The sequence below is a fragment of the Mus caroli genome, unplaced genomic scaffold (genome assembly GCF_978045245.1).
Source record: "Mus caroli unplaced genomic scaffold, Mus_caroli_1 scaffold_4, whole genome shotgun sequence".
Lineage (NCBI taxonomy): Eukaryota > Metazoa > Chordata > Mammalia > Rodentia > Muridae > Mus > Mus caroli.
The window spans coordinates 76709447-76780759 of NW_028227259.1; the positions used below are offsets into that span (position 1 = coordinate 76709447).

At 47.6% G+C, this 71313-nt stretch overlaps 2 protein-coding genes across 2 annotated transcripts in view; one reads left to right on the forward strand and one right to left on the reverse strand.

Moving 5' to 3' along the window:
• The first annotated feature begins 34608 nt into the window (after positions 1-34608).
• Positions 34609-38252, forward strand: Rasl11b (RAS like family 11 member B). Its single transcript, XM_021163655.2, has 4 exons — positions 34609-34897; positions 35436-35492; positions 36578-36654; positions 37414-38252. The coding sequence occupies exons 1-4, from the start codon at positions 34759-34761 to the stop codon at positions 37882-37884; spliced, it is 744 nt and encodes a 247-aa protein (XP_021019314.1). The 5' UTR covers positions 34609-34758; the 3' UTR covers positions 37885-38252.
• Positions 38253-45440: 7188 nt separating this feature from the next.
• Positions 45441-71313, reverse strand: part of Scfd2 (sec1 family domain containing 2) — a 323120-nt gene continuing 297247 nt past the window's right edge. The window contains exons 7-9 of the mRNA XM_021162778.2: positions 64709-64843; positions 51570-51689; positions 45441-45747 (exon numbers count right to left, since the gene is read on the reverse strand). Of these exons, the coding sequence (XP_021018437.1) occupies positions 45655-45747; positions 51570-51689; positions 64709-64843 (348 nt within the window). The 3' untranslated portion in view covers positions 45441-45654. The remainder of the gene's footprint in view (positions 45748-51569; positions 51690-64708; positions 64844-71313) is intronic.

Genomic DNA, 71313 nt, shown 5'->3' on the forward strand with positions numbered 1-71313 from the left:
TCCCCATCTGGGAACAATAACCCAAGCTGCACGCCCGGCCCGGGCAGGGGCTGCTCCCTGCCCCTCCCCCTTCCACCTCCCCAGCCTTGACTATAACGTGGTGAGCACAAGAAGGGAGCTTCGTCTCTCTTGCAGTCTCCTGAGTCCTGGGGACCACTGAGCAGGGCAGCTCGTCGGATGCTTGCCATTCCAGGAGCAGCGGGCTGCGACATGGTCCATTTCTCCTCTGGGAGACCTGAGTGGAACTCTGCGGGGAGGCATTTGGGATGCCAACTGATCACCCAGCCGGCTGCGGGTCTCCTCGCTTCAGGGAAGCCAGGGTAGCAACGTGTTTGTGTCACGGTGAATACCTCGGGCATTCTTGGTTCTCTTGGGGGGAGGCGCTTCCATAGTGAAGTTCAAAGCTTCCCCTCGCCAGCCGCCACATATCCTAATCCTCTCTCTGATCTGGATTTTGTCCTGTAACTAAACTGATTACAAGGCTTTGGCTGGCACTTGGGCAAGGCTATGTCCTTGGGATAGCCTCCCATAGGCTTCGCTGTCCTGTGGCTGTGCACCAGCTGAGAGACCTGTGATGATGATGATAATGGGGGGCGGGGTTCACGAAGGAGCAAGAAATCTGGGGCTGTGATCTCACAGTAGCATCAGCCTACCTCACCCTTGCTATGCACTGTGGCATCCCTCATCTTCTCTAGTACTTGAATAGCATCTCAGACCATACACTATGCCTTTCCTGAGTTGGCCTTATCCAACAGCACTGCTCTTAGATCTGGGGTCCCATCCTGGTTGGGGCACCTGGAGATACCCACTCCTATATCTTTCATTTCTGGTCCAATCCAGAGTGGCAGCTCCTTCTAATGCCCATATTGTTCCAGCAATCAGTCTTCTATCCCAGGACCCAGAATTCCATGCCTCTACTGAGCATCTGTCCATAAGGTTCAGGCAGAGGGCTTGGCTTTGAAATAACTGGTCACTCTCAGGGTCAAAGTCTTGGGTTTTGGTCTATTTTCCTGCCTGGTGTTTTTCCATGATACCTCATCGCATAGTTAGCAATCCAGAAACTAGTCTCCATCTTGGCTACTTAGGACCAAGTTCCCTTGCCATCTTTATGCTAACCCTGCGTGTATTTCCTTCTCCCCACACAAAATGCCTTCTGCTTTCCTGGGGGAAAGCAACCATTTCCTTGGGGCCTGCCTGCACCCTGCTCCCCACCCCCCATCTATAGTGTATGCTCTGTACTGGAGCCAGAATTATCTTAGATGTCTTCACATCTGAGTAAGTTCCACTTGACTTTCAGCTCTCATCTTGTAGGTCAAGGAGCTGCTAACAAACAGCTGAGGAGCCATGCTTGGACCACTCTCACCCTTCCACTGTGAACATGCAATTCCTATGATCTCTACCAGACATCGATGGGGTCTGTCCTAGGGATGACGAGTGAGCAGCAGATTGGATGGGCCAGATGCAGGACTAGTTCTTGCTGAATGAATAAAGGATCTGACAGACAGTGTCCCTCTGAGAATAGAAGCTACATCTTAAAATCGGAGACCAATGTAAGTGATTCAGACAGGAACTGCTCAGACCACCAGCCTTTTGGAGACTTTGGACTCCACGGTGAAAGTAAAGTGCCTTTGGAAATGTGCCAGCATGACACTCTGACAGACTGTCCCCTAAGGGGACTATGGTACACCACTGTGGGAGATGTAGTTGATCATATTCATACCCTGTTAGCCCTCTTGCTTCTTTCCAACGAGGCTGCTCCTACTCTCTAGTCTTTTTCTTTTCTTTTTTGTTGCATGTTGAGTTTAATTAGGATTGTTTGTGTGAACATGGGTAAAGGTTGTACCATCAGTGACATGGGCAACCTCCAGTTGAAGAAAACATGGGTGGATCTTTTGGCATTCTGCTGGAGCATTCCAGTAACAAGCTAATAAACACGTGGCTATACAAGGTATTTCTTCCTCCTCCTCCTCCTCCTCCTCCTCCTCCTCCTCCTCCTCCTCCTCCTCTTCCTCTTCTTCTTCTTCTTCTTCTTCTTCTTCTTCTTCTTCTTCTTCTTCTTCTTCTTCTTCTTCTTCTTCTTCTCCTCCTTCTCCTCCTCCTCCTCCTCCTCCTCCTCCTCCTCCTCCTCCTTCTCCTTCTCCTTCTTCTTCTCCTTCTTCTTCTTCTTCTTCAGAGGACACAAGAAGGCTTAGGACCAGAGCAGATTTGTCCAGGACAGCAACATGGAGCCCATACTGCTCCTGATATGCCAAGAGTCCCTTCCCCTTTCTCAGATTCCTCTTGGCAGCCCCACACTTGGCAGCCACACACTCAAGGGCCAAGTGAGTAGTTTGCCTGGAGTCTTACATGCCTCGGGGTGGGGGTGGGAGGGGGTCTATTTTTGGCCCTTAACCCAGGTCTTCTCTGCAAATAGATGCGGCTACACACGAGAACTTTTGCCATAGAACTACAGGACTCTACAGAAGATAAAAGGCATGAACTGCTTCTGCATTTTCTCTGCACCACTTTCTTGTTTCCCGGAATGTCAAAGCAGTGAGTAGAGTTCCTGACCACCATGTTGGTTCAGGAGGCAACTTTGGGAGCTAAAAGAAATAAAAAGATTGCAGATCAGAAGAGTAAAAGGAGCTTGGTTCCCTGATGAATTTATAGAGATACTCTAGATTGTTTTGGGAGGATTGAGAGAATAAATTTCCCATTGAAGATACCATAGGTTTAATTCTTATACTAGCAACTAAATATAACACCCTAGCTCAAGGGCAAAGTGAGTAGTTTGCCTGGAGTCTTACATGCCTCGGGGTGGGGGTGGGGGGGTCTGTTTTTGGCCCTTAACCCAGGTCTCTTATTTTCCTTCCTTTTTCTCAGCTTCTCTCTTCCTGTGTTGGCACAGCCAGGGCACCCAATGTCCCCTGCAAGCTGCTCATGAGTACCTGCCTCCCATGTTGACAAGATGTACCCAGTCCTGCACAGTAACTGGTACAGGGAATTCAAAGCTAAGCAAGCCCCTGCTGGTGCCACATGCTCAGACGTTCCTTCTCAGAACCGTGGACATTTGTGCTTGCTCTGGAGCTTGTTCCCAGGAAAAGTTAATGAAACATGATGGGTTTCTTGAAATTCTACCCGCAGATGTCAGCAGCGTAGGGTGTTCAGAGCACTCTGGACAGTCCTCCTGGGATCTAGGGTGGTGTAGCTCTTCCTTGGAGAAAAGAACACACGGGGCAGAGGAAGCAAATGCAGCTTCCTCTACTGTAGTCTTCGTCTGACTGTGCCATCCTGCCTCTCATTGCCTGACCTTGTCTGTTGTCAGTGGCTGTGGCCTCCTGAATGGGCTCCTGTAGATTTGTGCCACATCTTCAAGTCAGAGAGTCAGAAAAGGCATTGTTCTCACCCATCATGAATTCACCCAAGCACCTCAGAGGACAGGTGAACAGCCTTTGAGGTCCAGAGAACATTCTGTAACAATTTGCAGCAATAACAGTAACCACCGTATCCTTTCTGCAAAAGAACCTTACTTTGTGGCAGACACTCTCTGTAGCTTACACACTCCAGCTCTTCTACCCCCAGGACAACCTGGCCCACCATTCCAACCTCTATGTTTTAAGTGAAGAGACCAAAGCACACGTGGGTTAAACATACGCCCAGAGTCACTGCAGGAGAGAATCTTTTTTGAAAGGACATGCCTTATCTTTCATGTCTTTCTGGGAGGGTCTCCTCCTTTCTGCATGTCATCAGAGGGGAAAAGTGTCAATGTCTGGCTGAAGTCACATGCACTGTTGGAGCATGTGGCTCTGGGAGCCGAGGATGCTTCTCTCTCCCTCTCCCCCTCTCCCCCTCTCCCCCTTTCCCCCTCTCTCCCTCTCTCCCTCTCTCCCTCTCCCCTTTCTCTCCCTCCCCCCTTCCCCCTCTCCCCCTCTCTCCCCCCTCTCCCCCTCTCTCCCTCCTTCCCTCCTTCCCTCCTTCCCTCCTTCCCTCCTTCCCTCCTTCCCTCCTTCCCTCCTTTCCCCTTTCCCCTCCCTCCCTCCCTCCCTCCCTCCCTCCCTCCCTCCCTCCCTCCCTCCCTCCAACCATCTCCACCTATTTCCAGGGCAGGGAGACATCTCTGGGGTTGAAGGAGGTGGGGGTGTGAATAGATGACTCTGGGTGTTGAAATCTGGAGACAGGTGAAACTGTAAGCAGCAGGTACATTGATAGAAAGCTGGGCCTGAGTTCTGCAAGCTGGATCCTGATGAAAGGAACAAATGGTCACATGTGAAGCCCAGCTCATGACAGGTCCATGGAGACTCATTTCCAAAGCTCACTGTGACCTTTCAGTCCTCCATCATTCATGCAAATGTTCTCATCCAACTCTGTTTAAATGTGAACATATCTGTGTTTATGACCCAATGTTCCAAAGCTAGGAACATAACATACCTACCAACCATAACACCATTGGTTCTCGAGGGCTCTGGGGACACAGAGGAGGATCTAGAAAGGCCAACAGGAAGATGTCCTCATGGCTGGTGGGTTGGTCCACCCCAGCTTTGCACTACGGGATCTACCATTTCCCTGTCTTTATAATGCCTACCCATTTGTTGTGTGTGTTTGCAGATTCTCAACTGGAGCCTGTTTACTAATCTCCCATTTTCACTTGGATGCTCAGTGAGTGTGCTGAGTTTACCAGATCCAAATGGAACTTCTAAGTACCTGCTAAGGACCCCCAAGCCTCAAGCCTTCTTGTTAGCATCCTTCTCAGCCTCATGGCCCTGTCCTCAGAGCCATCCATCATTTCTTGTCCTAATACTCAGGATTAAACACTCAGGAGATCCTGTGGGCTTAACTTTCACCACATATCCAGCACAGGACCATTCCTTGATCTGGGTCACTCCATGTCACGGTGCTGATCTCGCACATCCACTCTTGGACTACAAGGCCATGTTGGTGTACAATGACATGGCAGCCAGAACAAACACATAAAATCAAAGGTTATGTCAGCTACCTGCCCAGACCTCCAGTGAATTCTTCACAGCCCTGGTTACAAGAGCCTGTGTGAGTGACACCATTCCATCCCACTACTTTGCCCACCTCATCTTCTGTCTCTTACAGAGCTCCTCGACCTGCTAACACCAGTCTCCCTCTCTCTTAAAAAATGTTTATTTTATGTGCATGTATGTTTTGCTTGCATGTATATGCATATGCATTGTGTGTGTACTTCATGTCCACAGAGGTCAGAAGAGCTCTGGACACCCGAGGGCAGGAGTTACCGATAGTTGGGTGCTGGCATGCAGATACGGAGAGCTGAACCTGGTCTTGTGAAATAGCCACCAGGCTCTTAACCACTGAGCCATCCCCCAGCCCTCCTCCTTGCATTTCCTATACATATGAAACCTGCACCATGGCTGAGATGCCACACCTGCCATTCCCACTTCCTGACTTTGTCCCCACATCCTCTCCATCCCTTGGTCACCCAAGCAGCCCCTCACTTCCTCTATGTGATTTCTGAAGAGCCACAGTCTCAGTTAGGCTTCCCTGGGCTCTCTAAGCAAAGCATCACTTCCTACCAGCTCTCTATACCCCTTCCTCCAGCCATCACATGGCTGGTGATGTTTCTAGACTGTTTTCCAGTCAATTCACCTACTCCGATTTCTGTCTGTCTGCTATCCATACCCCCAACACTCCACTGCCCTGGAGAACTGACCTTGACTCAGAAACAATGATTGGTTGGGAAAAGAGTCTGAGAGATATGGGGATGCAAAAGATTGGCTTCTTTGCTTCAAAGTGGGGTAAATTTAGCAAATCTACAGAACATTCCAGAGTTTCCTGCAGCGCAAGACCTAAGTCTACTTTTTGCTCAGCTTTTTTTTTTTCATTAAAGTTTTTCTTTATTCCATTTCATTTGAGAACTCTTGAATGCAGACAAAATGAAACAAAAAAATCAAATAAAAACCCACTGATATGGAATCCTCCCCTGAAGCTCTGCTTCTACAGCCCATAACTGAAAACTCCTTGGTTGTTATTTTCTTCTTTATTTTAGTGTCTTGCTAAATATAATACATGGTATTAAGCTTTGTCCATCTCTCCCTCTAAAATCCCAGCCACTGCTCTGTTTATTGTAGCATTCTCGATATTTGATTTTATAGTAGGTGCTGAGTAAATCTGTGTTTCAAATTTATATGTAGGAGTGTGTGTGTGTGTGTGTGTGTGTGTGTGTGTGTGTGTGAATGACTGAAGAAAAGGAGGGCATGAATTTAAGACCAAGATCTGTGAGATAGGTTGGAGGAAGGAAAGCGAAAGAGACAGTGATATAATTTCAAAAAAAATTAATATAGTGAGAGTTTATCCCTTGGAGTTCTATAGTCTCCAATTTTATTGGTGGGTCTGGGGTCCTGGATCCCCAGCCCTGTTGCTCACAAACACATTACTTCCTCTTCCATTTCCTCCAGTCCATTGAGTTTGCCTCTGCTCCCTGTTCTCTGCTCTTCTGAGTCCTGGGTCATTTCCCAGGAACACGCAGTACCTACTTGTTTGTCCAAAAGCACCTACCAGCTTCCTTTTGGATACTTGTCCTGCCCACCCCAGGCTCAGTGAACTGGTAGTGAGCAGTGGGCTCAGTCCTTATTCAGGTATGACATGAAAATGAGGGAGGGTGAGGGATGGAAGGTACAAGGGAGGCTGCTCTTCCCAGCAGGTGCTGAGATCAGTATATATGCTAAAGACAGGGACGGCCATAGACAAGGAAAATCCGTCTTTTTTCAGTTGTAGCCTAACAAAAATACTGATATTATATATATATATATATATATATATATAAAATGACTCATACTCAAGTCTGGTTTTGCTCCACAAGGTTCATCATGTGTCTTAGGACTGCCTCCAGGAGGGCTGGACCAAATCACTTAGGGCTAGAGATGTGGGGTTAGACCACACACAGTCAGAGCCAAAACCTTGTAGACGATTGAGAGCTGGCTAGTTGGCTGAGCATGCAGACATACTTGTTACACAAGCCTGACCACTTAGTTCCACCACTGGAACCCACAGTGGAGAGAGAAAACAGATGCCCAGAGTTCTCTGACCTCTGCACACAGGATGGCTGTCAGTAACAGTCAACTCATTTAATATTGCACTTTAAACACCAAAACCTCAGCTTCTCCGTGAAGATTTGATGACGTGACTTTATGTAACCTGCTAGGTTATACTCACTTCCACAGAGGAGGAAAGACGGGGATGGGGGCCTTCAGAAACTTGTCCAGCACCCAAAACTATTTAGGGGTGGAACTAGGCTTGGGATTCCGTCTTTTCACCCCAGTATGTGCTTCATAGAAGCAAAGGGAGTCTTGCTGAAGGATGTTTGTTGGCACTTTCCCACTTTTTTGAGACAGGGTTTCTCTGAATAGCCCTGGCTGTCCTGGAACTCCCAGGACCACAAGACTCCAAAACAGACAGGCTGGGAACGGAGCAGCCCAAGCCTTCAGCAGACCATGGAGCCACATCTGCGACAGGTGAGCTTGTGCCTTCTCACTTTGATGGCTCAGCTCTGGTCACATGTCTCTGAGCAACCCAAGAGAAGAAAAGTAACTCCTTGTATTTCTCAATTTGCGTTTAACAAAATATCCCAAAATGTAGCTTCTTAAGAAGAAAGCAAATCCTTCTGCCATGGCTTCCACAGCTCAGGGACCCAGAGCAGCTCGGCTGAAGGATGCTGGGCTTGAGCCTCCTGTGAGGTCACAGGCTGCTCACTGTAGCCACAGTTACCTGGAGGCCTGACTGGGCTTCTTGCTGCTGCTTCCTTCATCCTTTGCTTCCAGTGGGGTCTGCTTTAAAGCATCTCCCATATGCTGTTGGCTGTCAGCCAGAGGCCTCAGCTCCACTTCTGCATAGGTTTTTTTGAGATCCTTCTGACAAGACAGCCTCCTCAGGATGAGCAGTCCAAAGGAGGGCAAGTGGACACTGCCTTAGCTCTTATGATATATGCCTTTAATTCCTCAATTTCTTTTTGTCATCTGGGTCATCCCTATTTTATGTGGATGGGGCTATAAAATAGATGTTCACTCGGGTCTGTCTTAGAACCCCAGTACCACATTCCCCTAAAGGAACCTAGAAAGTAGCTGGATAGGTAAAAAGCACACACACATGTACACAATGCACATACATGTACACACATGCACACACATGTACCCACATGTACACACATGCATATACATGTACCCACATGTATATGCATACACATGTACATAAATGTACACACATGTGCACACATGTACACACATACACACACATGCACACACACAGGGGATGGGCTTCTACTAGTTTTCTGCAACTAAAATAGAAAACAATACTGTCTATTTCACAGGGTTGTCTTGACTGGACACTTTTCCTATCATAAGCAACAAACTGCTGAGGTGGTCTACTATAGTTAAATTGCTGGTCGCCTTCTGGGCTCATAAAATACACCTAGGCAAGTGCTAATGGCCATTTGCTGGCTCCTGATCAGCACTCTCCGGTTCTTCCCTGGCCTCCCTCTGGCCTGTCCTCTTCTGCTTCCTCTTCTCTGAGGACTCAACAGCTGCCTCATGATGTCTTTCATCCTTCTTGTGTGACTCTTTGTCATCTTCAGTTTTTCTTCCCAGATTCGACAGCTTACACTGTCACCTGGAAATTTTACCTGTGCCCATATGTAAACAGGTCACGCAAAGGACGGACCCCAAGATCCTCTCCTGCCATTGTAAGTGAATGCAGATGAGCTCATCTGAGCAGGGTATAATAAGCGCTACCGTAATCTCTAACGTGAATGTATCATTTTGTAGTTGACAAAATACTTTCATATACTATCAAGTGACAGAATCCTGCCCTGGTCATCAGACAAAATTTGTTTAAGTTCTAAGGTGCTCTTGCAGCTGCATGAAGCATCGCTTGTAGACGATCCTGGCTTAACTCCTGTTCTCCTTACATTCAACATGTCCTACTCTGCGAATCAGTTGGTTACCAGAAGGACAGTGCACAGTTATTCACTTTTTCCCTCTTTGTGTGGTGTACATGCAAGCACGTGTGTGAGCGTAAGAACTCCTGCATGTGCACATGGAGTGACGAGGAGCAGGCCGGGGTCCTACTCTATCACTCTCTGCCTTCTTCTAAGACAGGGTAACTCGTGAATTGTGAGCTTGATTAGCGATCAACAGACCCCAGCAATCCCTCTGCTTCTGGCCCTACAGACTGGATGAGGCAGGAAAGCATAGAGAATAGTTTAGCAACTTCGGACTCCACTTGGCTTGAGCTGTGTACACACTTCTTTTAGAACAGAATAGAATGCTCCTAGCAACCTATTTGCTGCCCTAGAACTTCCACTGCATCAGGCTGCACCCATACTCTCCCCTGAACCATGGCACAAACTTCTCTTCCCCTTAAGGACAATCAAACTTGGATGATTTTTCTTCAAACAAGTTCTCAATATATCCTAGTCAGAGGGTAAGAGGGCTGATCTTATCTGAACTGGTTTGGGGTGCATGGACAGTAAGGGAAGATCATGTTCTCGACTGCACTTTTAGGAGGACTCCCCTATTTACTATCTTATTTGGATGCAGCATTAGGTATGGGTATGGTTAAAATTGAATGCTTTATGGGGAAGAATGGATATATCAGAAAAAGAGTCACATGATCTAACCTATTCATCAAAACAACCATTCTTATTATACCCTTTAGAAACCAAACTTCTTCTGTTGAACCCCCAAAATGATAGGGGTGCTTGGGTATCTTCAACCATGTGATCCACTGCTCTCTTGCAGTGTTTTGTTCTATAGCTTTGCTTTGAATACCCCTTCACTATGTTTGCAAATCTGTGTGAGCCTTTGTTTCAATTCCTTGAAGAAAGGCTGAGAATCTGGAAACACCTGGTCCAGGCTCCAAATTAGAATTACAGATTGTGTGTGTGTATCTCTCTCTCTCTCTCTCTCTCTCTCTCTCTCTCTCTCTCTCTCTCTCTCTCTCTCTCTCTCTGTGTGTGTGTGTGTGTGTATCTCTCTCTCTCTCTGTGTGTGTGTGTGTGTCTCTCTCTCTCTCTCTCTGTGTATGTATGTATGTATGTATGTATGTATGTATGTATGTATGTATGGTGTGGCCACTCTTGGCTTTTTATTTAGGTACTGGGAATTCAAACTTAGGCCTTCATGTTTGCACAGCACGGGCATTGCCTAACAAGCCATTCTTGCCCGCCGCCCCCCCCCCACCGGCCCCATTCAATTATTTTCAACGAATATTTCTATCTATGTACACACTCTTTACTTCATTTTGCATCGTGCCGGGGATGGAACCCAGAACTCTGCACATGCTAGGCAGGCCCCTTACCACTGAGTTTCATCCCCAGCCCTTTAAACAAATATTTCTAAAGAATCGTCAATAAGCAGACGCCATCCCTGCCCTAGTGGAACCTAGAGTTTTCAGGGCTGTGGGGATAGTTGGGACCGTAAAAGAAATGACGTTAAACCAATAGTCACTCTAAGAACATTTCATCCTGCGCTGTGACTCCTGTTGCTGTTGAAGAGTGTCAGAAGAGTGTTTTATAGAATAAGCGGACCAATCTCTCTGAATCGCTTGCCCCAGCTTGTCCAGACAGGTGGACAGACCAGCCAGTTTCCCAGGTTCTTGCAGCAGCCACGTGATTCAGCCTATGGGGCTCAGCCAATGGGAGTCACTGACTGGCCAGTGGGGGTGGGGGGAAGAGAGAAAAGCAAAGGTCGATTGATTCTGTTTCCTGCCCTCCCAGTGCTGGATGGCCTGAGGCCTGCTTGGACCAGATCCGTCTTTTTTTTTTTTTTTTTCTATCTGTCCAGTCTTGTTCGGGTTGTCCCACCATCTTGTTCTCGTCCCAGCTCTTCTATCACCTGGTCACAGTGCCCGGATCAGAGTCCCTGTTTTAAATTCAGCTGACTCAGTTTCCCTAGTTGGTCTGGGATGGCTCTAATCACCCTTTGCATTTTCAAGTCCAGACCACTGCCTTTGCCAGTGGCTTGTTCTTGTGACTGAGCTGGGCTGTGACTTCCTAACAGACAGGGTCTAACTGTTCCCTGTCTTAGGTCATGGCAAAAATATGCAGCCCTAGGCTGCAGGCAGCGGTGACTGACAGCATGAAACGCCGGGGACTCGGGAAGGATGACGAAACGGAGAGCTTTAGAAAGTCGACTTTCTCTAAGAATCTCATGTTTCTGAGCTCATTTCCTTTCAGTGCTGGCCTGTCATCTCTGGAGTCCCACCTATTACCGGAGCCCTTGGAATCCCCTACTCCGTGGTCACCTCGATTCAGGGCCACCCTAGGAAGAAGGTCTACTCTTGCTCCGACCCCTGCCATAGTTTCCATCCCTGAAGTGCTGTGGTTTCCAGAGAGCCCTACGTGGTCTGAGGAGACACAGATGAACTGTTCTAACACTAAAACAGATTTTACCAACCTGGGGAATGGGCATCAGAGTGCTCACGTGGCAATCCGAGGCTGAAATGGGAGGACCAGAGGAAGAGAAAATGGTCCCAAAGCTACCCTATCCCCAGAGACTCTTCCATCTCTGAGGCTAAGACCCTGATGGTTCACCTCTAGTTAAACAGTGAACACCTTTAATTCTAGCATTTGGGAGGCTGAGGAAGGTGGATCTCTAGGAGTTCAAGGCCAGCCTGGTCTATAGAGTGAGTTTCAAGACAGGCTGGGCTATCTACACACAGAGAAACCCTATCTGGAAAAACAAAAAGCAAACAAAAATTCTAATTTTTTTTTTTTTATGGAGGAAAGGGTTTATTTGAACTTCTTGTATACAGTCCATTATACAAGAGAGTCAGGGCAGGAAATCAGGCCAGGAACCTGGAAGTAGGAATTGATCCAGAGACCATGAAGGAATGTTGCTTAAAAATTCTAATTTTTTAAAACAAACTTTATTATTAAAAATCTTGCAAATGAGTAAAAACATCACACTCAAAATGAGCCTGAGTCAAAGTTTACCCATCATTCATTATCCAAAGAAACGGCAGCTCAGTGGGTTTTAGTCCCTTGGTCTGGCGTGGTGTGTGCGGTCCCATCAGGATTAGGACCAGTCTGCATTTTCAATGGAAACAAATGTTACTCTCATCTAGCCCTCTTCACAGAAAGCCCAGCCTTCTTAGAATGGCAGCCAGAAAACTCCACACTCTCCTAATCCTACAGTTCCCCGCTAATCAGACGTCTAGACAAGAACGGTCTCTGTTCCCTTTCCTGTTAGCAAATCTGCCCTGACAAGTCACATCCTCCACCGATGCCATTGAAATGCTCTCCATTTGTTCTGCGGGCCTTCTGAGACTTGGCTCTGGAAATGCTATCAGTTCCTGGATCAGCTCCATTCTCTAAAAAATCACGTTTGGATATTCCTCCTCTTAAACTGCATTCTCTGGAGAGGAGCTCTCTGTTCACAGGGCCGCTAGCACTGCGTTGAACGAAGGAGAGTGCTCTGGGGTTTGTGGGTGCTTGGTCAGAGACATCCTTCATGCACGGGTCTGCTGACTTTGGAGAGAACACTATTTAGCATGGGCCTATTCAGACAACACAATGCGCCGCCTTAGTCTGGCGTGGAAAGCTGGGTGGAGATGTTTCTGTTTCACCCGTCTCTTGGAGATGGGACTGGTTACTACTTGGTTTCTCCCTGTGCCTGGCTATATCTAGCAAGGGTGGCAAAACCATACCAAAGAGGCTTAAAGTAAAGGTTAATTTGCATATTTTAAAATGAGCACCAAAATCATGGGAATCAAAGGCTGTGGGAGGAGCTAGGGAGCGCGGACACTGGTTACAGAGATCTTTCTGTTCCCACCTCTCTTCCCCGAAGTGCTCTGCAGCCCACCCCTTCGGCTCATCGTTCGGAATCTGGCCAGCTTATTTGAAAGACAACCTATTCTGAAAAAGTAGAGCATGTGTGAGATACCGTTGCTTCCCCCCAGCTGGGGTTTTCATTTCCACGGTTTCCGTTTCAACTTTTGTCTGGAAATGTTAAATGGAAAAATAGACTCCCCAAATAAATAATTCATACATTTTACCACACTTATCATAACATGTTATAACAGTTTCTATTTTATTGTTAGCTGTTTTCATTAATCTCTTACTGTACATAATTTATAAACTAGACTTTATCTGGACACAAATGTAGATAGGAAAACATAGTAAATATAGGATCTATATTACTATATCATTATAGTATATATATTCTATACTATATATTATAGTACTACCCCATAGTGCAGCACTGAGGGTCTGGAAATGTATTTCCCACACGGGGAAGGGGCTGTCACACCCTACTCCACACTGACAAGATATATTATAAATCAAAACATAATAAAAATGTCATGCTTCACCAATGCCTGGGGACACAGCTTTTTCCTAGTGCCATTAGGTGTGGGTACCAAGTGACTCATTGACTATTGCCACCGTCTATGGGGGAACTTTGCTCCCTGCCCCTGGGTTGCCCTCCTACCATTTGCTGCTGCTTTTCTCTCATCTAAGGGATGCTAAGGTTTCATCTAGCCCCCTGCAAGTGAGAGCGCACACCCTCTCCACATCATCACCAGACAGCGCCTTTAGAGCTCTGGCGCAGCTCAGGAAGCGTCTCATAGCAGACTGAGCCCAGATGGGAGCCCTGTAGTCCATAGAAGAGCTCATGTCAGCACACTTGAGCCCATGGGGGCTGACCGCACCAACGGTTATTGAGTTTGCATATGCCGTTCAAGTATCCTTGGGGCTTTTTAGAAGCCATTCCAAGATGAGTCGTGATTCATGGGTTACAGACACAGGCCAGCTTGCAGGAGCATTTGCCTATCGAACATGCTTATTCCAGTCTTTGGAAACACAGGATAAGCCGCCATAACTACAAAGCCCTGTCTACCATTTATCTGGTTTCTCTTTCTCTTTTAAGCTATTCTAAAAAATGTTAACTTTTAGCACCCCTAGTGATGACCATTCTGGAACACAGTCATCCTCCACACCCAGCGGGCCTTGAGCTATCTAGTAATTTCAGGTAGGAACAACAATGGCACCCTAGAATATTATCCATCATTGCAGCAACGTCACAAAGGGAGAGAGTTATATCTCAGTTTCTCTCTACATAATGGGAAGAAGCAAGCTGCAGGCAAAGTTTTGAATGTTACTAAATTTGTTTGAAATGATCCAAAGGTTACCTGGGAGGCAGCTTTGCAATGACAAAGATCAAATGGCTCATTTATATTCTCTTGTATTTGTATCATCACTGGTGGAGAAACCAGTTATCAGTAGCATCTCGAGACCTCCATCAGCCTCAGTGACCTTGTCTCTGAAATGGGCATGCCATGAGGACCAAGCGACAGAAATGAAAGTCCTGGGAACAAGGCTGTCCACAGACACCCAATGCCCGATGCATGCTTATTCCTCACTGAGCCCAGTGCCACTCAGCCCCGAACTGTGGAAACACATGGCTGTTGGGAAAAGAGCTGGCTGCCTTCCTTGTCTCTCTTTCCTTTTTCATTTTGTCTCCACAGAATGGGAGCGAGGGAGGGGGAGGCAGGTCTCCTGCCTCACAAAAGGCCAGTGTCTGTGGGCCTGCGATGTCTGGGAGGCCCATTAGGCTACAAGGCAGCTCTGCCAAGTTTACATATGGTTTTCATATCACCGGGCTTGTTGTTTTGACTCCTGTGAGCTCTCTGCAACAACTTCTCTGGTGGAAAGGAAGTGCAGGCAGTCTGAAGGCCAGGGCTGCAATCGCAGAGGCAACTGAGGTACAAAGCAAATAAAATACCTCTGGGGCTATGAACGATCCCCGAGATCTGTCCCCTTGGGTTGCTACCTCCTTGCTTGCCTTCCAAGGCGTCCAGCATCTGGTACCGTCTGGCTTCCTGAAGACTCAGTCATGTCTGAGCTTTCTTCCCAGAGGAGGTCAGGGAGGCAGAAGAATTTGGCAGATGAACAAAAGCCATTAGCAGCGTCTGGTCTGATGTAGGTGGCAGCACTTGGAGTCCACAGGCTCTGAGGAGCCAGTGTGGACTGGTCCTTCTGTTAGCTGCCCTTCAGTAGATACACTCTAGCTTAGCTGGTGGGAAACGAAGGTGAGTTGAACAAACCGGTTCTTTCCAGGTGTTGCACAGAGTGGACTTCCAATGGAGTGTGGGTGCACAAGGTAGCTAGAACAGTAATGATAATGTATGGAATTGTACTCATCTGTGTGCATGTGCATGTGTGTGTGTGTGTGGGGGGGTACATATATGCACAGCATACATGTCAGAAAACAACCTCAGGATGCTATTTACTTTGCCACCTTTAAAGGTATTTTAAAAATATCTATACATGGATAACATATTCAGATCCAATTCACTGTCCTCCGATTCCTCACCTCTCTCCCATACTTTTCCCTTTCAACTCCATGGTCTCTCTCTCTCTCTCTCTCTCTCTCTCTCTCTCTCTCTCTCTCTCTCTCTGTGTGTGTGTGTGTGTGTGTGTGTGTGTAATACCTACCTGCCTGATGATAATCTCATTTGACAACTATTCTTGGGAGCCAACCATATACCTAGCACTGTACTATTCCTGAGCAAAACCAACAGGAGCAGCTGCCGATGATCACATCAGTATAGTATACACGGTGTTTATCTTCATCCGTTTGCTCGTTTGCCCCATGAAGGAAATGTTGTAATCACCCCACCCCCACCCCTATTCTTCAAACCAAGAAGCTGAACCCCAGAGAGGTTAAGCACACTTTTAATTGCATTTTGTTTTGAGATAGGATCTTGCTATTCAGCTTAGTCTGATCTAGACCCGCCATCCTCCTGCCGTAGCTCTCTGAGCACTGTGATTACAGGTGTGAGCCAATCCAGCTAGCGTTCCACTTGCTCTAGATAACATTACCAGACGAGGAGCCACACTTGGAGCTGCTGTATGTAAATGGAGCCAGAGTCGGGACAACATTGTGTACACCCTAACCGCAGCCTGAGTCTTCCACCGCAAGACTTTTGTTGTGCAAAGCTGTGTCTAACATTAATGAATGGTTTGTCCAACTCTGGCTGGCTGGGCAATCCTGGCTATGAACGGAGCACCTTGCCAGACTCTCAAACTGTGGTCTTTTGTGTTCACAGTTTTCCCTCCACTGATGCTTCCCCCAGGCCAAGCAAAGGGAAGGGATCTTCAGGTCTCCGGATCTTGATCTCAGATCTCAGTCCCCCAGAGCCAGAGAGCCACTGGTCTCATAATCAAGGCCCTATCTCTTCTGTGACTTTAAGTCACCACTTCACAGTGACTCTTCTACCTTGCTTCGCCTTACCACGTCTGTTCTGGATGTGGAAATCAAATGATTTTTGCTCACTGGGAAGGTTGCTCACTGGATGGATCCTTGAGCTTGAAAGTGACCAGCTGTAGGCTGTGGCGCCATTGTGAACAACTAGGAATGCATAGCAGCATCAAGCATGGGAAGTGACCAATGCCAAGCGCTCCAGAGACGCTGCACTTATCACTGATGCACGCCATGGTGGCTGAGAAAGTCAGTGGAGATTGTAATGATGGAAGTGGTTGCTCTGTGTCACTGAGGACAAAACAGAAGTCGTCACAGATGCCAAGCCACACAAGGTAGATGAACAGAAAACCATAGTGGTGCTCAACTTTCCTAATGCCATGATCCTTTAATACACAGTTCCTCATGCTGTTGTGAAGCCCAACTGTAAAATTATTTCATTGCCTCTTCATAACTGTAATTTTGGTACTGGGATGAATTGTAATATAAATATATGATATGCAGGATATCTGATATGCAACCCCCAAAAGGGTCATGACCTAGTATGGGTTGAGAACCACTGCCTTAGAGTGGAATAATGAAGGCCGTCTCAAGACAGCAGTATCAAAGGCACACACCTGGGTAAAGGGCTTGGCTAAGAAGCACATCAAAGAATATCTTTCAAGAGGTTATGTTGAGCATCAGGAAAGGCTCAAAGAGATGAAGGTCCTGAGAGTGACATAGTTTGGTAACCTTCAGTGATAAAGCCTCCGTGGATATAACTGCTACTCATGAAGGTGACCACAGCCTCTGAGTGACAGAAGCATTGTGTAACTTCTCAGGCAGCCCAAGGTGGGCTCTTTGGTGGTGGATATTTGGTCAATGGTATTCACCTTGCTGGTTGGCAAATGTTTTAGCTGTTATGGTGGTCTTGGTGGCACCAATGACAAAGATAAGACAGGGTGGTAGAGGGGGTGACTGGACATGAGAATAATGGAGGTAACAATTAGAAAAAATTGATCTTAAAGTTTGTTTGATGAGGGGCTGGAAAGATGAATCAGAGGTTAAAAGTACTTGATGTTCTTGCATAGAACCCAAGGTTCAGTTCCCAGCACACAGGACCCACAACAGTCTTTAACTCCAGTTCCAGGGGATCTGATTCTCTCTCTCTCTGTCTTTTTTTGGGCACCAGCCATACATGTAGTGCATATATATTCATGTAGACAAACATGTAAATAAAAATAAATAATTTTTTTTATAGAAAAAAAAGGACCAAAGTGTCAGAATCAGGAGATTTGGATTTTGTGGAGGCAGAGGCCACTCTTTGGGCAAAGCACAACCCAACGTGGTGCTGGTGGCTCTAGGAAGCAGTGGCAGCTGCGACAGCTTTAACCAACATTGGACAAGATGAGTAGAGTTGTGACAGGGCGACTGCAGCCACTCCCGAAAAGATCTGAGTTCAAATCCTAGCTCTGTTTCTTGCGAGCAAGATGACTGAAGCTGGTTTCCTTGGCTTCTCCTGGACTTGCTTTCCTCAAATAGGAATTCTATGAACCGTGTTTGCGTTACCCAACCCACAGGAGGGGCCTAGTAAATTATAGTTATAATTATTCCCACATACGAACCATCAAGCCCTTCCATTCCAAGTAGTCAGAGTTAGAGTTAGGAGTCTTAGAGTTGGGAGGGGCACTGCATTTCAGGAAAACCAGCTGATGCAAAGATCATAGGAGAAGCAAGTGGTAGAGGGTGGAACTCAGAGCTAAAGGCACAATCATCTCCGCTCCCCTCCACCTCTCCAGAAAGTGTGGTGTGCAGCCATTGCAAATGCAAATGCTATTTTTCCTCTGTCTTCCAGCAAAACACAAGAAATGCAACGAGAATCAAGGAGCTCTCCTAAATCCCCCCGACTAGGTACCCCGCTGCATTTCAGCAGCCTGGGCCCAGCCCCTCAAGGAGACTGTTTATTGTTTTGATTTCTTTTCTAGTTTCTGAGACAAAAGTAAATTGAGAAGGGATTGATCTGTGCTCACATTTTGAGGGGACAGGGTCTATCATGGTGGAGAAAGCACGTTGAACTTTGCATTTAACGTCTTCTCACATCTCTGGGAACAAGAAACAAAGACCAGAAGGATATCGGTCTGGGCTATAAAGCTCAAGTCCATCCCCCAATGGCCTACTACTTCTAGCAACGCTCCACCCTTTGGGAACCACGTGTTAAAATACAGGAGCCTACAGAGGACATTTCATTTTGAACCATAGCATTCATTTACATGTGGAGGGGATTTAGGTTGGAGATCTCTTCTTCTTCCAGCCTGCCTTCCATTTCTTATTTATAAGTACCTTGTTCTCATTCATGGTTGAAGTGTGTCAGTAAGGGATCCCTCACCTGCTCTGCTCCAAGACTGGACATGTGATGTAGGCCTAGCCAACTGACTTTTTCTATCCTTTTGGCCAAAACAGTTGTCTTTACTTGGGAATGTACGTACCACCCAAGCAGGGCTAACCAGATTGATTCTGAAACTTTTGGTGGAGCGATGGGGAAAGGGGATTGTTGCCTCTGAGGCTGATACAATCCTGAAGCTTCTGGAGAAATAACTTGACTAGAGGAGAAGACAGATAAAAAGTGACCAGGCTGAAGGTCTGTAGACCTGCAGATGTCACTGTGGTTTGTAGACCCAGCCATGTCTGAAGCCAACAACCCTGCTTTTCCCATTAAAGAATTCATCCTCTTGATCCTCAAGAGATCATCCTCTTGATCCTCAAGTCACGTCTAGTTAGGAGGCTGTCACTCCCCCGCCCCGCCCCCAGAAGTATCTTGTTTCATTTGAAAAGAGACTCTGTTCCGATCTTGCCCAGGAAACCATTTGCCTACTTGGTAAAATGGAAATTGCTCCAGTCGTCCTTCTCTCCTAGCTAATGGAACTGTGCATTAGTGTTGAGCATCAAAGGCTGACACTGTGACGAATCTGCTCTGTTTCCAATAATGACCTAGGATTTAGGGATTTAAGTTTGAGTGAGAGACGGCGGTGAGCAGAGCTGCTGTCTGATTCAGCCTTTCCGTGGAAACGGCTATTCATCTTCTTAAGCAACTAGATATTTGCTGTGACATCATGGACAGCTTAACGCCCATAAAACCACTGTCGTAACATCAATATTGACTTCCCCAAAGCACCCTGTGCTCACTGGGCTTCATGGTTGCAAACTGTTCGATCATGTGCCATATGTCATGCACACAAGAAAGACAAACTAGTGCAGAATTTGGGGCAAGGCAGTCTAAAAATTCTTCCTGATTTCACCTTTCTCACCCAGGTAAGTGTTGAGTGTGGTCCCGCGGAAGGTGTTGGCACAGTTTTGAAATTATCCTCCGCTGCCAACTTCCAGCGAGAATATAGCAATGTATTTACATATTCCCTCACACGAGGTTCTGAATCTTAGCCACTTCAGATGTCCAGCTTGTCTTCAAATGAGATAATCTTTTCTCGTGGATGGCATATCACCCACCCAGGAGTGTACAGAGGATCCTCTGCAAACTCCCAGCCCCCACCTGCACTTCGGTTTCTAGCTCCCTGCCAATATAAAAGCCCTCACACGAGTACCAGCCAGGTCCCCGATGTCTGCCAACTTTGAGAACCTTGTACATGCACATCTCATTCTTTGGTTTTTCTACACTCTTCTACCTCCCAGCCTTGCCCATTAGCTGTCCTTAGCCCTAAACTCAGCTGATCCTATACTCACTGTATCATACCAGTACCTGCTTTATATAGTGACTACTCTGGGCCATTTTGAAATACAGCTGCCCAAGCTCTGCTCATGTCTATTCTACATGATTCCAGAATGATTCTTTATTGAGAAAACAGTGTAACTGAGGGTACCTGGGATTGGACACTTTGGTGATTTTGTAAATAAGTGAGCACATAAAAGAATGAATGAATGAATGAATGAATGAATGAGTCAATCTAAGCAATCCTGCATGAATGTGCTTTCTCTCCATGTAATTCAGATTTCTTGCTTTCTGTGACCTATCTTTTTGTAACATAGATGTAGCACATGGCTGGCAGTTCTCAGATATTGCCTGGACTTGTACTGGCCTCTGAGTCTATTCCCATGACTATCTACTTCCTATCTGGGCAAGTTTTACACTTCCTTTGGCTTGTAGATACAATATGTTCAAGGAGACAATTCTTTAGCGTTCCTTCCCTTCCTTCTTTCTTCAGATCTGTGGTCACCTACATTTGGTCCTTCACCTTCTCATCCTGTCTCTCTCCTTGCTCCTGCTGGACCCCACATGGGACTTCTGTTTCTGGAATAATCTGGTGCCTTATGCCTTTTGAAGTTCCTGCTGATTGTGTTCCAAGTGGATTGAGAGCTTGGTAGAGGTGGCTGATTGAAGGAAGACTTGGGTGGTCATGAAGGATGGGTATCTGTCTCACTGGACTTCGAATTCTCTGGATCCATTAACATCAGCGACAGCAGGGTGCCCCACAGTGAGCCTGCGTTCTTCTTCAGGCTCCCTGGCACACATCAGCCTGACTGTCTGTTTCTCCATCATGTTATAACGCATCCTGAGGCCCTTGAGAACTGCTACACCACACCCTTCAACATCTCAGTAGACTTGGGTGGCATCGTTTCTTTGGCCTCTCGTTGATGCCCTATTTGTGATGAATGAACGTTATTTTATGTCTCTCCAGGGTCATGCTGCTAGTCGAGACCACAGTGTTTCTTTCTTTCTTTCTTTCTTTCTTTCTTTCTTTCTTTCTTTCTTTCTTTCTTTCTTTCTTTCTTTCTTTTTTTTTTTCCTGGAGAAGCAATCTAATATTTATTTATTTATTTTAAATATTTTTTATTACGTATTTTCCTCAATTACATTTCCAATGCTATCCCCAAAGTCCCCCATACCCTCCCCCCCACTCCCCTACCCACCCATTCCCACTTTTTGGCCCTGGTGTTCCCCTGTACTGGGGCATATAAAGTTTGCATGACCAATGGGCCTCTCTTTCCAGTGATGGCCGACTAGGCCATCTTTTGATACATATGCAGCTAGAGTGAAGAGCTCCAGGGTACTGGTTAGTTCATAATGTTGTTGCACCTACAGGGTTGCAGGTCTCTTTAGCTCCTTGGATACTTTCTCTAGCTCCTCCATTGGGGGCCCTGTGATCCATGGATGGACCACAGTGTTTCTTTTCTGACTCTGTTTGGCCCCTCTCACTTTCTACTTCAAGCAGACTTTGTTTTTGGTTTTAAGACAGGCGCTGACTACATAGACCAGGCTGGCTTTGAACCCATAGAGATGAGCCTACCTCTGTCTCCTGAGCGATGGGCTTAAAGGTGTGCTTTGTAATACTCGACCCTTCTAGTACATTCTGAAGTGGATCTGTCTTGCCAACTGACTCCAAAAGAGTGAGGGCTTTCCCATGGGTTGGAATCTTGGGTTTTCCAACTGTGTTTTAGTAACAGGAAGCACCAAGGCTCAAGTGTGACCAATTTCCTCCAGGCCCTTCCATAACATAGTAATATTATAGGTATTGGGTCCAAAGGTCCCACTGCCACCCATTTCCAAAATGCCTCACCTACCCATACATCCCTCAAATACTTCCTTCTACCCAAGCCTTAGCAAGCCTTCAGGGGCCAGTTTGATTTATTTTTCTGTATGCCTATGCTTATGTGGTCTGTATGAATGTTTGCCACCCATGCTCAGGTGCCTGTGGAGAGCGCCAGGCTCCTGGAGCTGGAGTCACAGGTGGCTGTGAGCTGTCTAGCATGGACACTGGGAACCCAACTCAGATCCCTGAGAAAGTAGCACATGCTCTTGGCAACTGAGCCGTCTGTCTTTCCAGCCTCCATTCACTTTCCGGATCCTCGAAGAAGCATCCCGTGGCCACCGCAGCACTCCTGACCTTCAGCTCTCCTGAAGTCTGTCGTTTTATGAATCATAGGGTGTATCACTGATTCTTCCTTCTGTAATTCCTGCCTGCCTCCAACTGTAAATCCCCTAGGGACAGGCGGCCTGTCAAGTTTCTGTTTGTTTGTTTTTCAGTGACCTGCATATTTGGCATGCCGGGTACAGGACAATTTAAACACTTTTGTGTGTTTTGCTCAACATCATAGTTAAATACATAGTATTTTGGGGGGAATTAATTTTTTTTTTTTAGTAGTTGAAAAGAGTCAGCCACCTTTCAGCTCTGGAGGGTCATACTGACAAGTACACTTGCAGAAAAACATGTTTGCCAGGAGATGAACGTTCTGCCCCAAGCAGTGGAATAACGCGCTTCCCAAGAGGTAGGAATAGGAACAGAGACAGGTTTCTGTCCTCTCTGTTGCTGATGCAGCCTGCTGTCTGCACATACTTATCACATGGGCAGGACATATGAAGCAATCAAAGGTTCTGTTGATGATTAAAAACTCAAGCGCAGCTGTGGCGTTTGTCAGTAGCCGCCGGTGTTCAGCAACTGTGCGTCACGTCACTGGGCGCCGGCCCCATTGTGGAGCATTATTGCCGTTCTGAATGGGGCTGGCATTATGTAACAGGAGGACAGAAGGCACAAAAAAGCAAAACAAGAAATAGATTAATGCCACCTTTCCCTTTTTAAGGACCTTGTTGAGAGCCTTGCTGGGAGTTGGATTAAATTGAATTCCACTCCTCAGACTCAGCCCTGACTGGATGCCTTCAAAGACCTTGGGATTTTAGTGCAAAAGGAGGAACCAAATGAATGTTTAAGTTACATACAAGAGCTTATATTCATTCTGAAGCCTGTCTTAAATGACGTATGTGTGTGGCTGGATGTATGTTTACATATGTGTGTGGAGGTGAAAGGGCAACGTTGATGCTGGTTCTCAGGCCCACTGTCCTTCTTGTTTGAGGCAGGGTCCTCCACTGGCTTGGAGCTTGCACGTTTCCTAGATAGACCTTCCTGTTTGCAGGCAAATTCTCTATTGATGGCTCCATCTCCCCAGCCCTAGCCTGTGCTAAAGTGTGTACACCCTGAACCTTGACAAGCAGAAATAACAAGATGGCTCAACACACTTGTTTTGGGTCCACATGGCTCAAGGAGGAAATATATGAGAAGCCTTTTCTTAAAAATTAGCTGCAGCCTGTGCTACACACACACACATACACACACACAGATACACATAGACACACACACAGACACATACACAGACATAGACACATAGACAAACTTAGACACACAGAAGCAGACACACACAGACATACTCAGACACACACACTGACATCCACACACATAGACACTCACAGACACACACACATAGACACACACAGACATAGACACACACAGACATTCTCAGACACACAAACATACTCAAACACAGACACACAGAGACACACTCAGATGCACATAGGCACACACAGAAACACATAGATACACACAGACTTATAGACACATACACAGACACATAGACTCAGATACACACACACACACACACACACACACACACACATCCCCTGCCCTTTCCCCAGCCTATCTTTCATTCTTGCATCTCACACATTCCAGCCTCATGCCTCCTCTAACCCCTGAGCTGAAGCAGAGATAAAGAGGGAAGATAACGGCTGAGCACACAGGGCACTTTTCCCTGAGAGGCTAGACAGTGGAGTCTATTGAGAGGTGGGCCACAAGGTTTGAGTTGTGAGTCTCTGGAGCCAAACTGTCTGCATTCAGAAGCTGCTGCCTTGCCTGTGTTGCAGCTGTGTCACTTTGGGTAGACTGCCTCACTCTTGTGGCCTAGATCTGCTAACAGGAGGAGCATCTCATCAACATTGACCACGTCCTGTGGGTTTTGTGACAGTGTCATGAGTCAATACGCCTGGAGTCCATGGAGCAGCACTGGCACATGGCCCACGGTCAGCCAGTGAGTTACTCCTGCAGATAGAGGCAGGCACACCCTGTAAGGGCTCAGGACAAGAAACCCAGGAGAGGTCTGGAGAGACGGCTCAGAAATTAAGAGCATTGGCTGCTCTTCTAGGGGTCCTGAGTTCAATTCCCAGCAATGACATGGTGGCTCACAACCATGTGTAATGGGACCCTATGCCCTAGAGTACTCATATACATAAAATAAATCAATAAATCTTTAAAAGAAACCCAGGAGAAAGGACAGAAGAGCAGCACTTTTCTTTTGCCACTGTTTAGTGAGGGTCTCTTGTATGTCCGGCAACTACCGAGAGTGGAGAATACAGATGTGAAAAGCTTCCCAGCCTCCTTTTGCATGGGATGTTCTTCTGCAGGTCTGCAGTGCCTGGTCTGCAGAAGAGCGCTAGTTACTGCTGTGAATCGTTGGGTATGGGCCACATGGGCATTCTTGATTCACTATCTATTTTAATCCTGTATCAGCTACTTGCTTACATCCTAGGCCAACTTACCCCTTGGCTGTCTGGAATGCCCTTGTTCTGAGCTTCCTTTTTCTCCTGTGAAAAACCACACACTGTGCTCTCATTGTCTGCTTTCCACCACCTTGGTTTTTTTGCTGTAGCTTTTTTTTTTTTCTTTTTTAGCAGGTGCTGCCCACCTGCCTGTTTCTCCAATTGCTCAGCCAATCACTTCTTTTGTCTCCCATTCTGCACCAATAACCTTGATCCCCTCCTTGAGACCCAAGCTGGCTACCATCAATCAGGATTCTCCCAATCTTCCCGAAATCTCTACAAACTTCAAACCACCCTCTTCCTCCTTGTGGAAGGAGGGCAGAGTGAGCCAAGGCTGAGCAGGTGACTGGAGCGGATGGGGGCCCGACTCACCTCAGAGCAGGTCTCTACAGGTCTCTCATCTGCCACCCCCTTGTCTGTCACTCATTCCTATGAGTCTAACTTCCTCAGACTATCTGATGTCTCTTTTCCTCTGTATTTCAAAATGTACAGATCCATCTGCCCACCCACGCATGAACATAGCCATTACCGGGTAGCATGGTCTCTGTGGCCAGCATGTCCCTGGGTTTTGGGGATAGACCAGTGAGTTCACGGAACTTATATTCTAGAGCAGAGAGCCTACGATAAGCAACCAAATAGAATGCGTGTACACGGTGAACAGCTGAGTGAAGTCCTCTGCAGTGGAGGGTTCAAGTAACCAAGAATTGAAAGTACTCACGGGAAAAAAAAAAAAAACCCTGCCTCAATCGAAAGATATTCAGACCTTTTTGGGTCACTATTGCCTAAATAATAATATAGTTAAGCAACTGCTTACACTGTATTAATATTTTAGGGATTGTAAGTAATCTAGAGATGACTGAAAGTCTATGAGAAGGTACATGTAGGTTATATGCAAATGACAGGCCATATAAAGAGACTTCAGTGTCAAAGAGATTGGAGAATGTATGAGGTGCCCTGGACCTGCAGATGCTGAAGGCCAAAGGGACAACAGGCTTGGACCATGAATCTAAGTGGCTCCAGGCATGGAACTGAACTGCGGACAAAGGATGGAGAAAGGTAAGTCGAGCCACGCAAAGCGGCTTCTTGTGGTTCAAGCTATTTCATTATGTTAGAGAGAAGCTGCTGAGGGTCCCCGTGCTGGAATAAGCTGTTGAGAACCTTCTAGGGCCCCTGCCGAACCGCAGAACAATCTGGATATTGTTCTCCCTAGCGTTCCCTGGCTGGCATGTGCTGTATCTGCAAGAAGCCAGCCTTAAACCCACAAAAGGTCTGTTTGACAGTCCAGTGCTATAGCTATCCAAAAGCAATCTTCCCATCTTTTGCTTGGGGGCAGAGAACAGAGGAATGCCTTGACTCTTGGCTGCACTGCCTCTTTGGCCAATGAATACAAGAAAGGCTTCAGCACGAGCTTTCCCCCTATCTCCTTATCAGAGCCCAGGTAATGAGGAATCTGGGAGATAATTTGACAAGTTATAAATAATTCCTTCTCAACCACCGATAAAAGGACAATGGAGGCTTGAGGAATTGCTGTCTGTTTGGTCCTCATCATGAGAATGCAAGAATATTAAACACACATCTTGTCAGTCTCTTTTATACAATGGTCTCACTAGATATTAGACATATTGCTCTGATGCCCAAATCAACCATAACTTATTTACCATCAAGCTACAAATACACCCTCCAGTTAGCGTGTGGGCTTACACCTTCATTAAAAATAAAAGTTTGCTTGCTTTGGGGGTCAGTTAAGAATCAGCTTGATCAACAGAGGAATGGATCCAGGAAATGTGGTTCATTTATACAATGGAGTACTAGTCAGCTATTAAAAACAATGATTTCATGAAATTCGCAGGCAAATGAATGGAACTCAAGAATATCATCATCCTGAGTAAGGTGACACAGTCACAAAGGAACACACATGGTATGTCCTCACTTTTAAGTGGATATTAGCCCAAAAGTTTGGAATACCCAAGATTCAACTCACAGACCATATGAAGCCTAAGAAGAAGGAAGACCAAAATGTGGGTGCTTAAGTGCTTTTTAAAAGGGTGAACAAAATACTCACAGGAGGAAAGATGGAGACCAAGTGTGGAGCAGAGACTGAAGGAAAAGCCATCCAGTGACTGCCCCACCTGGGTAATCCATCCCATATACATAAAGCCACCAAGCCTAGACATTACCGTGGATCCCAGGAAATGCTTGCTGACAGGAGCCTATATGGCTGTCTCCTGAGAGGCTCTGCCAGAACTTGACAAATACAGAGGCAGAGGCCCACAGTCAATCATTGGACTGAGCGGGGGTGGGAGTGGGGTGTCCCAATGGAGGAGTTGGAGAAGGGACTGAAGGAGCTGAAGGGGTTTGCAGCCCCATGGAGGGAGCAATAGTGTAAACAGGCCAGACCACCCCCGCCCCAGAGCTCCTGGGTGGGAATGGACCACCAACCAGGGATACACATGGAGTACCCATGGCGCTGGCCACATATGTGCCTTGTTGGACATCAGTGGGAGGAGAGGCCCTTGGGCCTGGGAATGTTCAATGCCCCAGTGTAGGGGAATGGCAGGGCAGGAAGATGGGAGTAGGTGGGTGGGAGAGCACCCTCATAGAGGCAGGGGAAGGGGGAATGTCATAGTGTGTTTCAGAAAGCGAGACCTGGAAGGGGGAGAACATTTGAAATGTAAACATCCAATCAAAAAAAAAAAAAAAAAAGAATCAGCTGGAACAATCCTGGAGTTTTCCTACTGTGTAACACTTAAAAGTCTAGGGTAGATAGGGTTACATTCCCGGTGAGTTAATGAAGCTGCGCAGAAAGTTCCGGGCAGATAGGCCAGCATACCAACCTTCATACTCCATGGAATGGACAGTTCTTCTCCCGGCTCCGTTCTGCTGCACACAGCTTCTACCGTGGAGCTAAGTTGTTTCTTTATATAGAAGCTGGCGCCCTTGTTAAATCGAGTACATGAGTCATTCGTACATTTCCTAAAATCCCACCCCTTCACACTCCTCTGGTCTGCTAGCCATTTTCTTTTGTAATCAGGAGGGGGGGAAAAGTGCATCGGTAATGAGGACGTCTTGGTGAAAAGCTGAAATGCTCTTGGACTAGGTAGAGGATCATGTTTCCTGGCAGTGACTGAATCTTAAGCTTGTCACGTCTCCATTTGCATCTTCACCAGCTAGGTAACTCCTGTGTTCCTGTTAATTTGGTTATCAGCTGGTATTATGACTTTATACTGTGACCGACTTTATACTGTGACCCGGGAGAGTTCAGGTGCAGTGGGGCAGGCTGAGGTAGCTGTATGAGTGAGGAATTAGATAGTGCTTGATGGAGCAGTTAGAGTCAGGATCAAATACAGCTTACCAGTTCATTCTCCAGCGGACACAAGAAATGGGTGCAGGATGCTTGCTGTTCCCCTGGTCCACAGGCAGAGACAAAAGGCTTCCACGCCCTTTCAGTTTGTTACCCTCTTGCTTAGGAGCTGAGGGCCTGATGAAAGGTCACTGGTTTCTATGCACAGACAACAAGGATGCCTAACATGTCCTTAGGTGGTTCATACTCCCAGGAGCCGGAGCAGGGCGAATAGTAGGAATGTCCAATCTACTTTGGAATTTGAAGCCAACAGAGTATGTTAAACAATCACTTTAATTGTCTGAAGCTTTCTGCCCGGGTGAGTGTGTTCTGATCATAAAATCCTGTCAAGAGTCCCGAAGCTCTTGTTCCCAAGAACCCAAAGCTGACACTCATTTCTTTTTGTTTTGTAATCTTCTAAATAAATGAAGTGTTAGCGAGACAAGGGTGGATCAACGCGCTCAGAGGATCCTTCCTGCCAGAGAAGAGACGGAAAGGGTCTAAAACACATTGTCACTTTCTGTGTGCCCTGTTACGGGCCTTTTCAATTCACTGGAGGAACTCCCAAAAATGGCCCTTTTAATGTTAATAGGGTAGCCTGTCAGTTCCCAGTACTGAGTACTCCCACAGTCTTGGAACTTCTCCTACACCCTCTGCCACCACCCCGCACCCCCAAGCACAGTGGGAACTCACTGTCCCAAGTAACCTTTAAAACTTGAATTTCTTCTCAACTGTTATCATCAGACCGCTTGTCAAATGGATATTCTCTGTTCCTGGGGCTTGGGGGGTGGGGCAAAGGGCTTGGGCTATGGTGGCAGAAGCGACCGTAGAGTAGAAGACAAAGTTCGGATGCCTAAATGAAAAGAACTACTTCTACCTTCCATCTGAGCATCATATTGAAGAAGAAGAGGAAATCTCCCAGAAGAGAGACCAAATCTGCCAGTACATCCAGAGACTGGAGTCATAGAATACTATTTAAAGAGATAAGGCAGCTCATTCTGCTGCCATAGAAACCAGCTTAGGTATGAGAGGAGGGAAGAGCCTCTTTAAGGCCAGTCCTTCTGCTTAGAATTTAAGACATTAGTGGGTTGGTTTTTCAGAAAGTTACAGTTTTCTGGGACGAGATGCACATGTGTGTGCGTGTGCATACATGTAGGGCAAGTCCCATTGCCTTTAATTGAGATCCCCTTTGCCTTTGTCCCTACTGTTTCTCTTCCACTCTGGGGAATCTGGCTGTCTTGCAGTTGTAATTAAATCAAAAGGAAGTCCAGGGTCTTAAAGGGGGACGTCCCCATTGATACCTTCCCCCACGTGTCAGCATAGCTCTCCAGTGTGGTGCGCAGGCCTGTATGCACCTGCACAAACCTGGTGGACTCTCTGGGTAAAGTCCCGTGTGCTGCTTCATTGTGTCTGTCCCGTCCCTATTTGTTAACTCAGACATCTCTCAGAAGCTCCAAAGAGGCAGGATAAACTCTCTGACCTCCTTAATTCCGAGACCGAGACTGTGTCTGAGCCATGGCTCACTTTCTTTAGAGCATTTGGCTATATAAACTCCGATTGCGAATCATGCTGCCGCAGTGCTGGTGCTGGAGGCATGCCCAGCCACATTTGCTGTTCCTTCAGGATTCCATGTCCCAGGGAGCCACCACTGCTGGGTCGCAGGACTTCGCCCACAACGTGGAAGTGAAAGGCAAGACTGGCCAGACATTTGGAAAGCCGGTGAGTGCTCGCCAAAGTCTGTCTTTCTAGGAGGAGGCTACAGGCAGGAAGGCACCAAGTCTGTGGATTCGGGGAGGAGTTAGAACTTAAGATTCAGTTGGAATCTCTTAGAGGAGGCATTTCACAACGGATTAGGGATTCCAAGGCACAGCCAGGAGTGGGACTTACACCCTATAATATCCTTTTATTCTCTAATAAGAATGGACTATCTGGGGTCCTCTCTGATAGCTTTACTTTTAATTTTATTTATGTACTTCATTGGCTATTCTCCATGGTACACAGTGATGGGGCTCATAAAAGCATCTTCATTCACATATAACTTGTACTTTGACTGCGTTCACCTCCATCTCTTCCCTAGATTTTCCTTTTTAAAAAGTAGCTTTAGGTTTACAGTAAAGAGGGCCGGAGGAGGGGGAGAGAGAGAGAAAGAGAGGGAAAATATTGTAGGTTCAGGCCCTGAATGCTTGACTGCAGCCCTTCCATCCCATAACACTGCAAAACTGGGTATGTGGTCTCTCTCTCTCTCTCTCTCTCTCTCTCTCTCTCTCTCTCTCTCTCTCTCTCTCTCTCTCTCTTAAAATTTGTTCCATCATGTTTCACTTACAACGGTCAAATATGTGTCTATTTTCTGGATCCACATAGGTAGTGGCGTCAAAATAAGCCTCAAACTAAATAACCAAACAAAACCACAGCTCTTGGCAAAGGCCCACGTACTTTGACACACATCATTTTGGGAGCAAGCCTTGGTGGTGTGGGGAAAGCGGCACTCTTCTGGCTGCCATGGACATGTTCCCATGGGAGAAGGGGAGCACAGCAGGGAGCACGTCAGCCTCTCTTCCTCTGCACAGCGCGTGCTGGAGTCCTGGGGATCCCCCTCCGTCTGCGGAGTCTCTGATCCTTGGTTAGTCCTCCTCACTGGGAGCGAGCCCTTGTCTTATGCCCTGGTTCTTTTAGTTCACAGCCCACAGATATTCACTGGTTTTCTCTGTCTAGGGGTAAATGTCCGTTCCCTAACCAGCCTCCCCTTCCCCTGCCACATGCTTACACATACATGTACACACATGCATGTGGGCTGGTATCCAACACAGAGCTGTGCAGCTGCTCTCCAGCCCTGCTATTCCTTGACTAGGTCATATTCTTAGTCTAGGTCTTTAGTCCTACTATGCGCTCCTACATAACCCGCGTTTCTTTTGTCATGTCGTTTTCTCACACTGTATTGAAGTTGCTTGGCCACATCTCAGCTTTCCATACTGCATGGGACTGTACTCACCCAAGTAAGCCCCAGTTCTGACACAGTTCCTGTGATACTCACAGCCCAGATGCTAAACTAATATTTATTAAACTTACATTCTGGGATCCTAAGCACTTCCAGACACCGAATTATCTCTGAAAGCTCTCAGATCAAAGATTGACTTTAAAGATCCAAGAGAGTGTTAGAAACTCCAGATGCTGAGGTGAAATCGCAACTTAGCAAAATATTTCGGTCTTTACTCCCCCACATCCCTTCTATCTTTTAATCTCCTATCCTCTTATGTTCACTTAAGAAATAGACATGGGAGAGAGGGGGGAGAGGGAGGGAGAGAGTGTGTACACATCACTTCGAAACATGCCATCATCAGGCTATTTGTATATGCAACTTATTTATGTACGGGTGCCTGGGGTTATGTGCCAGTGCGCAAGTCACACACACACACACACACACACACACACACACGTTTGAGCAACCTTGTGGAGGTCAGAAGTCTATGTTGAGTGTCTTTCTCAATTATTGCCTATCTCATTTATTTTTAGACATAACTTCCTCACTGAACATAGAGCTGTTTCTGTTGACTGTTTGGCCAGCAAGCCCCAAGATGGAGTTCCCTGTCTTCATCTCTCCAAGGCCTGGACTGACGCTGTGTGCCACAGCCCCTGGGTTTGTCTTTTGTTTTCACACGGGTGCTGGGATTGAACTCGGGTCTCCTTTCTTACTCACAAAGCATCTAACCAACAGAGCTCTCTCCCCAGCCCTCATTTGGTTGGTTTTAAATATCACTGATCACCTGCCAATGTGTGGTTTGTGTTCATCGTGGGCCCAGTGATCTTTGGGAGGATGTGTGTGGAACTTTGTTCTCTCATTTTTAAAGAAAAGATGCTCTCAGATTCTTTAGCACAATTTCCACCTAAAGGTAGGACCCATGTGCCTTGCCTTCGCACTTGGATCTGTGTGAGTTCTGTGTGCTGGGCCATTAGCACATAATAGAGCAAAGCTTTGCTGGATTCCATGTAGAAGCCTTAAGAGATGGGGTTCTCCTTCCTGTCTTCAGTGTCCTCTCAGAAGTCACTGTGTTCTGAAGCAGCTTGAGCTACGTTCAGCTCTTCCCCCCTTTCTGGTTGAAATGCACATGTGTGTGAATGAAGAAGCCATACTGGATGGCCAGCCAGTACCTTCATGATACCTAACTCGGCTGTCATCTGACTTCCATCTTTCACCAGGAAAGAGTCCAGGAAAGAACTGTGCCATTGTGTCTGGACAAGGACCGTGAACCAGTTTGGGGTGGTTTATGGAGCAGCAGGGGAATGGCTTCTAGAAGTAATGATAGTATCTGCCTTATAGTCAGACATCGAGTAATACTGCAGAGTCAGCCTGCTTCTGGCTTCGGAGTGAAGGGATTATATGATCATTTTCTCGATAACCTTAGGTGTAAAAAGTGAAATTTCTTTCCTATAGTCTGGAATAAAATAGATAATCATGTCTCCTGTCCTGATCTGCCCTCTAATTTGGTCTCTTTTTTTTTTCTTATAAATTTGGGTTTCCAAAAAGTGATAACTAAGTGTTATCATCTGAGGTTAACCAGATGCAGGTAGGGGCTACTGGGTAGATGGTTTTAAAGTAACACCGTTCCTTTTCTCATTTCCCTCCTCCTCCTCCTCCTCCTCCTCCTCCTCCTCCTCCTCCTCCTCTCTCTCTCTCTCCCTCTCTCTCTCTCATTCCCCCTCTCTCTCTCCCCCTCTCCCTCTCTCTCTCACCCCCCCTCTCTCTTCCTCTCTCTCTCTCTCCCTTCCTTCCTCCTCTACCTCTCTCTGTGTTTTAAGTACAGCCAGTTCATTTTGACTGAAAGTAAGTATACTCTATTCAGCCTTCATGATGCAGACAGAAAAATCACTGGTCTGGTTAGTCCCATGGTAACGAAAATGAAACACCAGAAGCTAAAGTGATTCAAAGCAAAATTCCCTTTGAGAATCTTTATCAGGTCTGTGTGTGCAAAAAGCAGCCGAACAAATGTTGTAGACTACGTAATTATTTCCCATGTAAACACTAGAGAATTGCAGGCTAGAGGGCCGGGGGCTGAAAGGTGCACCGTACCTTAATTATAGCCTTGCTAAGTTTGATTTTATAGACTGGCAAAACTCAAGTTTGATTTAAACCACACAGAAAGACATGATGCAAATTGGCCATGCCCTTTGTCCCAGACTCAGACGTCTGATCTTGCTTCAGTCCAGTGTTTTCCCTAGAAGGCAGCCTTTTACTACGGTGACTGCTCAGCCTGTTTGCCACCCCACCCCCTCCATTCTGCTGTTCATCCTGGAAGACTTAACCAGGCAAGTCTACATAATCTTCCTAGTTCCTCTCCGATTTCTTCACCCCTTCAAACTGTTACTAGATACAGGGTTTGTCACGGTCTGACCAGAGTAGGATGGTAAATTCTCTTTATTACCTGGTGAACGAAGTCCAGAATGGAAGGTGATTAAACAAGACGCGGTGTGTCGAGCCTGGAGTCAGCTTCTTTTGCTTTTCTACCTTCAATAAAGGTGTACAAAATGTCACAGGCTTTGCTTTAAGGCACCAAGATAAAAGGCCCTGAGGGTTGTAAGGGTGTGCCCGTGGCGATAGGTAAAGTAGGTTGCTGAAGTTGGGATCTGGCCAGCAGTTGTCTGTGATTTTCTCTGATGAGGACACCGGGGTACTTGGTATTTTTATGAGTGCTAGACTCCTCATCTTCCTTGGCGACAAGCCACTTTTAACTAACCCTTATGACTGGGCTAACCGTGGGGCCCCTCTGTCTCCTGGTGAGTCCAATCCACAGCTGCACTGACTTCTTGTCTTTTCACAGATCTGGGAGTTGGCGTGACTGGGTTAGCCATGCAAGCTTGTTCTAGTGACTTTTAGCTTGGCTTTGCCTCTCGGGGTGCAGCATCTGCTTTCCAGGTTGTGTGCCTTCTCCTGTGGGCTTGCACTGTTGGCAAGAACTAGAACAAAATAGGTATTTTGCCCCAAAGACAAACGCCACATTTTGGGTCAGGGAGGGGTGCCTTTGCTTAGGAATACAAGGATGGGGAAAATGTATAATCCAGGATAATACTTTGAATGTAGCCAAGTCAGTGCAATGATGTCAAGCGCACAAGCAGAGCACAGGGCAGGGCCAAACAGGGCAGTGACCTATGGGGCTCCCAGCAGGTTCCTTGGGGTCAGAAGTGGAGAAGCCAGTGGGATGTAGGCAGTGGTCAGAGAGGTTAGGGGACCTGGGACCCAATTCAGAGAATGCCTAGGGACTGACCTACGAGGCCCAGCGGCGAGGTTGGCAGACAAGGGTGGGTGCCTCTAAATCCACCGCGGATCTGAGATCCTGCGGACACGCCAGGTCTCCTATGAAGGTAAGGACAGATTCCCTCCACGTGGACCTGAGACCCAGCAGACACGGCCAGATCCCCCCACGCGGATCTGAGACCCCGTGACCCCGCAGGCACCGGTGCGGCCGCGTGCTAGCGCAGCGGGAGCCGGATGGGTCCCGCACGTTGCCACCCTCGCGCCGGCCGCCCTGTTTTCTTCGGATCTCACCGGGCCCGGCACTCGCTCTCGGCTCCTGTAGGGGCGCAGCCTGGTCGTGCAGGCCGTGGGCGGGGCCTCGAGCGGGGCGCTCGGGGATTGGCTGCTGGGATGGAGGCGGGGCCTGAGCCAGAGAAAACCCGCGCCCGGGCGGCTGCCATCCCAGCCGCGATCCGGAACCCCCGAGCCTCTTTTCTCGTCGCGCTTTCCCGTTCTTTCCAGTCTCTGCCCGCGCGCCCTCCGACCCGGTACCCTCCTCTCCTTGCAGCGCGAGCCGTCTCCTGTCCTGACTTTCCTCCCCGCTCCGTGCAGCCCGGCCGTAGCGGCGATGCGCCTCATCCAGAACATGTGTACCATCGCAGAGTACCCCGCCCCGGGCAGCACCGCTGCCGACTGCTGCCTAGGGGCTGCGGGCCGCCGGCTCGTTAAGATCGCCGTGGTAGGGGCCAGCGGCGTGGGCAAGACCGGTGAGTCCATGCGAGGAACCCGCTTGGTTGAGGGGCGGGACGTGGGAGACCCCCGCTCGGACTGGAGATGAGAGACGGTGGGCGTTGCAGTGGGATCCTCTGCCCCTTCATATCTCTGCTTTAACGAAGAGGGTCACTGGGGCCCAGCGCGGCCCGCCAACTTTCCGGCCAGAGTAGAACTTTGGGGCTTTGGGCTTTTGGCAGGATCTGGGGCGGAATGGGGAAGCTAGTGACTGTAACCCCTCCAGGAGTTCCGTAAGGTTAGGAAGAAGTTTGCCTGCTGGAAGGCTTAGGTGTGGCCCAACTGGGCTCCCCGGAGGGGCTGGGCCTCAAGACCCTTCCTGCTGGCAGAGCTGTAATTCACTCGGCTCCTACCTCCTCGTGTCTGGTAGAGGGTCATGGAGCTACAGGAAAGGAATTGCCCTCGGTGGCCGGCTGTGACTTTCTTTGGAAGAGCTGTTTTCTAGGTGGGGGTGGGGCGGAGACCTGTCTAACTTAGTGGGTTAACCATCAGTCTGTTTTCTTTTCTGAATTGCAGCTTTGGTGGTCCGATTCCTCACTAAACGATTCATCGGGGACTACGAACGAAATGCAGGTGAGGAAACGCACGGAGACCAACCCTGTTGGGATGGTCGCCCTCATTTCCCAGTACCTTCAAGGACACTTCCTTCAGAGTGACAGTGTTCAGCATCAAGATTCTGCTACTTCCAATTCTGCACGCCCCCTCCCCTCCCCCTCCCCCCAGCTGCCATCTGGCCTCATTCCATTCTTGGCGCATTCATCATTTTATCAAGTGCCCGAAAGTATTCCCTGTGGTATGTTTTAACTATAGGGACCCCAGTTGGAAGCACCGTTTGTACTCCAAGGCCTTGTCCTTTAAAACATGCCTGCAAAAGTCATAAAAAAAAAAAAAATACCCAACCAAACAAAAACCCCGGCTGCGAGCTCCTCCCCCACCCTCTCCCTCTGCTGGCTGCCTTTCAGGGGCGACCTTTGAAAGCGAAGGCCAAAGAAGAGTTGAAGCCTAAAGTTCTTTCCTTAACAAAGAAAAACAAGTAGCTGCTATGATTCTAGCAGGGGGAGAGCAAATTGCTTAACTAAGTAGACTGTATGGTTAAGCTAGTAGACTTGTATTAAGTACCAGTTGAAATGAGCCATATAAGCTGTCCCAAGATAAGACCTGGTGGCCTTGTGCTTCGACATAGAGCTGATCAGAATCGTGGCACATGTTCATGCTAAGAGGGATGCTAACTGTGCATTTACTAACCGTGTTTGCTTACGAAGCTATTTTATCCAGTGGGCAAAATATAACTGTTCAGAGAATGATAATATAAAACAAAAACAGAAGCCCTGCGTATACTGAGCCAGAAACTTTCCTCCGAGGAACTACTCTAAATATGGAAACTCAGTTAAAATTAGACCAGCAAGTTTCTAAAAACCCACAAACTTTGACCTACTTTTGATAAAATTTGATAATCTACTAGCAGGGGCTTAAGACTGCACGTGGCCTTTAAACAAGATCTGAATTAAGTGCATGAAATAGAAGTAAATCACATCTTTTTCTTTCTCTTGTGTGTATTGGTGCATTAAAAACAAACAAACAAACAAAAACCCAAACCATAATGTTTCCCGAGGCTGCACATGAAAGAGGAACACACTCTCCTTTCTCTGTCTTCATAGGTAATCTCTACACAAGACAAGTTCACATAGAAGGAGAAACGCTGGCTATTCAGGTCCAGGACACTCCGGGCATCCAGGTGAGACACGATGCTGATAGGGCCGAGCAGACACTGGCGGCTGAGGCACTGCTCACTTGTTTAAGTGTAAGGGACACGAGACGTGGGGAGTCAGGTCTAGAGGGTACTTGTGGTTTGACAGTTAAATTGTACCTGACCGCAGGTCAGTCAGCCTTGGTCAGTTTGGGGAGCTGGGAGAAGGAGGGGAGCCCCTCTTGTAGGAGGGGAATCACCGGAGCAGGGGGAACCAAACCAGCCCTTGGAATTGGCAGTACTTCCTTCCTTTGGTTTTTATTTATGTGCCTTTGGCATCAAAACCCAAATATTCAGGCCCAGTCTCCAACACCCGGAATCACTTTTATGTTGTGGAAAGTTTCTCTGTAGACAAAAGAGCTCTGCTAGGATTTTCCCCCCTTCCCCGTCCTGAACTGGGCAGTTATCCAGGTCTAAATGCTTCCAGCTCCTATCTTCCCCAGACTTACTGTCTAGCCAGTTAATTTCCCATTTTGTGCAACTACAAAGTCGCTCTGCGTGGAGTTCTCTGCAGGTCCATTTTCCACTTGAGTGTGGTGAGCTGCCCTGTTATTTATTCCCTCTGAGCAGCTGGATCAACATATTGTTAAGAAAGCCCAAGTGTGTGGGGAATAGAACTTGTTTACGACCCGTAACCCGCCATCCATCGCTATGAAGGGTTCTTTTGAATTGAGGGATGTGCTGTGGCCGGAGCTCTGTGCCGTGCCCACTGCTCGCTGCTCACCTTGCTCTCCCCCTTCTCCTCAGGTGCACGAGAACGGCTTGAGCTGCAGCGAGCAGTTGAATCGCTGCATTCGCTGGGCGGATGCCGTCGTCCTCGTGTTCTCCATCACGGACCACAAGAGCTACGAACTCATTAGCCAGCTCCACCAGCACGTGCAGCAGCTGCACCCGGGCACTCGGCTGCCTGTGGTGGTGGTGGCTAACAAAGCTGACCTCCTACACGTCAAGCAGGTGGACCCTCAGCTTGGCCTGCAACTGGCCGGCATGCTCGGCTGCTCCTTCTATGAAGTATCTGTCAGTGAAAATTACAACGACGTCTACAATGCTTTCCATGTCCTGTGCAAAGAAGTGAGCCCCAAGCAGCAGCCCAGCGGCACCCCCGAGAAACGCAGGACCTCCCTCATCCCCAGACCCAAGTCGCCCAACATGCAAGACCTGAAGAGGAGGTTTAAGCAGGCGCTCTCTGCCAAAGTGAGGACTGTCACGTCGGTCTGAGGCAGGACTCCTGGAGGGGGTTTGGTCTTCTGGGCAGAGGGCCCGAGGTTCTTCTTAGATGGGACCATGGCAGGCTGACAGCAGTTATGGTTCCAGAAAGAGCAGTGGCAGAGGGGCCTGAGGGGCCTTTTGGAATTCTGCAACAAAGGAAGTGAGGACAGAAGGACGGATGCGGGACTGATCTGCCAAGTCGTTTAAGTGGGGATGGGGCATGCTTTTGTTCCTCACTGTCTTCTAAGTGATGGTCAGGTGCACCAAAAACATGGATGTGGATTGGGGTGGGGAGGAGAACACAGAACATCATGGGCTTTCTCTCCCTCCCAATGAGAGGGTTTGCTTTTCTAAGAGACTCCAACGTGTTCTCTTTACAGGATACCTTTCTGACTTGAAGGATATCCAGGTTTCTTTAAGAACAAAGAGGGACTCTCCCCACCCCATAAAGGTCGAGTTTTAGACCAAAATATTCCGTGTACAGACACCCGTGAGCTGTGGTCTGTAGGAAGGTGCTTGGTCTCCTGACACAAGATGGGCACCGGGGTTGAGTAGCTGTGAAAAACTCAGCTGTGGGTTGCCCAACGTGACGATGTATAGTCGTGTGTGTTTTGTTTTGTTTTGTTTTGTTTTTCTTCTTTAAACTGTGGCATCAGGTACAGAAAAAAGTGTTAGTCAGTGGTGGTGTGGTTTGTGTAAATGACCCATGGCAATGACGTTGGGTTGCTTCCTGGGCCTGGCTGAGTCGTGGCTATGGGTGGCTGAGATACTGAGATGCTGTTTTCAAGAGTGACCAGATGCAGGGCTACCTGCCGAATCCCCTACACAGATGCACTTTAAGAAGCCGTTTAAGCTTTGGCTCAAACTGTAATTAATTTATTTTATGTACAATAAATCTCTCATTTGATAAGAGCAGACATCTGACTGGGTCTTTATTGAAATGTTTTCCTTCTGCCCTCCAGGACGCAGTTTTTAGAATCCTGTGTTTATTGAGCAAGTTGAGTCAGGGAACAGGCTGACATTATATCTCACAACACGTGATCAATGAGGTACATTTTATAATCCACATTTTACACAGTACAAAAAAATATCCTTGCAGAACAAACTCAATAACATGAAGTCTACAACCTGCAAACATTGTTGCTTGTAACCTGGCCTTTCTATTCCAGAGTTGTATGTCTCCATTTCTTCATGGTCTTCTGGGTGGACCTAAGGTAGCTGTCTGTGTGCACGTCACAGTAGAGCTGCTGTGGGTGTGACTGCTTCTCCACAGAAGCAGTGCTTCTTCATGTGTGGTGCACTTCGTGAAGCTTTTTGGGGCACGCTGTGTCCGCAGGCTACACTTTAGTCTCATAGTAAAAGCTTACAGCCATTGCAGCTATTCAGGGGCTGTTCCCATGACACGATTGTCACACACATGTGCCGCAGCTGGCAGGCCTCTCTTCTGCCACTGGAGCCTGCCTGCAAGACATTGCCTGTGAACTCAGTCGAGTCTCCATCTCTGTGGGCAGGGCATCGTCCTTTCATCTGGGCAGCACCTTCCAGACTGTTCTTGGTTAGTTCTCCAGATAACCCTGAGAGGTGGGGTGGGGGAGGGCTGACACAATTTCACAAATAAAGCAGGTTTCAAGGGATGTCCTCAAGTTCACGTAAAGGGACACAACCGCTGTCTTGAAGATTCAGTGTTACTTCTTCATCATGCCTCACCTATAAGATGCATAGGTAAGGCAGCAGGGTGCTCGGGGAGCCTGTGGTGATGGGGGCTGGGCTATTTAAGCTCACTTTCCCAGGGGACCATCTGACTACCCTTGACAGTGCCCTTCTGGCAGTTATGCTTTGTTACATATAGAACATTTCATTTTTTTAAAACCTCTTCAAAGCTAACCTAACCTCACCCCTGAGAAGGATGTGTGTTGGCAGCAGGGTGGGAAATGGTGTCGATGGACGATGAAGACAGTACGAGGGCAGAGACATGTATCTCTCAGCTTGTCTTCCTCCTGCGCGGTTGTTAGCAGTGCACCATGAGCGAGAGGATACTTGCTCACTGACTCTCGGCTCACCTCTGTTCTGCAGTGGAAGACAAGAGGCTCTGGCGAGGGTAGATTTTCGTAGCACAAGACCGAGAGGAACTAGATTTCTATTTCCTACTGCCCCCTCCCCCCTCTTCCTCACCACACAACCACAAGCATCTCTGTAGGACTCTGGCCCGCCTCTGCAGCCTGGTAGGTGTGCCCTGGGCCTTCTTATCTTCTGCCCTTGGCACCAATGACTGCCTCTCACCTCCCAACCTCTGTGGAGACTCTGTCTTTCACTTCACCCAGGCAAGTCTTTCGGCTACAGAAGGATGAAGTGGAGAGAAGGCAGAGGGAGTGATCTCTGGGAATCTCAGGAAGGGACCACCCTAGACCTAATCTAGGCCACCGTCTCAGGTGGGATTGACTTAATTCTAGATCAGCTGTGTTCTGAGCATTAGCTTGGTATCGTGTTTCATTAATCTCATCTGTCTCAATAGTAGCATCTCTCTACTTCCTCCCCCCACATTGATGTCTACAAACTCTGGCCTGAGAACCAATCTCCCCTCCCTCTAGTCAGGGCTATGTATGAGTCTGATGCAGAGGAGGGGAGGAATGAGGGTCTATTGAGTATTTACAACATACAGATTGCACATGCCTTCCTTTAATCTTTGGGAGACTCCTAAGAGAGGCTGTATCACCACTATTTTAAGATGAGGAAGACAAAGCTTCGAGATTATGCTAGCTTAAGGCCAGCCAGTAATAGCACCCTACTTCGTTTACTGACTGTCTGGGTACCAGAAATAGACATTTGAAACAAGGACATTCTGTACACTAACTCCACCACCTCTCTTCAGTATCCTATACACGGAAGGAAGGAATTGGCTGGGCTCTCAAAAAGCCAATCCTGGACCCTACCGATGCCAGAGTTCATACCCCAACCCCACCCCATCCCAGACCCAGTAGCAGCTCTGGCCTTCTCTGACCAACCTACCTCCCTGGCCCCACTAACCCTCCCTTCTGCTACTGGTTGGGTTACTGCGTGGCCCTAGGGTTCCTGGCAACTGGTCCACATCTGCTGTTGCCATTAGCCTGAGGCTGCTGGCTGCTCTAGCCTCCAGCCCCCTCGGTAATAAAGATGCCCAGGTTGGAGGGGCTGCCTCCCAGCCGGTCTGTCTCAGAGCCCAACCCACGTCTGTCTTGATGTCTGGCTCTCTAGTTTCCTCCCAGCCTCAAATCAAAACCATTTGCAGCCCTAGGCTGGGCCTGGCCCGGTTGTGCAGTGGCAGGGGGTGGGAGGGAGTCTATAAAGCCACGGCCTTCCTCAACCAGCTCCAGAAGGTTTGCCTGTCCAGCAGCTCAGCACCCCAAGCTTTAGGGGCTGTGGCTATGTTTATAGAGAGCCCCTTATTTATCAAAAAAATGGGGGTGGGGTGGATTGATCTTTTACCCCGAGAGGGAAAAAATAAATCTGGGCACGGGAACAGTTGTGGGCAGATCCCCACAATGGAGCAGTTGGCACACTGTGGTCTTGCTTAGCAGAGCGGAGATGACAAACTCCCAGCTGTGGAGAACTCCCAGAACCTCTGGGTAGGGTAACAGCCCAGCAGGGAGGCACTGGCCTGCTTACAGAAGGCTGTCTGGGTACTCCTCTGGAAGTCTACAGAGCGAAGGTTTGGGCAAGTTCTTATTGTCCTCATTAGTTCCTGAACCGAAGAAGAGAATGGGACCAGTGTTATTTATAAGGCTATGCTCCTGCTCTTTCTGACATGGCCTGCAAGCCTTCTACCATCTGGTTTTCAGAAGTTCCTTTGAGAGCAGTGGCGGAGCGTTTTGATGTCTCTTGGGCAAGCCAACAGACAACACTTGTAATATTGGGTTATTTGTTGTTGAGATTCCATTTCTGGTAACCAGGGTAAGAAGAAACAATGGTGGTATTGGGGCAGGGTCTGGAATTCTTTGTTAGGGAAATACCACTGTAACTGTAGGGACCATGGCATAAACAGCTATCTGCAGAGGGCCTGACCCTCCGTGGAGAGCACTTCCAAACACTGATTGCGCTCTGTGTTTACAGGGAAGGGACTCCAAATGGAGCAGACCTCAGTTGCCACATAGTATTTACTCTCAACTGTGTATATGTAAAGTAGCTGCAGGGCCCTTGGATGGAGATTGGCCTGTGTATGCTTGCTTTGGCTTGGCCAGCAGGGTTTAGGTGGTAAATATACTCAGGTCTGAGAGACATTAGTGCTCAGCTCCTTTGCTGGGCCTTTCAGGTCACTTTCAGGTGGCTATCATAGGGGAGGTCCCTTTAAAAACTCTTACACCTAGTTACTGTGGAAATGGTAAATGAAGATGTCAACTCCAGAACACCTAACTGCTTTCTGAATGACAGTGATCTGCATAGGCATTCAACACTCGAGTGACGATGCTTAGACATTGTTGTGCTTAGGTAGGAAACATCTTCCAAAGGCTCATGGGTTGAGAACTTGGTCCTCAATGCAGCAGCACTCAGAGGAGGGATCCTGGGGAGGAGGTAACTGGACCATGAGTGGTTTGATTTCATCAATGGATTAAGCTATTGAGAACTCCCTCCTTACTGCAACACTGAGATGTAGTGAGAACTTTGGAAGACCGGACTTCTCAGAGGAAGTAGGTCACGGGGCTGTGTCCCCATAGTATGCATTTTCTCCCTGCTCCTAGAGCCTACACAAATTCCTGGCTATCGTGAGTCAAACAGGTCTTCCTTTTCACATAGTCTTTATCATGTATCTTCCCTCAGCACGGGCACAGAAACCTCAGAGCCAAGAGCTTGTGAACTGACACCTCCAAGACCATGAGCTAAAATCAGTTTTCCTCCTGCGAGCTGGTTTTCTCAGACATTTTGTCTCAGTGACAGACAGCTGGCTGATCAGGGGGCATCGAGCAGTGTACACTGAGCTGTATCCTAAGTATTAGATATGTCGTCACTCTTTTAATTTGTACTATTACCCAGTATAGCATGGTCTACTGGCATTTGATTTCATGGTCAGCCAAGACTTGGACAAATGAACTACCAGATATGGGAAATGTGTTCTTGACTGGCCTTCTGGCTTGATGGCCTTGGCTAAAGGAAGGCTGAAGGCATGCCTCTGACGTCACTCTTCGCTTACTCCCTTTGTCCTGCTGATGCTCTGTCAGTTTGAGAGGGAACTGACAGGTGCCCTCAGCAGTAACAGCCATACATCCTAGAGCCATCCACGTACCAGCCATCCTATTAGAATTGGCACCCTAGCAGCCCTCTGGGAAGGAGGCGCCGGGATCATCTATTTCACCAGTGTGGATCCATGTTTGATTAGCCACAGTGCTGAGAGGTGCAACTGGGTCATAAAGTTGGAGATAGCCCTGGCTCTTTCACATGGGCAGGGCCTTCTTAGCACCCTCCTTAATCTAGACATTGAGCACAAACCTGGAGAGTGCCCAAGACTGCCACAGGCCAGTGCTCCACTGCCTGAGTTGTCCTCGTTCTCTTATTCATTAATGGTCACTGGTGGGACCCAAACCAAGCTTGTATTATGTTCCCGCTGTTTAATGTCAAGGACTGGGAGTCTCTCTTGTCTCTCAGGTCTTCTTTAAACCAGACCCTGGTTATCACCAACTTCCTCCAGCTCGCCTATCTCCAAAGTGTTCTATCACCTGACTGTCCAATTGGCTCAGGTTTTCCAGCCAGCAGTCAGATATGGAAAAGAGTGATTATAAACTAAACTTCTCACACTTCTCCCAACTACCCAGACACTAGCTAAGGCCATACTTAGTGCAGTGTTAGAACACTCTAGAATGCTAGCATAACCAGTCACTTGATCCTATTATGGTAAGAGTAGACGCTTCTGGATATTTGTTTACTAGGTAAGAAACAAGTTGCCAAGATAAACTATTAAACTCACAAAATCTATACCCAAATACATATTTGGTGTAAAAAGCTGGAAGTACAGAAGTAATGGGGGGGGGCTGACCCCCTACCCCCTAGCTTTCCACTTGATGTGTCTTCCAGAGGCAACCACTAGCTAGCAGTTTGGTTTTATGTTTTCAGACTTCTTTTGCATGTAGACAATATGATATGCAACTTAACCCCGAGAAGGAATCCCCAGGGGACCCTGGCACGAGGCAAAACACAGGCTGTTCATCCTGTAAGTGCTGTGGAGCCAAGGTAGGGGCTGCTTGCAACCAGCTGGGCTCAGACGGCTCAGGGTCTCGGGAATGGTCTCCATAGGTTCCCACCCAACGTTTGATAACGGATGGTTGGACGAATACAGTTCTGAGTCACATGGCAGGTTACTTTACATTTCTTTATTTTAAGAAGTACTTATCTCTGCTTACATATAATTTGTCTGAGGCTAATTCTGGTTTTTTCCCCTTATTCAAATGTAAGATTTTTAGATTCATAGGATTTTAAAAAAGAGCTGCCTTACAGTTCAGCACCATCAGAGAATCAGTGAAGGCAAAGAACGACTTGGGCATGAACAAGAACATCTGGTCTCATGAAACTCAGCTTCAGCGTGTGAAAGTGATTCCAAGTTCAGCTTATTTTTTTTCCTTCTTCCCCAAAATGCACAGCATTTAATAGAGAAGTAAAATGTATAGTTATGCCTTGGTTTACATTTTATTTCATCTTCCTGCTAAATCCACTCTGGAAACTGTTCTTCAGCTTTTTCCCATTTCAGACATTCATTACTTAGGCCGGGAACGGCCACCGGCCACACATGGATGTCTAACCAGTTTGTTTTTCTTTTCTTTCTCTCTTTCTCTCTTTCTTCCTCTCTCTCTTCTTTCTTTCTTCTCTCTCTCTCTCTCTCTCTCTCTCTCTCTCTCTCTCTCTCTCTCTCTCTCTCTCTTCCTTTCTCCCCAGAGTTCTCATATAATTTCACTAGGTGCATCTGGGTTTTTCTGCTCTGACCAAAAGAAAATATAAACTCCCAGAAGAAAGGTTTCTATTTCAGTAGGAATTTGAAATCACAAAGGCCATCAAGGGGTTGTGGTTACAACCCAGAGTCCCCAGGAGGAGATCTCTTCTACACGGGCTTCCTCTGCACAGGATGAAACCATTGGTAGCAAAGACAGCTCTCCAGTCACCCTGCTGTGTCCCTCCCACTGCTATTCCAAGTAGCGGGCTGTCCCAGTCCTTGAACCAGCTGGAACAAAGCAGCCCTTTGTCACTCGTGGGGTGATTTACCACTCACGAAGGCCACCAGCCCAGTGCCACCCAGGCCATGCCTCCCCCTCCTTGTCTTTCAGAAATGTTTTGGTGTCAAAGAGAAACAAAGTCTCAGGCTCTGTCTGTGACATCCCCACCCCACTCCCATAATCACAAAGAAAATGTAGCCTTCCTCTAGCTGGGGATTCTAAGTGCACTGAACTTTCCATGGCTAACTTCACCACAACGCTCATGTCTGCCACCACTTGCCAACAGGCTTTTATCTAGAGCTAGAACTTCCAGGGATCTCTGGGAAGAGTACAATAAGCGGCTAAGGGTAAACGAACGTGACAGCTGGCGAAGTCAGCTAGCGACAGCTTGACACCTTTAGAAGAATGAGAATGCAAGTCTTTATTTTGCTGTTGAAGACCCAGTCCAGTCCAAACAAACTGCCTTCCATGCAGTCATGAAGACCACTCCTGTAGAATTAAGTCATACCTATAATTAGTAATGGGGACACTGGCTTTGGAGGCATATCTGGAGTGGTGACTGATGGGCATTGGTATTTCCAGCTCAAACAGGTCTTATCTTCTCTAGATGTCAGAAGCCGAGGTCTGGGTGTAGCCGGTCAGTTGCAAAGAGCAGCTCGGGAATGTTAAGCGGCTTCAGGAGTCTTGTGGACAGCACCATCACCTAGGACAGGAGGGGCAAGCACAGGACAGTTAGAGAAGTCAGTTACCAGGGGTAAAGGAAGGTCTCCGAGGGAGGCAAGGCATGAGTGGTGTGGAGAAAAGCAGACAGGACTCAGGGTCCCTCATCTATGACCTGGGTCCTAAGTGAGGCTCATGCTTGATCTCCTAGTCCATGGGCCTTTGGGTCCATCCGGCTGACTCTGGGCAACTCTTCCCACAGCCTGGACTGCAGCGTGAGGCTCATTTTCCTCTAGAACACCAAGAGAGCTTGTTCCAGGACTTGCCTGGGTACATGATATGCAAGGGCCAGGTGAGGGTCTGCCCAAGCAGGCACTAGGCATCTCTTGCTGACAAACTGCCTGTGGGAAATCAGGGAGGTGTTCCAGGAAGGAATTCCATAGGCCAGCATCAGAGGGTGGCATGACTGGGCTTCACCGGGCCGTGTGACATTAGACAGGTGCAGGGAGGACGCCTCCCTGTCCTCTTGCCTGCTCCCACAGTTATCCCAGGTGTAATGAAATCAGTGAAGTCATCAACTCCAAATTCAACGAGCTCATTGGTGCAAATCAGAGGCCACATTCCACCTCAAGGCTGAACAGGGCAGGGTCACAGTCAAGGAGGGAGTAGAAAAGAAACACTTAAGAATTCCAATTTATTATTTTTAAAGAGTTCCTTCTTCTTCAAGTGCAGTGCCTTTAAAACACTTATTCTGGAAAAGAGCTATCAAGAAACACATGGCTAATGCTAGCGAAGCCATATTTTTGGATGGTTAAAAAAAAAAAGTACTGAAATCTGTGCTTCTCATTTTCTTTGGAATCTAAGCAGAGTTGGTTTGAGGGCAGTGTTGAATATAGTGTCTCCTTACCACCTGAACAAGGGTTCAAGCATGTATGTTGCACCAGACCGAGTAGGTGGTGGCAATGGTGGCTTCAAGGCAAGAGCTGTCAGCCATGAGACCTCAGCTGCACTGCTGGCTGCTGGGTTCCTTCTGGAATTTTTCTTGGAGCCTCACCCTCCCACCTCATCAATCCCAGAAAAAGAGAACAGTGAGCTTGCCGCAGTGTCACCAGGATTATGTAAGTTCCCCGACTGAGAGCCCAGGAAGAGCTCCCTCCTGTAGGCCACTCTTCACTGTGATTCGCTGATAGGTTTGCAGACCTCCCTCCTTTAGAAGCATTGGGAAGTACAGAAACTTCTAGAGAAACACACATAGGTTCCTACAGTTTTAGGGGAGATTTAAAGTCTTCCAGAGATCCATAAGTATGTATTACACATCCATTACATGTATGTGTGAATGTGTGTTTATACACACACACACACACACACACACACACACACACACACAGAGTTTGCCCAGACTCTGGATGCAGACCCTTGTGAAGCAGAGGAGACCAGAATGGTAAATATACTCAAGATTCTCCTCCATTGCCATGACTTTCCAGTCCCTGCTGCGTTGCATGGTCCTCAGAGCTATGCAAAGTTAGTGGATACCTCCCCAGCTGAGGTGAGGGGCAGAAGTGAGGGCCAAGACTATCTCCAAATAAGCTTACATCTTGGTGTCAGGTTTAAAAAACGTGGTGGGGGTATGCCAGCTACAGATCCAGTTGATGTCAACACCGAGAGCAGCAGATGCAGCCCAAGGAGTCTGTCCGGCTCAGGTTCTACACTGGGCTCACAGCCATGGCCAACAGAGAGTGGGAACACAAACACCAGGCTCCTCTGATCTAAACAAGAAGGCCCATGAGGTGACAGCCTCCTGAGTTCACAGCTGAGGGCGTCTGGGGCCTGCTCTGGATCAGGTAGAAACAAACACTAGGAAACAGAGGTAGTTTATAAAGTAGGTTAGGGGGCCTGTGAGGGAGGAGAGAGAGCCCACGGAACTCTTCTAGAGTGCTGTGAGGAAGAGCACAGGTTAGACATGGCCAGCTTGAGCTGGACCCCAGCTAAGGCTGCTCACCCTGGAGTCGTTGCTCCATTACTCCGAGTCCCACTTCGCTCATCTTTAAGGCTTGACCCACACCGTCTGCCCCATGACCACTATGAGGAACATGGAGCACAAGGCGTGCTTCAGAGGGGCTTCTGTCCTTGCTCCCTTTGCTGCGTCCCTCCTTGCAGCTCTCTGCTGTCCTTAAGTGATTAGGGGCAGGTGACATAGCTGTGCTTTCCAGGCGTACATCTGTTACTCATAGGACTGCAATCCCTGCTCCCCTCTCACCGCTATTAGATAAGCCCTGCCCCAGGACAACATTCCAGGCCGGTGGAGTCTGCTTCCTGCCAGGTTCTCAACCGCTCTTTCCTCCACAGCCCTTTATGGTCAGTCCCATGTGTCAGCTAACCTCAGGTATCTGCAGCTACACCATTGGCTCTTTGGGATGTTCCTTTTTAGGCAGAGTTCTTCTCTCTCTGTGGCCTTTCAAACTACTAAGATGTCTCCGCCTCCAGCAAGCCTTCTTGGATCACCCTTCCCAGCCTCCGGCCTGAGTGTGTCTTGTAGCTGTTTGTCTTACTGCATTTCCCACTCTTCCTTTAGCGCAGTGTCTGCTATAGAGCAGGGACTGCAGCAGTGAGTTCATAAATATCTGAGCAGACGAACTGAACAGGCAGAAGAGACACAGGGCAGGAGGTGAGGGCTAATAATTTAGCCCTGGACAGTAGGAAGCTTTACATTTAGGAAGGCCTCAACAGGCGTTAGTCCGATCGATGACTGTGCACATTTACTTTATATCAGTTCAGTGACTCCTACTGTCTGAGGCTGCTCTTTAAGGCATGGTCCTGGTCACACTGAAATCTACCAGGTTTCCATTCGTAAGCAACTAAAATGTTTTTTGTTTTTTGTTTTTTTTTTAACTTTTTAAATTTCATGTGTATGAGTGTTTTGCCAGCATTCATGTAGTATGTATGTGCACCACATGTACAGTTGGTGCCCTCAGAGGCCAGAAGAGAGTGTCAGATCCCCTGGAACTGGAGTTACAGATGGCTGTGAGCTGCTTTGGGGTGCTGGGGATTGGATCTGAGTTCTGTGTAAGAGCAACACGTCCTCTTCCCTGCTGAGCCGTCTTTCCAGCCCATGGTCTCTAGTGTGCCCTATTCACTCGTTATTTATTTACCGCCCTAGCATTATGGACAAGTAGACTGCTTTAGATTATTGTTTCATTTTTATTTTTAAAGTTAATTCAAATAAGACCATGTCTGCATTATTTGGCTAAAATAATCATTCTAAAAACTTGGCTCCAAATGGGTGGAAAAAAGCTGAGAAGAGCTTAACACTGGCCTATCAGTTAAAATGTAAATGCAGCCGGCATGGAGGCTGATTTAACACTGGAGAACCCCTTCCAGAGAGCTGGCTAGCCTGTCTCAGAGATGTGGGGTCAGAGCCAGACTCCAAGGGCTGCCTCGCTCCCTGCCCACAAATGCTCCCTGCTCTCTGCACCTTCCGGTCCTCTTCACACTAGTTACCTTTCCTCTCTCTCCTCTCCTTCTGCTGTAGCTCTTGTGCTGGCTGCTGCTGCTTTCCCTGCCTGTCAGCTCAGGACTGGCTCATTCAAGTTTAAAGAATTTAACCCTGGCTCCTCAATTCCTCACTGCCTCATCTCTACCTGTCACCTGCCACGTGGGATACTCAGAAATGAGAGATTCTTTCTCAGGACACAAAGTGCAGTCTTGGATACCCCTACCTGCACTGTGCACCGCCATTGATCAGAACACTTCCCACAGGAACCACCTGTTGCTGACTGCACTGTCCCTCCCGCAGCCCTCTGTGGGGCATGCTCAGTACCTGGCTGGGGAGGCCTAGTCCTTGGAGGCCCACTGGCTGGCATTCGTCTCCCCAGACACACTGATTTGCAGGTGCCAATTTGGAGGTGATAGTTAATAGCTAGGATTTGGATATTGGGGCCTTCTGATTTCCAACACCAAGAATCAAAAAGAACAGACAGTATTCTGCTCATGGGTTAGTAAGGGCAGAAGAGAGGCTTTTGTTGTATAGATGGGCACTGCTCACACATGGTCAGGCCGGCTGTGCCTTTGACAGCCTAGGTACACCATAGCTATGGAATCTTCTCTTTCAGTGGGGTTCACACACTCTCCCAACAGCTGAGAAGGGAACTGACACACAGACTATTCTGGGAACAGCTCAGCAGCAAGGCCTGACTTCTAGGGTGTTTCTAACATGGGGAGACTAAGGTTTCCATTAGCTGCTGGCTAGGGCAGCTAGGTGGAAGGAAGGGCTATGGACCTCAGGGAATGTCACCCTAGCAGCACCCAGGCAATCTCCCTACTCTCATGAGCTTGGAGACCAAAGGGCCTGTGATGAGAAGCCATTCCTGCTTTTCCCCTGCTGCTGCGAGAATCTTCTCAGGGCCTGCTAATGCCTCAGGGAGTTTTTGCACACAGGACAAGGAGTGGTCAAGCCTGTTCCCTGAACCTCCAATACTCTGACGTGCTCTGACATGCAGATGAGTGGGTAGAGGGTCAGACTGGCAAGGCCTCTGCCACCATTCTGTCACCAGCCTTTTAGAGATGGGATTGCAGTGTCTGGGTGGCTGTTCCAATGCACGGTGCTCAGAAGAACTAGGAATGTGGCTCCTGTGTTAGAGATAGCGAAAAAGTTTGCTTCTTACTTGAAAAAAAAAAAAGTTTCACTGACAGAGCCTTAACTCTGCTGGCAGAGGGAGTGCAAAATGAAGCTAGAATTATGAGTTTTCCAGAAACTTCTCAGCTCTGACGATGATGGGTGGCAATCATGACAGAGAGGGTCATAGAAAATGACTACACTTTCCCAGATCCAAGCCTGCTCCCTAAATAGACGGCTTCCCTTCCTAGTTGGGTGTCTTGATAGAAAGAGAGATTGGGTTTCTGCATTTCACCAGTAGGCTCAGACATGCACCATCACAGACACTTTCTACCAAATTCTCTTGGAATCAATGTACCCTCTAAAACACCTGGCTTACCGAGCTCCCGCTGCACACTCAGGCCTTTGTGCTCAAGGAGCTCGCGTGGTGGAAGGGCCTATGCTGGCAAATACGGAGCAGCCAGTGAGCAGGCTTTACTGAATAGCATGGATTTGGGCGCCAGGAGAGACTCAGGAAGCATCTGGAGCAACTGGCAGGATGTCACAGAAAGAGAGAAGGCTGGTTGTGTAGATACACAGAGCATGGCGGGATCAGGAGGAAGCCACAGAGTCACTCAGGTAGGCAGGACTGGGCTAGAGTGCTAACTACCATTCTCTCTCAGTGGTTTTCTATGCAGCTGTGTGGACAGTAGTGGCTAGTGTCTTCAGTGAGGTTTTGAACCTCTGACACTCCTCTTGTCTCCCACCCCCCGCCCTCCCCGCCGAGTACCACAGGTGGGAAGAGGTCCCTGGCATCCCTCAGTGCTGCTGAGGTTTCCACAACCTCATGCAATTCAATACTTGGAGGTTTGGGGAGGCTGTCGAAGTTTTAGCAGGGAGAACTAGCTGGAGGACACAAGATGCTGGAGATTAGAGGTTTGGAGGGTTATAACCTTGCCCTGCTACTGGACCCAAACTCTCTTTACTTCCTGGTTGGCACCATTTACTGTGCAAACAAAAGGGATCTCTTTGCTTAGTGTGAGAACTGAAGTTTGCCAAGTGGTAGGTTCTTAACCATAAGGGAAAAAAAGGCCTCTTGAGGGAACTGAGTGGACTTGGTCTGGCCAAGAGGATGACTTTGGGACAGTGGCCAGAAGGAGAACATAATAGGATGACAGGATGTGGGGAGGAAAGGACAGAGAAGAGAGCAAGCCAGAACAACGAAGCCCTCACCACTCTTCCCACTGCTGTTCATCTCACCCATGACTCAGTACCTGGGTTCCTGGCTTCAGAGATGCTACAAGGTCTTTGACCATTTTGGCTTCAGCGACTGTGACGCCGCCCACCACAAAGAGGATCAACAGGGGATGGTCACTGGGATGGGGCCGGCTCACCTGCAAAACAGAACATCAAGTCAGATGCCAGCAATGGCCACTGCTTTCCTCCTGCCAGTGGGACGGAGAACCTTGAAGCAATACTGACTTATTAGCGGCCAGATGTGCTGACGCCTTGTGACTCTGTTGGCTAGGACTGCACAGCATGGCACCTTAGTACATCCTTACATAAGGCTTTATCAAAAGGAGAGCTAAGGGTGCTGGAGCCATTAAACAGGAGAGGGCTGAGCAATACCTCGCTGCTCATCTTTGAGGACTCAGAACACCTTTGTCCTTTGTCCCACAGTTATGCCTCAGCTGCCATCGTGGCCAGTTTGTGTCTCTTTCTCGCATCTCCTCCATTCCACAGGAGCAGGCACACCACCTTAGATCGCTACTGTCTGCTGTGCTTGCCCTATGTCAGCGCAGAGTTGGTGTTCTATCACTATCTGTGGAACTAACCCGGTTGGTTCTGGTGGTGGGATGGAAGTTTACAGAAATGTACAGGTATAAAGATATACTGGTCCTGCCTAGCATGATTTAGAACCAAGCACATCACCAAACTGGCCATGGCCAAGGACCTACTCTGTGTGAATACTGCAATAACTACTCGATAGATCCCTTCTGTCCTGGTTTTTTATGATTTTACCCAAGAGACAAAGAATTATTATATACTGAAATGAGAAACTGACCCAGCGATGAAGACCTGAAGAGAACAAGAAAGGGCTCCTGAAGGCAGTCTGTGTCAGCCAGCTGTCTTCCTGAGGAGTGAGCAAGGCAAGCATGGGGCAAGCTCTCTTTACAAGCAGAAGGTAGCCGTGTGGAGCAGCCCAGGGCCCAGGTAGGACCCAGCGCACATGGCATCGCCCAGGAAGGTGCTGCCGACCGCCTGAATGGCCACCAATTGCATGAATAGTCATGGGTGGGGTGAGGCCACCTAAATACTTGGGATATTTTCCAGGTCAAGGGGAAATCTGTGTGGCCTATGGGCCCTGGTGGGCCACAGCTTTGTCCTAGGACAGTGCCATGATATTCCAGTTCCCAAGTGTCTGCAGCGTCATGCTGTCTTTAGCTGCATTTAGTCTCCCCGTCATGTCCTCAGCTCCCCCTTGCTGCCCCCTGTTATGCTTTCTTAAAAGCAGTCCTATCCCTCCTGTCCCACGGCTGCTGTCTATCAAGTTCTTCCATCTTGACCTTGGCAGATCACTGTTCCACCTTCTCCTCTGACTCCTGAACATTTTGACCTAGGCAGTTTTGGTGCTGAGCATAGTATTGCACGCAGAGAGCTCAAAGTGTTACGTAGATAAGAGAGCTCAGGCAGGTGAGATGGCTTAAGAGGTAAGGGTGCTGGCCACACAATCCTGACAACCTGCCTTTGACCTCTGGAATCCACACAAAGGTGGAAGCAGACCTCCACACACATGCTGTGGCGTGTGTTCCATCCCCACACATTACAAATACACACAACAACGAATTAAATAAAAAATAGAAAGCAAATGTATAGGATGTGCAAGCTGAGAGAAGATTCCTGATTCCTTTGTTACCTTAGAGACTTTAACAAATTAATTTAAAAAAAGATTCTTTTTGAGGCAGAGTTTCCTGTGTAGCCCTGGCTGTCCTGGAACTCACTGTATAGACCAGGCTTGCCTCAAACTCTGTCTCTGCCCTGCCCTCTGAATGTTGGGATTAAAGGCGTGCATGACTACCATGTGGCTTTATTTTTAAAATACTATTTTCCTCCTTCCCTCTCCTTTTTCTAATCCACTCCACACATGTATTCCTCCTGTTCTCTCTTTATCTCTATATCCATATTTATATCTATTGCTAAATATATAACTGTAACCTTCTCCATCCATATACATTATTTGCGTGTATGATTTCAGGGCTGGCCACTTGGTGTTAGATAACAAACTGGGAAACGTTCCCCCAGGGAAGACTTTCTCTCACTCTCAGGGGTCCTGCGCTGCCTGTAGTTCTTTGCCTAGGGTTAGATTTCCCCCTTCCATGGTAGCGTGTCTATTGGTGCCACCCTGCTTAGGCAGGCATGCCGAGGAGACTTCATGGGTGTAGCCTCTCTGACACTCCTGACTTCCTGTGGCTCTCACCATCTTCTAAACTCCTCTTTCCTAGTGATCCCTGAACCTGAGGAGGAGGAGAAGGAGGAGGGGCCGGGATTGCAGGGACGGGGGTGGGGTGGGTGGGGGTGGGTGGGTAAGAGTTGTGTTGTAGATGTACCGTTTGGGGCAGGGTGCTACTTGGTCCCTTGTTCTCTGCAGTTTTCTGTAATGGTCAGAGACATCTCAGAACCACTCTCTCTAGCTTATGCATGGCTTTCTGTCTGAGTAACCAGACCCGGGAAACCTCCCAGCCTCACAAACAACTGCTGTTTCTCACTTAATCCTGGGACAGAAATACAACTGGCTCTGAAACTTTAGCATGGCACAGTGTGTTCCTCAAGACATATGCTTTCCATAAGAGAGTTTGGAATCTGAAGCACATGCTGAGGATCTTAGAAGGACACAGTAGAAGATGAAAAGGGGGAAGAGAATGAAAGGCAGCAACAACAAAGAACAATTCCCTGGGGCAAGGATAGGGTTGTGCGTGTAAAGTGCAGGGGGGGGGCTGGGGGGGGAGACTAAGGAAAGTGGGCAGGGCTGGGGGCTAAAGAGTGGGAGGGGGTTGGGGGCTAAGAAGCGGGGGTGAGTCTGGGGGAATGCTGGACTAGGCACAAATACATGGGTCCAATTAATGCATGTTGGTGTTTGCTATTTTGGTTTCGGTTTAGATTTGTGTGTTGATATCCGACTTTCTCTTCAGAGCCTGTCAGGCCAGCAGGCTGCTGGGAAGTGGAGCCGTTCTCATCCCAATCCTAAATTCCTCAAATGCAGCCGCACATGACTTCTCCCTGTCTGCGTGTTAAGTCTGCGGGGGTGACAATCTGAAGATGAAAGCTTGACCCAGCATGTTACTGCACACACGGGGTGTAGTAAAGCTGGCAGAGTCTCTGCTCTCTGTCACTTGATGAGCCCTGGAGGGCTGGGATTAACAATGTCAGCTCTGGTCAGGGAATATGGCTTTCTCCCCAGGATCTCAGTGCAGGCTCTGGGGCCTCTGCAGGCCTGGGCTCTGGGAGCATCTGCTGTCTGGTTGACTCCTATGATGCCAAGGTGAGGATCCTCCTGCTTCTAGTGTCTAGGACTTCTCAGGAATTCTGGGAATGCTACTGTGGAGTGTGCCTTTACTCAGTTTCCCTCCGTCTGGGGCTCACTTATCCTCAGAATAGGTACAGTCAGGTTCCCCATTCTCCATTAGTGATCAGTGCTTTACAGAGGCAGTAAGAGAGGCTCAGGCCTTAAGAAGAGCCCAGGCCCTGGAAATGCCCATGCTGAAAATGGCTGTCAGGAGTCACCAATATCATCGCCACTGCTCCCAAACATTTCTTTACCCAGTCATCCATTTAGCAAATATTATTGTGCAACTACTATGGGGAGGCACTGCGAAGGCATCATATGCAACCAATACCCATCACGTGAAAGCCAATGACTCTTCCTGGTCCCCATTTCCTCAGCCCTACCTAGGTTCAGAGTCATCTTTTCTCTTTCTTGCCTTATCTTGTCCCAGGCTCACCCTGGTTTCCCATCACTCAATGCTGCCAGGGCAAGTCTTACAGAACACAGAGGAATTTGTTATAATATTCCCAAACAACACTCAATGGTACTGTTCTGGTTTCTGATCTGTTGCTGTGATAAAACACTGCACAAAACCAAATTGGGAGCCGGGTGTGGTGGCGCACGCCTTTAATTCCAGCACTTGGGAGGCAAAGGCAGGCGAATTTCTGAGTTCGAGGCCAGCCTGGTCTACAGAGTGAGTTCCAGGACAGCCAGGGCTACACAGAGAAACCCTGTCTCGAAAACAAACAAACAAACAAAAAAACAAAACCAAAAAAAACACCCCAAACAAACAAAAAAACCAAACCAAATTGGGGAGGAAAGGACTTCTGTGATGGTTTGTATATGCTTGGCCCAGGGAGTGGCACTATTAGAAGGTGTGGCCCTGTTGGAGTAGGTGTGTCACTATGAGTGTAGGCTATAAGACTATAAGACCCTCATCCTAGCTGCCTGGAAGTCAGTCTTTGACCCAACCCGAGGGTCAGTGAATGGGGTCTGCAAGGGAGAGAGTGGGGATGGAGGGGGAAAAGACTCTAAGAATGGAGACAAGACAGTCTGTCTGATCAAGTCACGTCTATTGAAAGGCAACTATGGGTACATAAGCACAAGCTGGGGAGTGCAGCTGGAGACACTTAACCACAGGTCCAGGATGTGTCTGAGGAAAAACAGAATGTTATCAGAGTGTGTTCAGCTGTGGTGGACTTCTTGCAAAAACATGCTAGGACAACAAGCCTCTCATCAGAATGGAAAAGTACCAACCTGTAAGTAAATAGCCCGAGATGGCTGCAGAGATGATAGCCACTTTCTGCTAAGAGTCGGCTCCCAATAAATCTTCCACAAGCAGCCTTCAGATGAAGGTGTAGAACTCTCAGCTCCTCCTGTACCATGCCTCCCTGGATGCTGCCATTTTCCTGCCTTGATGATAATGGACTGAACCTCTGAACCTGTAAGCCAGCCCCAAATATATGTTGTCCTTTATAGAACTTGGCTTGGCCATGGTGTCTGTTCATAGCAATAAAACCCTAACTAAGACAGCCCATCATTAAGGGAAGACAAGGCAGGAACTCAAACAGGAGCAGAGTCAGAAACCATAGCAGAATGCTATATACTGGTCTGTTTTCCATGGCTTTCTCATACAGCCAGGACCATCTCCCTAGGGATGGCAGGTGCCTCCTGCACTGGGCTGGGGCCCCTCACATAAAGCATTACCAATCTGATGGGGAAAATATTTCAGTTGAGGTTCCTTCTTCCCAGGAGTCTCCAGTTTGTGACATTTTGACAGAAATGAACAAGCATGGAGAATTCTTTGTAAATTAACTAGCACAGGGAATGATTTGTTTTTGATAAAAGTTGGTAAGAAATTTCCATTTCCAGCCCTTGTTGACCTAGCTCCAGCTTCTGTGTATCTGTCGTTGTCTCTTTCTTCCCACTGGCAACTTTCGCCCCAGCTGCCTGGAATGATCATAAGCCCTCCATGCACATCTCAGTCTTTGTGCTGGCTCCTACAGCCCTGACGTCTATTGTCCAGGGGCCCCACAGAGTTCCCTGTGCTCCTCCACCCACTCCTCACATCACAGCTCTGTCTTCCTTGTAATACTCCTCAACGTACCCAGAACTGCGTAAGGCAAGCTGTGCTACAGTGGGGCAGGTGTCTATTACATTTATGTCTCCCTTACCAACAACAGTCATTGCTCCCTGTCAGACATAATATGAAGACTGCCACAGTCCAGGATTTTGCTTTTGCTGAGTAATTATACCAAAGTCCACTTCATTAGAACTCTTGGAATAGGTTTAGCTAATGTTAGATATAAATCAAACCCTACCTCACGGTATGCATCACAATTTAGAAGAATCTAAACAACGGCTATAAATGGCTGCAGAGAGCAGCCACAGACCAAGAAGCTCAAGGCTGACATATTTTCTTCTAATCGTAAATGCCATTAAGCCTGGTGGACTCCATCCAACAGCGTCTCTCTCCAAACCTTGTTTTTCTTATATAAGTAATAAGGAGTGGGTCTAGATGACCTCTAAGGTATGCTCAGCTCTCACAGCTGAAGGGTCTGACATCATCCCTCACATGAATCCCAGCACTCCCCACCTACCCCAGTGAAGCATCCTTTGCATGATGGTCATATCTACAATCCAATCATCTGCCCTTAGCTCACAGTCATTAGCATATGGCTCTGCTGTACAATCTGCTTGTGGAATGAGATGTTGGGTCCAACTCATCATTCCAAGACAGATGAGGCTCCATGAGCACTTGTTGGCTATCAAGGAGAACCAAAAGCTATGGCTGGACATTCAATCATGCATTCCCTAGTATGACTTGAGCACCTGCAATATGCTCGTCTGCAGAGCACAGAGGCTAGCACCAACTGCTGCTTCCTAGATGGCTTTCCAGTTTTTGGTCCTAATCCTTCTGCATTGCTGTCTTTAGGGTCCCTAGACATCCTTTTGCCCTTGAAATAAACAAGCCTTTCTTTGATTAAGTTGCTGCAATTTGCTGGAATCCTACCACACAGCTTTGACTGCTTCTAAGGCCCTGTGTGAGTGTCATTTCTTCATGTGGGCTTTTTCCAGTTTCCAGGCCACAAGGCTGTCACATCAACTCAGACACAGAGCCCAGAGGCAGGCACTGGGGCTTGAATCTTTGTCATGAGTCTTTTTCCAATTAAGCATGGCCACATAAGAAATGGAACAGTCACAGCAACACAAACTTTTAAAGCACACAGAGAAGGAGGGAGAAGGGCCCTGTGCCATCTCACTAGACAAAGCCCACCCTCTTCACACCGACGCCAGCAGAGAAAACATCTTGACAGATCATGTTCTTTAGTCAAAACAAGCTGAGGGTCAAACACATGGAGTAGATATAAAGTGTGTTAGTCTCAGGAGACTCGAAGCCTAGCCACAGATTTCTGAAATGCACTCCCCAAGTGCTGCCTATTAGACATGCTAGTTTTAAATGAAATTTCCATCTCAGTGAGAGGGGAGAGTCTGTCGATTGAGTCATTAGGTCACTATCAAGTCTTTGTCAGAGCACCTCAAGGTGCTGTGGGAGTGCAGTAGGGAGCTGGGCTGTTCTATCCAGCTTAAGCCCACAGTGCTCTTCCTAGCTCAGTGGACCTCTCTAACTGGGTTGTCTGTCCCAGGAGGAGGACAGCCTTAGTGGCTAGTCACAAGTCCTCTGGCTGAGAGGTGATTGGGCTGCCTTAAACGTCCTCCTTAGATAACAGGGCTTGCTTGCTCTCCTTAGCTTCTAATCCAGGAAATCATTTTTTTAATAGATTATTTTTAACAACTACCAAGAGGCATTCATTTATTCCATTACAGCCTTCCTAGTATCACCGATTTTGAACTTGGGTCAGAAGTGTAAATGATTTCAGTGTCTTCTAAGAGGAAAAGAAACCTAGGTTGAATTAGTGTTGCCCTTAGTGCCCTGAAAAGTCAGATGATGTGGATTTATTTGGGTACAGAATGCATTTTTCAATAGTGGCCATGATGATACACACTTCCTGCTCCTCACACTCTTGGTCCCTTTTCAAGAGGAAGGGCATGTGTTTTATTCCTGTGGAGGGGACTGCCTTGACATGTGGAGTGCCATGCCTGTCCCCTGGCTGCCCCTCTTAGAGCACGGGCACCATGCAGAGGAGCTGAGGACCTGGACCACAGGCCCCTGAGTTCGCAGCTCAGTGACATCGAGGAAGGGCTAGGGTGGCAGATTCTGCCATGTGGAGCTCTGGTCAGAGTACAACCTTCTGAGAAGGTTGAATGGTCAACCTTCTGAGAAGGTTGAAGGAAGAATGAATGGTTAGCACTCTTCCGAGCCAGTGGTTCAGGATGGCTGCTTACTTGATACTGGACAACCAGAACCAGTGGAAACCAAAGACGTCTGTGGCTTCTGATTTGTAGAGCAGAGCCCTGTGAAGAACATGCTTCCATAGATTTGTGTCCATACTATGACACAATGACGTTATGACTCCAGGAAGTCAAGACCCTGCTGCCAGAAGCTCCCTTCCCATGAAGAGTCTGTCAGACTCAGAGAGTATCAGACAGATAAGAGCCACTTAAAAAACAAACAAACAAACAAACAAAAACAACAACAAAAAAAAACCAACTCTTTCAGCCAATAGAAATATATGAACACAAGTAAAACTGGGCTGAGGGGCCATGTCCAAGAGTCTGCAGGGTGGTCAGCCCTTGCCACAGCACTCTCGCTGTCTCCTGGAGTGTGGCAGTGGTGCAGAAGAGCTCTGGGACAGTCAGGACCTTAGGCATCCTGGGTTCGGCCTGTGTCCAGCGTGGCCACGGCTTGCATATCTTGCTGGCTCTTCACAGTTTGCTCAAAGAGAGATAAGTTCTGTCACTAAGCCTGTGGAGATCAATGAATCGGGCTGACAGTGGAGAAGCATGGGGACTGGAAAAGAACATCAGAGCCCATGACCATGACTCCAGAGACAGGCCAGGTCACCCAACTGCTTGTCTTTTGGCAAGTGTGAACTTTGAGAAATTTGCAGTTTTGTGGCTTCTGCAGGCAGTGTGTCTAGTCTTTTCTTTGTCTTCATATTAAAAACACACTTCTATCATTTTTTCTTTTTGTTCTTCTACTTGATTTTACTATTTTCAGTTTTTTGTTTGTTTGTTTGTTTGTTTGTTTGAGACAGGGTCTTACAGTGTAGCCTAGGCTGGCCTGAAGTTCATTTTATAGCCCAGGTTGGCCTTGAACTCACAATCTCCTTACCTTTATCCCCCAATGCTAGGATTACAAGTGCACACTACCACACTTGACTCCTTCCTTCCTCTTATTTCTCAAAGATAGGTTCTTGCTAGTAGGCCAGGCTAGCTCCAAACCCATGCTTGTCCAGCCTTACCTGTGTATACACCCAAATGTCAGCTTTGTTTAGGCTATAACAATACCGAATATGGCTCTCTCCTGGTGCTGGGTGCTGAGCATGCCCTTATACATCTCACAGCAGTTCCACTATCACCCCACTTTACAGATGAGAAAATGGAGGCACAGAGGGCCTGAGTGGTTCTTGTACAGTCTGACTGCAGGTTTGGGGCTCTGGTCTCTACTGCCTCCATTGCTCACAGAGCCTAGAAGGGAACTCATAGAACATGTCCTAGATGGGGGCATGGCAGGGGCAGGGGAGGAATACAGATAGGAGCGCCACTAGAGGATGAGGGCAGCAGATGAGGCTCACTGGAGTTGACCAATAGCACCGCTCACTTGTGAACATTCTGAATGAAGCCTCAGGCTTAAGGGTCAGGCAGCAGCTCTTCCTTATCTGAGGCTTTGTGTCCCACAGTTTCAGTTATTCACAGTATGAGGACAAACTTCTAGAAACCAATCTTTTTAAGTTTTAGGTTGCAAATGGTTCCGAGAAGCATGACAAAATCTTGCCCTGCTCTCTTCTCCTGCCTGGGAAGGAAGAGTCCCAATACTGCACATGGACTCCTCTTTTGTCACGGAGGCCACCTGGGTTATCACCCGACCTTGGCAGCATCAAAGCGTTGTGTTCAAGCACCCCTTAATTTACTTGATTATGCTCCCAAAGTGTAAATTATGTCCTGAAAGCTGGGTGCTGGCAAATCTGATAAGCCAAAGAAAAGCTGTAAAGTGCTTCCCTTAAGTGGGAAGATGAAAGTTCTTGACTTGATGAGGAAATATATAATTGTCTGTGGAGGTTGCTCAGGTATACATTAAGAACAAGTCTTCAGCCAGTGAAGTGTAAGGAAGGGAAAGGGAACAACGTCGTGCTTGCAAAGTGCACACACTGTGACCCGAGCATCCGCCATTTGCTTAGCAAAAACGGAATTGCATTTGTGTGTCTGGGGTCAAAACATCAGCATGCACAGGGTGTGTGCCTATGGCTCCAGGTCTTCCATGGGAGTCGTGGAAGGGGTTCCCTACATTCAGTGGGACTAGTGGAGTTGGAAAGAGAAACCAATGGTTTCAAGCTACACTGAATGAGCTTTGTAGCCTCAATTTTCTGATCACCTCCCTCCCCTTGCACCTGCTGTATGCAGAGTCAAGTGCTGAGGATTCAGAAGAGAAAACCTCTCTCTCTCTCTCTCTCTCTCTCTCTCTCTCACACACACACACACACACACACACACACACACACACACACACACACACACGTGCCCCCAGGCTCTAGGCATGGTGTTCACAGTCTTTTCTGTCAGATCTATAGTGAGAAAAGTGTCCAAGTCATGCATGTGTAGATATGAGAGGTGGGGCTGTGCTGTTTAATCTAACTAGATGTACTGAGTTCTAGCCTAGTCTGTTCCTTATGCAGTGCTTATTATAGCATTTAACTGTCTTGACCTACCAATACGCATTGTGTTATGTTGTCTATTTAGAAAAACATTGCTCTGAGCCAGGCGTGGTGGTGCACACTTTTAATCCCAGCACTTGGGAGGCAGAGGCAGGTGGATTTCTGAGTTTGAGGCCAGCCTGGTCTACAGAGTGAGTTCCAGGACAGCCAGGACTACACAGAGAAATCCTGTCTCGAAAAACAAACAAACAAACAAACAAACAAACAGAAAAACACTACTCTGAAAGACATCAGCTTGGAGGAAGACAACTAAGGCACATAGTTATAAAAAACAACTTATAAATACAGCCACAGCGTGTGTACAAAAGATACAGAGCCCGGAGGGAGACACACAGGACCAGAACCACCCTTTTCAGAATTCTTTCTGCTATTGGCTATGTGGCTCACACCATGCTTCCTGCGCTGTGACTGTAGCACTGACTCTCTGTGTATTTCTTGCCATGTCTCCAATCTACTCTCATCTTCTACATCATTGGCAGATTGCCTCTGGGTCACGCCAAGTCAACAGGAAATCATCTCTGAGTGTAGAGAAAGCACTCACCAGGGGCAGAGCAGCATCTGCCTTCTAATACAAGTTAGAATTTGAGAGTGGATCCACTTATGCAGCAGTAGTCAGCTACTGACTACTAAGGAGGGAAGGACTCCTCATGGGAATCCTTTATGTCATCAAGTTCTGCCTCTTTGTTCCTTTCTGGCTCAGTTAACAAGTGAGGCGAGAAAGTAGGGAACAGATTCCAGAGCGCAGGACAGGAAGGGCAGCGAGTGGCCAGAGCCAGGAGTAGTAAGTGCCCCCGAGGATTCAGAGCGATGACTTAATGTGTAGCAGTGATACATCTGCCAATACACGAGTTCACTCTTCCCATGAGACCTGGGTCCAGGTCCCAGAAAAGCAGTCTGAGGGACAGCAGGTCCCCCGAGCCCTGTGTGATCTCACTCACATCAGAGGCTCCATGACCAACTCATGAACTAGCTGCACCTTTTTCATGAGCTGCATCGATTCAGGAAAGGGAAGGTAGCTGAGTTATCCCTAAGAATACCAGCATTAACAAGACAGACCATTTAACCTCCAAGAGCACACGAGGCAGCTATGGGCCAGGGAATGCTGTGGTCAGGCCAGTTGTCTGGAGCGGGGATGACTACAGGGCACACGCCAGAGTTGCCATTTACTGAGTGCTCTTTGGAAAGAATGAGATGGAATCCAAGGCTGTTGGAAATTTGCATTCACTGCTTAGCCATGGGGGGAGCCTCAGTTTCCTCACTGGGTGTGATGGGGATAAGGGTGGGATCTATCTGCTGAGCATGGCCAGGAGCGTGGATGAAGCATGCTGGCTGACTGCTCCCTGGGGACTGTCATCACAACCGTGGGTGGGAAGCCTGGACACTGTTCGCATCAGCTGTGAGTCAATCTGCATCCCACCACCTCCTTCTCTCTCAACAGGCGCTGGGGCAGAATGGAAGTCCTTCTGTCCAGCTTTGCCTTTCACAAAGTGGTGTTTTGAGATGTTATGGCAACTGGAAGAACACAATTCTCCCTCTAACCACTCCTAGGAGCCTTCGCTCTGAGGTCAGCTGGGTGATGAACAGGAGTCCCAACAATGCCCCATTTTCAACACTGACCCAGCAGGGGTCCAAGGTCCATAGGCAAGGCCACAGAGGAGGTGATGGCTGAACACAGGAAGAGAGGGGGTAATACTAACATTTACAGGGGTAACTTTCAAGTATGGCAGCTCTTGATTTGTGGGACAGTAACAGAAAATATACCTGGGGGTCAAGTGATAGAAAATGTACCTAGGGGTCAAGAGAAGACTAACATCGTAAGACAGTCCATGGTTACCACGGGGTGTCCAAGCTTGTAGAAGAAGTACTTAAGTGCAGAGCATTGGAAACCATGGCCATCCCAGAAGTTATGCTGTTTTTTTCCCTCCCCTCCCGTCCCCTCCCCTCCCCTCCAGTCCCTTCCCCTTCCCTCCCCTCCCCTCCCCTCTTCCTTCCATCCTTTGCAAATGGCCACAAGGAAGAGCTATTCAGGACAGAGGGGAAGAGAATGATCCAACAACTCTGGACTTAGACTCAGCACAGGAGCCCTGGACATATTAGGAAGCTGAGTTGCATTGCTTTATTAAGAAAAAGAAAGAAAGAGAAGAGGCAGAGATAGAAAATGAGCAGCCAGGGATTGCATTAGAAGCTGCTGGTATTGGGGAATATCAGAACCAAGGGTCGAGGGCCACTCCAGCCAATTTACTGCTCCGTTTCCAATCTGATGTCTGGCGTCTGTCCTCTCTGGTTTTTGGAATAGGCCAGTTTTCCTGGAATATGCTTTTATTGAACTCCAAAAGGCTGGATCTTTTATGCAGATTTACTCACTATTTCAAAGACTCTTTGAAGTTGGCAAAACATTCTGTTATTTCCGAGAGTTATTACCGCTGAAATATGGGCATAGCCTGGGAGGTCAGTCTGCAATCTTGTTTAGATCCTTTTAAATTTAGAAAGTTTACAGTGGCTTAAAAATAGATCACATTTGTGTACTTTCTCCTGCTTTCATCCCTACTTCAAGGGTTGCTCAGTCATTCTGACCCACTCCAGACGTGAGGCAGAGAAATCCAAGGAGTCTGCTGGACTATAAGAAAAAGCATCTCCGAATAAGTCTTGGGATGATACTAGGAGTACCCAGAGCTGCTCACTCTCTTACAGAGTAAGTTCTAGTGAGCAGTAAGTAGTGTATAGGCTCATGTGGGTCACAAACCATCTTGAGTGTCAACGGTTCCCAGTGGTGCTCTTGAGGGGCCTTGTGAGCTCACTGAGGGTAAATGTGTTGTTAGGGAAGGATCATAAGACTCAGGGCCAAAGAGGCTGTAGGAGGCTGTGAGCTCAGGCTGCACACCACCAGAAAAGATTGTCTTGATTGTATTCCACTGTCTCCCAGCAGGGCTAAGCAAAGGGACCAGCTCCGCAAAGGAACATGTGACACTCAGGATGACCCTTTTACGGGACCTTACCTTCATGAACACAGCATGACCCTGTCATGGGCGCTTACCTTCATGAACATGCTGAATCCAGTTTTCAGGAGATCAGTGAGGCCTGAGGATATATGTTCAATGTCAACAGGATCTGACTTCTCAGGATTAAATATTTCCTCCACAACCTGCTTCAACAGCGGCTTATAGGATGCCTGGAAAGACAGAACACTGTGCTGTGAGGAAATGCACTCGTTTGCTGTGTCTGGAGACAGTTTTATGGACATCTGAGGAAGTTAAGCCATTTTAGTTTGATACTGAGCAATGGCTATGATTTGTATGTGCAAGATTATGGAAAAGATTAGAGTATGGAAAAATAACTTAAAAACAAGCAATCTTGAGACTTAAAAATATTTTTATTAATTTTTTGAGATTTTCATACAATGTGTTTTGATCATATTTACCCTAACTCCCCCCTTAACTTCTTTCACATCTGCCCCTAACTCCTTCCTTCCCTAGCCTTTTTTTAAAGGATGCTTTTTAGTCCTTTAAAAGGATACTTCAGATCTTTTAAACATTGTTCGACACCACATGGATTCCAGCTTGTACTTCTTCATTGCTCTAGTGCAGCCCTGCCTCTCTACTTTCTTCTTCAGCCAAATGTCCCTCACCAGAGCTATGGTCACAGTAGGAACAAATGCTCAATCTAGATTTCAAGTGGCAATTTTATGTAGGAAGGATGGTAGGAAACAAAGTCTTGTCGTTTGATATAAACAAGAAGATGGTCTCTAAACATTCTAAGACTCATCCCCTCCACTAGGAATGTGAGTGTTTATTTGCAGTGACTGTCAACATCCAAGCCCATCCCTCCTTCCCCTACAGAGCTCAGCTCCATGTATGACTATGTCAGAAAAGGAAGCTAAGGTGACAGAAGGAATCTGACCAGGTGGAGGTGGGAACAGGGTCACAGAGCACCATAGGCATCTCTGTCCAATAAGGGTGATGTTAGATTACGACAGCTCTGCTTTGCTGCATGGCGCTGGGCACTTTTCTTTTCTGTGACCTAAATACCCTGCAGACCCATATTTAGGTCTGTCTGGAGGCGGCTGTCTTACTGACCTCTTTCCTGAGTTCTTGCTAGAAAGTTCTCCCTGAGCCTTCTTTTCCCAGACTGGGCCACCTTCCTCCCTGACTCATGGTTGTTTCTGCTGCCCAAACTCATCTGGCAGTGCATGTGGGGTGTTCAGTGCAGAGGCACACATGGCATCTCCCCTCCCACTGTCACACTGTCTGGTCCATATCACTCCAGGGAAGCCAGGTTCTAGCAGGGCACTGCTGAGAGGCAGCTCATCTTGAGCTCTATGTAGCTCTTCCCATGGGTAAACACAAGGTGCTGTAGCCATGGTTACAGATATGTCAGTGTGCTGACCTCATCTCTAGCTTGTTTTTGCTTTTCTTAGAGAAAACCTAAGTTACCTTTCCATATTCTAAGTCCCTTAAAATATTTCAGATATGCAGCAGTGTATAGACTATCAACATCATGTCTCACCACACATCTGGGAGGGCTATGTTTGCTCAGTGGAGGACTCCAGTTTCTTGATTATGTTCATGCATGGAAATCCATTCAGAAAGAGCCATTTGTTATTTGAAGTAAGAAAAGATTAGACACCACTGTCTTAGTCACTGTTCCATTACTGTGAAGAAATACCATGACCATGATAACGCTTATAAAAAGGTATTTAGTTGGGAATTGCTTACAGTCTAAGAGGTTTAGTCCATTATTATCATGGTAGAGAGCATGGTAGCATGCAAGTTGACTTGGTAGCTGAGAGGTCTACATCTGCATCTACAAGCAGCATGATCACACACACACATACACACACACACACACCCCAAAGGCACACCTACTAATCCCTGTCGGTAGGGAGTATTACACTCCTCCTTAATGATCAAGCATTCAGATCTATGAGCCTATGGCGGCCATTCCTATCCAAACCACTCAAGTGCCCATGGCAGGGAGTGTTCTAAGTGAGGAACACTATTCCTCTATAGGGAGGAATGTTGGGAACGTGACAGGGCTAAAAACAGGGTGCAGCCTGGCATGTGAGTGAACAGTGTGAGGTGAGAAACGTGTGTGATGGGCTGGCCATTATAGAAAGTGGCAGGGAGAACATGACAGTGTGTAGCTGGTGAGTATAGAAAAGCAGGCTGTGATATACACACCTATCTCCAGCAGCTACTGAAGGGCGGGCGCCAGGCTAGGGAGAGGAAGGTGAACTTTTGTGCTTGTTGCTTTCTGTTTTTCTAAAGCAAACCATTAATACAAACAGATCTTTTTTTGCTCGCTGAAAGTTAATAAATTATTCATGCATGGAAATGAGACTAGGGGGAAGCGCACGAAAATGCTAACCCTGGGCGCAGGAAGAAACAGGGATTTGTTTTCTTTCCTTTCCACATTTTCCAAATTAATAAATTTGACATAATGATCCAATAAACATCTTAAGTAAATTTAAAAAGGCCTTCACTTTATAGACGAGTAAGTGGTCTGGAGAGCTTGCTCATCCACCATCAGGGATTTCTGGATATTTCCTCTCTAGGATGCTGAATCTTTAAAGCCCTTCCCTCAGGAGAGTCCATTGGCCAACACTCAACTACCTCATCAGCGCTGTCATCTGAAAGGACACTACTTCTTCCTCAGTGAGGGGATTAGATGTGTCTTCTTTTGCTGTGACAAGAAGCAACTCCTGGGAGGAAAGGTTGGCTCTGGTGATCCAGTCCACCGTGCAGGGCAGAGAGGCATGTGGGACTGAGAAGTCAGTGAGAATCAGGGACAGCACCTGGGAGCCCTCGGCTGGCTTCCCCCTCCCCCACACTACTCCACCTGGGACTTTGGGCCACAGGACTGTGCCACCAGCATTCAGGTGGGTCTTCCCGACTACCTAGCTAATCTTCTCTAGAAAAGCCCTCACGGACGCAGCCATAGGTTGCCTCACGAATGCAGAGTGCTTATTAATCCAACCAAGCTGACTGTCGTATTTTATCATTATATAGTAGACTCAGTTTTCAGCCAAGCATGCTATCAACTGATCCTTCTCCTGGTTGCTATACAACTGTGGGCATCTATACTTCCACTACTGGGCAATGAGCCAGAAGCAGAAGGATGAGGTGGGGCTTCCAGAACATGCCTTTTAAAAGGGAAGGCTCCTTCTTTTGATTCCTCTGTTGTGCTGCATAGAACACGGAAGCAATGCCTGGAGCTGCAGCAGCTATCTTGGAAGACAAGGGTATTCCTAAGGCCATAGAGCAGAGACAGGAAAAGCTGTGGTGAGGCCTACAGAGCTGTGACAACCACGGCACAGCTTAGCAAGGACCACTCACAAGGAAAATAACCTTGTATGTTTAAGCCACCAGCTTCCAGATCACTGCTACTTGCAATAGAATGAAATGGTGATAGAAAGCATGAGAGAATACAAGACAGAAAGGCCATTGCTTCCTTTGAAGAGCTAATATGTATTTGTTTGCTTGGTTTATATAAAACTGGCTCATTTAAAGGAACTTCACCCAGAGCAACTGAGAAATACATACAAGCTGCGAGGGAGGGAGGGAAGAGGAGAGGAGAGGAGAGGAGAAGGAGAAGGAGAAGGAGAAGGAGAAGGAGAAGGAGAAGGAGAAGGAGAAGGAGAAGGAGAAGGAGAAGGAGAAGGAGAAGGAGAAGGAGAAGGAGAAGGAGAAGGAGAAGGAGAAGGAGAAGGAGAAGGAGAAAAGGAGAAGGAGAGGAGAAAGAAACTCAGTAAGGTCCTAGCATGGGTGTGGGGATTGGTAGGAGGCTGAGAGGATTTTGGGAGAGGATGATGCTCATGGGTGGATCTGTCTCTCCATCCTTTCCCCTCCCTCTTTTCTCCTTGGTCTCCTTCCTGCTGTGCTATGAGGCTGAGCACTAGCTCTGCTTGCCAGCTGGGCTGGGATCCCTTGGAGCAGAGGCTTGATGGCACCATATTCATTCTTGAGGCTTTGTGACTACTCTGTGTTACAGGGGAAGGTAAATCTCGTTTATTTAGGGCAAGGAGTCGGCAATTATTTAGAGTGTGGAAATAAACCATGATTGAAAGTGCAAGACAGCACACAAATCCAGAAGGATCACGTGTCTTTCCCTACTGTCTGACACACTCTTGGAACATGAATCTCATGTGCTTTTTGGCTGCAACCATTCTACTTTCATATGATAATGCTTTGGACTCAGCGTGTCATTTGAGAGATGTGACTTGTGGCTGAGGTAACGATGTGTCTTTTTATCCTCCTGGATGTAGTAGTGTGAGGCTGGCCTGTGACTCTGTCAGCTTAGTCTGTGTGGCTCTGCTACAGGGGTGATGGAAGGGGATGGTACGGCAGGAGGAACCAGCAGGGACTTGCTCTACCTTGGGGCTCTGCTACTTTCTCCCATTTTAGGCTGACTTCCAGACGTTTGTTGTGAGATCCAACATATTATCTTTCCAGTATAAGCCACTTAGAATGCTCTTCTTTTTTCTATTTTTATTTATAACCAAACCTAGTAAACAATAGAAGCATCGATTATTTAAAAAATATTAGTTCATAAGCATTGCTATATAAATAACAGATAGGAGAACTCCCAAATTGCTTATCTAAAGCACAAAAGAACTAAGGCCTGTTCTGCGCTGACTGTTTCGGGTAGAAAGCAGCACTTGGACCTCCCCTCCCTGGAAAGCTTATCACAAGTCTCCCAGCGTGGGCTCTGCTGATGAGAACCTGCTGAGTTCAGGCCCCTGGAGTGAGCAGCTTTGGCTGTCATAGAACTTTGTACTTTGTGAGGCAGCATGTGCTTCTCAGGCAAGGGGCAGCAGAAGGTGACAGGTGGGGCTTCTCTGGAGTGCCACCATGTCTTTCTTTGGGTCACACAGAGTTACAGAGTAGAGCACTGTGCAGGCTGCTTCAGTATTAAGCAGGTCTCCACTTCTGTCATTTATGCTTTGTTCCCAGGATAGGGTGTTTGGCAATCTCCTCACTCTGAGACCTCACAGTGAGAGTCTGGTATCCCAGGGCGTTGCAGCCCTGTACTGGAGACAGTACTGCAGCCTCATCTGAGGACAGGTCAAAGAAAAGGGGGCAGGATGTGCAGAAAGACGTTACTGCCACACATGAGAATGTATGGCTTTCACCCACAATTTACAGACCAGGGTTGGTCACGGTTCCAGTTACCTGCAGCGGAATCTAGACCAGGTGCTCTCGCGTGATCTCAGCAGGTAAAGGCAATAGGAGGGTGGGTTCAGGAACCCGCAGCCCTGTCAGCCATGGACACACGAGGACTGAGATGAAGTAGTAACTCCACTCTTTCTTCACGCCTGTGTGGGCAGAGGTTACTAAACCCTGTGTGCCCTCTGCATAGGAATTGGACTTTTGCTTAACTTTCCAGCTCTGTTTCCCTGGCAACCTGATAAAGAAAGAATGCCAAACTAGGAGACAGGCAAGACTACTAATGGCAGAAATGACCCCTGCAAGGTGCACTGCTCTACACTGGGAGAACTACAAATATTTGATAGACAGCTAGAGCTTTGGGCTTCTCCAAGTCTGACAATTCCTGAATAATAATTGGGAGTGTCCCTTTGAGGAGTGCTGGGGCTGTGGAGTTATGACTGAGAAAATAGCCCCTTACAGGTTGTGAGGTTTCCAAGCCAAGGGAAATCTCAGCACCAAGCCAAACAGCTCCCAGATCACTGTGTGGACGGCACCATGCCTCACAGTGCTCTAAGGACTGTCCCAGGGAAGGGAGGTGACTGCTGCTCCACTGACTGTCTTCTGGTTCTGAGCAGGCTGCCACCACACGACCAGCCTTGATGCTAGGCACAGCACTGATGTTATGACTAGGGCCCTATGAAGATGCCGTCATTTATAAAGATACCAGATGGAAAAAAGTACATTGAGGTCAGAATAATGTCTGGTATATGAGGTATATATATACCTATATATATCTGCCTTTATACCAATTGGGGAGTAAAAACTAAAAATAATAAAAAATTAAAAAATGAGTATCAATAATAAAATATAAATAGATAAAATACATAAAATATAAATATAATAAAATTGAGTATAAAAACTTGGAATCAGTTTTCCCCAATGGATCTCCCCTCTCCCAGCAAGCATCAATTGTAAATAGCTTCTTGGTTAGGGATGGGACTTTGTGTTCACTGCAGTATGTTTTCAAGGACAAATTAGGCTTAAAAATACCATACTCAAAGAAAGTATAAAAAACAAAATACTTGTATGTATCCCTTATAAGTTCAGTGTAGAGATAAGGTGTGATTGTGTCTGCAAGCCTGAGCAGAACTCCTGAGGAAGGGACCAGGTGCACAGTGATTTCTGATATTAGTTAGGTATCTGTTGCCAAGGAGACCTGATCTGGTGCCCAGTCCCTTCCCATTTAGGGGGACTTCGCCCTGCTGGCCAGTGTGTGGAGCAGAAGCCCTGGGTCCTGCTTCTTTCTACACAGGGTTCATGCACCAACATCTTAGGAAAATGGCTCACAGAGGGTGTTCAGCTTGCTTCAATCCAACATTGCCTAGGGAAACATCCGTTTGAAACAATGGTGGCTTTATGTGGTGATTCTACGCCTCCTTTATTTTGCTTTTTGTAATACTATGATTTTTTCCCCTCCTTTTATCTCCTTAAAGGA

What these genes read in the sequence shown, in the direction of transcription:
- Rasl11b (XM_021163655.2), top strand. Translation starts at nt 34,759, where the DNA reads ATGCGCCTCATCCAGAACATGTGTACCATCGCAGAGTACCCCGCCCCG. An exon ending in CAGCGGCGTGGGCAAGACCG is followed by an intron (nt 34,898 to 35,435) that starts GTGAGTCCATGC and finishes TCTGAATTGCAG; the next exon opens with CTTTGGTGGTCCGATTCCTC. An exon ending in GGACTACGAACGAAATGCAG is followed by an intron (nt 35,493 to 36,577) that starts GTGAGGAAACGC and finishes CTGTCTTCATAG; the next exon opens with GTAATCTCTACACAAGACAA.